Source organism: Chinchilla lanigera, unplaced genomic scaffold (assembly GCF_000276665.1).
Source record: "Chinchilla lanigera isolate Chin_1 unplaced genomic scaffold, ChiLan1.0 scaffold00031, whole genome shotgun sequence".
NCBI lineage: Eukaryota > Metazoa > Chordata > Mammalia > Rodentia > Chinchillidae > Chinchilla > Chinchilla lanigera.
In genome coordinates this window covers 19,848,628-19,920,716 of record NW_004955432.1, presented here as the reverse complement: position 1 = coordinate 19,920,716, position 72,089 = coordinate 19,848,628, and the positions used below count along the sequence as shown (strand labels likewise).

Here is a 72,089-nt window from a genome sequence, read left to right as displayed (position 1 = left end):
CACTTTTTAGGTGATAATATTTACAGTGCTTGGTGAATGTTTGTGTGAGGGCTGAGAGACTGTATTCATGGTCACCATTTCCTTCTCAGTAGCTGGATAGCTGAGCTTTGGGACATGTGCCTGACTCCCATTTCTAGTCTGAGTGGTGAAATGGGTGCTGAAGGCTTCACATTGGACACAAAATGAACTGATAATGCAGGGCAAGAGAAACACTGAGAATAAGCCCAATCTGCTGACTAGTTGGCTGGTGGTGTTATCAAGTAAGATAGAAAATCTCAGGGTATTGCTATACGGATATAGCTCAGTGGTACAGCGCCTGCCTGGCAAGCGTGAGGTCCTGAGTTTGATTCCCAGTACAAAAAATAAATTCTCAGTACCATAGCAAATCTAGAAGAGGAAAATGTTTGTGGAGAGTAAAGTGAATTAGGAATTCAATTTTGGACATACTATGGTTTAATACACCTTTGAAAATGAAAGTAAATGTTTAATTTGAGTTCAAGAGAGGATTAAGGCAAGAAAGAAAACCATGAAAGCTAACCGTATATGATTTTATGTTACAACAGCAGCAGCAGAGTGTGTCTCCAGGGAGGGAAAACGTATGCTAGTTTCCAGTGATATTTCTAAATGTATTCCCTGCCCCCAATAACGGTAGAATTAGTCATTAGGATGAGTTGCTATCTCATCCCTCTGTAGTCCTGGAGAAATGTAGCAAGAACAGAGAGAAGTGGGATAATGTAATGAAAGTGTAGTCGAAAACTACAGTGCATGTTTAAACCTTTAAATTTATTCTATTAAAAGACATAGAGCTATCCATTCCTCCCTCACAGTCCCTGCCCCCACACAAGATACTTATTTCTCCATTCTTGCCGCTGGCGTGCACCACCATACCCAGCTGTTCTTGCCACTTTCTCAAGCCGTTCCGAAAGTGTTTTGAGTGGCGCTGCTGTGCCTCCCTGGATGTCTTGGATCAACTCCAAATGTTCACTTTTTACGGTTATTTTGACTTTTAGGAAGAGCTGGAAGTTGCACGGGGCCACATATGTCAATAAGGTGGCTGAAGACACACTGTAATGTTCCTACAAGCCTGCCTTTCCCCTGGACCGCTCTCAGCAGCAATCTTCTCTATATTTCTGACCATACCTTGTAAAGACACAAAAGAAGATTCCCAGAACTGCTTCCAAAAGGGTCAGGAATGGTGGAATAAGTATGTTCAAAGCAAGGGACCGTGTTCTGAGGGAGATTAATGGCATTAATTTTGGCTAGGGATGAGACATAACTAAGCAAACTTTAAAGCATAGTTTGGCATTTTACTTTTCCCATTCACTAAAAGCTTTTCCTGTGTGCTATAGGCCCCAGGCTAGCAAGCAGTCTGGCAAGTGGCCAAGAGCAGGCAGCATGTGTGTTTCTGTGGGGACCACATAGGTTGGTACTCACCTTCGTGTTTATAACAACGATATGAGCAAAAGTGATGCTGAACCTGCTAGCAGTACTGACACGTAGTGGAAGCCGAAAGAATAGCTCGCGACATTCTTGCTCAGATTCCGTTGCCAGAGACCACATACACTGAGAAATCAGGCAGTTATAGACCATCGCGGGCAGCCTGGAAGTGCGGAGGACCCCCTACAGGAGCTGCCTACCCCCGCCGTCTTTGTCCCTCACCGAGGCTCCATATGGAATAGAGGGCTGGAGGTGGTGCAGCGGGTAAAAACCTGAGAGACTGCAAAATGTTTCCTGGAATTACTGAATGTGATCAAAACATGTTACTTTGGTTTTCTTACAAGATTCTCTTGTTGACTTGAGAAACATCTCTTTTCATTGTAGCCACACACAGCTTTCTTCTTTCTGTATGTATATTTCTAATGCCTCATTCTTTCCTGAAAAGGTCCCCAGTCCTGCTGGAGTATGGTCATACTTCTGTGTCTTCATTAAATCATTATTGTACCCTAAAGAAACTATCTCCAAATATAATCACATTGAGGGGTAGGCCTTCAACACATCAGTTTTTGTGAGAACACAGTTTAGTCAAGAACAGTCTCCATCAGTGTATTAGCTATCTGTAAGATAAGAACCTCATCATTATATCCATACTGTCATGGACCGATACTAGTAGATGTTTAATAAGTGATGAATAAACACAAAGGAAAGTAATATGTGTACAGTACAACATGACATGGCAATTAAAGGCACAGATTTTGAGACTTTGGTTTAAGTTCTTGCCATGTCTTTTACAGAAGCCCGATTTCCCTATCTGTAGGGCAACACAATAATAATGCTTCTATTTTTGATTTGTTAAAAGAGTATCTCATAAATTATTAGGGCTCGCAATCTTACTTATGATCAGTATTCACCTGTACTCCATTCCATCCACCTACTTTCATTTGCACATCAGCCAAAATCAACAGCTTTCTTGTCTGATAAATAGGATCAGAGCATCTTAGGCAGGCATCCTCTAGGGATTGTTTCTCTGCGCTTGGGGACCATATTTTGATCCTCGCAATGGTAATATTTTTAGTGTTTTCAAGCAAACTTAGGCTGAATTAATTTTAGAATTGACCCACTTACATATTTTTCTGACTTTAGACTACGGCAGCTGAACAGCTAAGTTGGACAATTTACAAACTTTATTATGGCTTATATGGAGCAAGCCATTCTCGAAATAGGACCAAGAGGCCTGAGAGATTAAGTGACAACGTGCTTGATAGATTCAAAATATCAATTAAATTCTTAACCCTTGTTTTCCCGATGGAAGTTAAACACTTTCCAGGGAAAAGACTAGAGCTTGTGCTGTATTTTGGTTGAGGAATCAAAAACAGAAAAGGAAAAATCAAACCTAGAATGTCATTGAAGAGTTAAATAAACAGAAGTGAGAGCAAGCTTTAGTTATTACGTTCTATATTCACTGGCTAATTTTAGGTCAGAAAATTTGAATTAGTTTGGAAAGCTTTCAAACTCTTCAGGTGTTTAGGTGTACAACTCATTCTTAAACTCAAAATAGTACTTTTGAAACCTCTTACTAGCTCCTTCACAAATTTTCCAAAAAATCCTTTGAAGTAAAACAGTCCTTCCCTCCAAACTCTGATCAACACTTTTCTGAATCCTCCGTACGTCTTTCATTACTTGGTGTGCTGTGATTTGCTTCACCTATACCGTCTTTTTCTCTACCTTGCTGCATTCTATGAAGTCAGACATTGTCACATCTTTGTATCTCTTTGTGTTTTGTGTTCCGAGTCTCCCACATAGTAGATACTGAATAAAAGACTAATTAAATCCATTGAATTATCACTGATGGAGATCTTACCTAACTCTTCTTGCTCTTATGCAATGTTCTATTATAACATCTTTTTTCCTACTGAGATGGACTCCGAGGTATCATTCTCGAAAGGGATCCAGGTAGCCTTTGTCATTTGTACCTGTTATGCAAATGAAAACTTTCCATTTTAGCAAGTGTATTTCCAGCCAGAGAATGAAACCTCAATATTAATCATTCATCCAGGCCTTTCCTATTAAGGATAAATGACACAGGATATTTTTAGAGCAAGCCAAAGTGATCAGTGTTGCCTACCAAACAGCTCACATACAGTTGCCTTTTAAAATCATGATTCTGCATCTTTGGGTTCATCCAACCACAGGCTGAAAATATTTTGGAAATAAGTTGCTTATGTACAAAATACAGGCAGGTCTTTTGCTTGGTCATTATTCTCAAAGCAATATGGTATAAGCTCTATTTACATGACATTTACATAGTATTAGTGATTATTTATAATTTAGAGATGATTTACAGTGTAGAGGAGGATAGAGATACACAGTTATGTGATATGTAACTACTGCACTATTTCCCATAAGGACCCTGAGCAGCCACAGATTTTGGTAGCAGTAAGGGCCCTGAGAACAGACCTCAGTTTACTGAGGTGCAGTTGCATTGATAACAAAAATACTGTCTTTATGTAGGAAGTGCAGTCAATTATGTTCAACACTTGTGACTAAATAAATGTGTAAATATAATATAAATACCACTAAGTTTTAGGAGTAGTATTTAATCAATTCTTCTAATCAGTAGACATAGGAGTAGCCTTGCTTTAGAAGGTTTTTATTCAACGTTGTATGAAATAATACCATTGAAGGGGTTAATCAATAGCTAATAGTCTTCATTTAGTTTATTTGTTTATTTATTTGCTTTTCTTCTGGTACCAGGAATCGAACTCACAACCTTGCGCTTGCCAGGCAGGCGCTTTGCCGCTGAGCTAAATCCTCAGCCCTTCATTTAGTTTAAATTATTTTAAAACTACTTGGTATTTCATACAGTTCTTAACACTAGATATAGGGTTTTGTTTCAAAGTAAAATATTCCAGTTTGTGAACTTGGACAATTTGAGCCTGCAATTTTCTTGCAATTTCCATTTTATGTACCTAAAAATCTGTATGTCTTATCTTTATCTCAGTGAAGAGGCTGTGTGGAGGTGTTCTTGATCGAGGCAAATTAACAACACTCAAACATAGGGCAGGCAGTTTCTTGCACAGAATTCAGTGCTCTCCGTTGCTTAGTAAAGAAGACCTATGTTAATGTTGTCCTAGGCAAGAGCCCGCTGCACTACACTAACATTAGTCTAGGGTGGGTCATGCAAGTGCTGTGCTAGCCCCTTGCTTCTGTGAAGAAGTCTACAGAGATTGTCAACTACTTTCCACTGTCTGTGATGTCCTCATGCATACAGACCCCAGTGATATTGTTGTATGGGTGGGACTGATGGAGAAAAACAGTGAAGACTGAGGTTGTTTGACCGAAAAGGAATAGAGAAGCCAAGTTAATACATGCACTTAATCAGGTCTGAAAACAGTGCTCTTTCTTCAAATAGCTAATAGTAGTGTAGCGTTTTACACACAAGATATATGATCATATAAAATCTTAAATGTCTAATATAAAAAGAAATAATATATTTTAAAAGAAATTGAAAGGGCTTAGAATTTGTCTTACCAGTTCAACTAAACAGCAGCCTGACTTTGTCATCTAGATTGATTTATTGGCAATAGTTTCTTCTTGTCAAAATTCTGTGAACACCTGATTGTTTATGCTTAATAAATACTATAGGTAAAGCAGTAACAATCTAGTGGATGACATCTGTCCACTTCAGCTTCCTTCCATAAAGTAAATGACAATGTGACATTTAATCATTTGTTACAATAATAATAAAGTCATAATCTATTGTCATGCAGTAAATGTTTGCTGCTGTACTTGGCTTTGCTATATCTAAAGTAGGAGGAAATGATCGTGCAAAGAGATTTGGGCTTATTTACGCTGAAAAATTAATTGACAATCCTTTCTATTCTAAAAGGTTTATGGAAGTGTTTGGGGTTTGGGGGTGCTGGAGTCTCCTTGTTGAGGCGATTTCTAGATTCTTTCTGTCCTGAAGCAAGAATTGGTCAAGACAAGTGCAAATGGTAGTAAGATTGTGCACTTACTGTATTAAAGACAGGAAAAGAACAAGCTCTGCATAAAATTTCGGGGCAGGCAAGCATAAAGAAAGAAGTGGGAACCACAGAAGAGAACAGGCTGCAGAGAGAGAACACGGTAACAAAGAGCTCAATGTCCCTTTAATTTATTTAATTTTACTTTAATTTAATGTAATTTTGTTGTATTTTTGTACCAGGAATCAAACTCACGACCTCGCACTTGCCATGCAGGTGCTGCGCCACGGAGCTATATCCCGAGTCCAAAGAGCTCAGGGTCCACTGTCCTTCTTGTATAACCCACTCCTCAGGCTGACGTCAGGTCTGGGAGTCCTATCACAACCCTGCTTGAGTTCTCGCGAGAAGCTCATGTGCAGGGCTTTGGGAACAGTTCTGCGCATGTATTTGGGAATTTTGCAGTTGATAGGTTACATCTTCCCCAGCTAGTCTGCCACAGCCTCCTGGGATATAGTAATTTACAAAGTTACACCTACTTTCCCAGCTAGCTGTAGCCACATTTTTTTCTTCCTGAGAAGGGATACTAGGGCTATTAACATTTTGCTAAATAGTGAACACTCGTCAAAAAAATCTGAAGTCATAAAAGTGCCCTTTGATGTTCATCAATAAAATTGGGTTGATATCTGCTTATAGATCACATTTCAATAGTATAGTAAAAGTGACAGCTCTACATAGTTCTTATAATACAAGAACCATAATTGCATTAAAGGTATTTTCATGAGCAGGAGGTAGGACTGAAGAAATAAGAAAGGGCAGAAAGGTGACAAGGACAATCATAACTACAAATTTTGACTTAATGTGACCGCAACTTCAAGCCAGAAAGTGAGCCAACGTTACCCATATCAGTAGACCCTAGGTTTGCGTATGCCTGTTTTCCTCTAAACTCATCACATGAAAAATTTCTTAATGATACTCTAAGTCCATAAATTATCTTAGTTGATAAAATAAGGGACAGAAACCAGCTGTTAATGTAATGGAAGAGATTGAAATAGTTCAAAGAATATTTTTAGATAAATTATTTTAGATCATGCATCAAAAAAAAGTTTCTGAGGTTCACGCTTCACTTGTAAAACGGGTAATTATCTTTCTGTGTATCTTTTCCCTCCCTATAAGCCAAGACCAAAGAGAAACTTCTTATAGATTCACAAATTCTACAGATTTCCATTGCCTGAAATGCATAAATATCCCCAACTCCAAACTGTGCTGTCTTTCTTTCTTGAGGGCCCATATGAGAACTCTTTGAGTGTTTGGTTTAAATTTTTGTGTAGTAATTCCTTTATCCCTCTTACTAGCATGTTTTGGTAATTCTTTTCTTTGAAGAGACTCAGCGAACTTGTAACTTCTGCATATGCAGGGTGGGTTTTCTTTCTCCATCTCCACTTTGGGAAACTCCTCAGGCGCTGTGTGGTGACTGTCTCTAGGACATGTCTGTTGTACAGGGTCTACATTACATGAGAGATGTTTACAGAGTACTTCTTCTGGTGGACTGAAATCTTTAATCTCTAATGAAAGGAGAATATTACATAAAAGTACTTTGCCATAAAATACAAAATAACTGTATAAATAAAAACGGAAACAAGTGACATTCAAGATTGAAATTACTGAAAAACTGATACAAAGCTTTTACAGGTTCTGGCTGCTTGTTAATTCAAAGTAAACAGCACAAATGGGAGATAAAAGGCAGCTCCTCTCTACACAGCCAAGCCTGGTGGACACCCCAAAGCCAACTGCTCCACTAAACACAAGGCTTAAAACAGAGACAAGGGAAACACATACCCCTAACGCACCAGGGAAATCTCAAAAAATTCCAAACTAAGGCACAGGTACACTGGACCTCCCTAACCCTTACCACTCACCCCATTTTCCTTTCCCAGGTGCCAGCCGGCTCACTCCAAGCTTCCTTTGGACTTGCTAAACTTTGCAGATGTTTTCCTGCCATTGGATGCTATGTCCAACTCTGTGAGCTGCACAAAACAACCTGGGAACCTATCCCTGGTTTCCTACAACCCATGGTCACATATTCTTCAAAGATGAAATCATGCAATAAAAGTTGACTTCACTGTACCCACTGTCCCACATCTTTTATCATCCTCAGAAACTTAAAAAAAAACTAAAATTGTATCAGCCTTCAATTTTGTGTTTTAATAACTGCTAAAAATCACATTTCTTATAGCTTGAAACACTTTGAGAGTTTCTATTATTCTAGTTGTAATGTTCTATTTTCTTGTTGTGCATGATTCTTTTATACTTTTTTTTTTTTTTAGGCAGATGAATTAAATATGGAAAAAGGAGAAAAATACCAAAGGACTCTAGAACATCAATGCTCCACTTTGCCTTGCCTTGGGCCCCGCCTTGCTTTTAGTCCCCAGTCTATTTTCGGTTCTGTCATTGTTCTTAGGACATATTTAGAACTCCATGTGAAGACCTCGCAGCGACTTCATGCATGGAGCATGCCTGCCACACGCTGGGCAAACAGAACGCTCTGTAATTATCTCTCCTTTATAATGGGTGAAACCAAGATGCAGAAAGGTCGAGCCATTTGTGCAAAACCACATATAAGTAAGCATTCCTTGAGATGGAGACAGAAACCTCTAATCAAGAAGAGGTTAAAATGTCAGGATTCCAAATCTGAAATAGATGGTCCGCAATGGCAGATTCTTAAGAGAATAATTAAAGGAGTTGATGCCTCATCGTCTTTAATGACATTCCTTGCTGTTCCATCAAACCACTGAATAGATAAAAGGTGAGCAATAAGTCTCAAGCTGATCTTTTGTGCAGCCAGATAATTTAGACAAAAGCTCACAGGGATGGGTGTAAATGCACCTACCTGACTCCCAAAGTCCTCAGGTTTCAGCAGGAGGTGAACCAGCCACATTTGCACACATGAAGCAGAACGAAATGACTACATATTCTGGTTGCCTTCCCTGAATTTGAGTGTTAGGCCACGGAGGATGTATGCTGTAAGGATTTTAGAAGTTTGAATCTTGGGGATATCCAAGACTGATACTCCACTTGTGAATTTTAGCCTGAGCAATGAACTTCATTCATATTCTATTTTTAATTCATCTATGCTCAGAATACTTAGTCTATAATTATATAAGATGACTAATCCTTGTTCTTTACTATGGTGATAATAATTTCCAGCGTTAAAAGTGTATAAAAATTACATCCCAAGAAGCATAAGGTGTATTTTTAGACCCTCATCTGCATATCTGGAGAAGTTCTGGATCACAAAACTTGTGAAGTCCATTTTCTAACCCCTGATTTAAATTCTGTTACCCTTCTGAGAGAAATAGGCCACTGCTAAATTTAAAATCTTGGAAATTAAATGGAACTGATAACTGTATGTATTTATCACATTGCTGATGGTTCTAGTCTAGATATCTGTCTTTAATGGCTAATTTCTCTCATATCTTCATATTTTATTTAGTGTATACTTGGAAAATGACTGCTTTTCATTTTGATCATGTATCTAACTATTTTCTATTTTTTGAAGTTTATACAAAGCATAATATAACTTTATCTCGGGGTTTCTCATATGAAAAAGTATATAAGCTTCATGTATGAAATCTTGTATGAGGCTGCATAATATATTAAACACTGGTTATTTCTTAAATTAAGTTTATTGGTACATTTTAGGTATACATATTGATCATATTCATTATAGGGGATTTATACCCGTACATGATATATTTTGATTCCTCTTTTATCCCCATTCTCCTCTCCTCCCATCAACCCATGAAGTAGGGATGGCTCAAAGAGGAGATATGTACATGAAGAAATAATGATATGACAGCAAGGCAGTGAGGAAGGAGGTAGAGAAGTCCCTGAGTGGGGGTTTCAAGGTGCAGAGAGTAAAAGAGGAACCGGGTTCTCCAAAGCTGCAGAAATCCTCCAAGTGTCACAACGACCTACCTGGCATAAACATGCGGGGTACACATGCATGATAGGTTTCAAGGGGGCCCAAGACAACTTTCTAAGAAACAAAGAGCATTGGATTCTAACAAGTAGGAAATACCAGGGACTCACATAGTGTAGATTATTACGTGAAAGCAGTTCAAACTAATCATAATTCATTATAGTCTCATTTGCATTGTGTTTTTTACCTCTTTCGTGCCGTTTTGGCACCATGACAGCTCCACAAAGGTCCATACAAGGCATAAACTCCTCGCTTCAACAGAAAGGAAAATTCTCCCTGATAGGATGGTTCATGGCATTATTGCAAACACCCACTCCTTCCCTGTAAAACCACACATGGAATGCAACACTTGGCTTTTTGAGGGCCATGAACCCCTCTCACTGGCTCACCCTTACCCTGTGGCCTGTGCTGCTCTTTGCTGGTGAATGTATGTTTTCACTTCTATGACTTTGTGTCCTGCTCAATTCTGTGTTTGAGATACCAAGAACCTAGAACTGTTCTGACTCCCAACCACAGTAGAGATTGTTATCAACTGGAGAATCATCTTCGGCTTTTTTCTTCACAGTGAAATATGGCAATAATCCCTGTGTAGTTTGCATGGACTAGGAGGGTAGATGCCACTTTCTTTAGGGAACTGGCTCGATTTTCAGCTTTGGATTTCATGGGCTACGCCAATCTTAAATGTGGGCACAATAGAAATAATTACAAGAGAAAGGTCCAGTTCCTAGGTAATATTTAGGAGGGCCCTTGTGGGAAAAGGACAGAAATACATTTTAAGTTCTCTTCATTATTCAGTAAGTTTCTACTTAAGGGGAACAGTGGAAAGACTATTGGATGTGACCTACTACACCAAGTGCTGGCTTTGCCCACACCATTGCATTAATAGTAGGAGGAGAAGCTTTCTGTATTCCCCAAATCTCTGCTTTTATGAAAAAGAAGGAGGAGAAGGAGGAGGAGGAGGAAAAGAAAAGAAGAAGAGGAAGAAGAAGGATGAGGAGGAGGAGAAGGAGGAGGAGGAGTGGAAGAGGAGGAGGAAGGTGAGGAGGAAGGGGAAGGAGGGAATCCAAAAGCTCTATAGAACCCTTTCCAGTATAAATGTCTCATAGTAGACACCATATGCTGATGAAGATGTGTACCTGGAGCTCTGAGTGATCCATATCACATTACTTATAAACTGCAACCTCCTCAAACTGTGAGGTGAAATGAACATTCCCTCCTTTAACCTTGGGTGTCTGGTATTTTTGTCTCAGCAAATAAGAAAAGTAACTACGACAGGTTTGGGTACCAGAGAACTGAGGTCATTGCTGCGACATTACCTGGCCATGTGATTAGGGAGACTTTAGAACTGGCATGTGGGAAGAGTTTGGAAAGGTTTGGAGATGTCAGCTGAAGAAGAAGCCTTGGAAAGCAGTAAGTGGAACTTTATGAGAGATTCTGGTCCAAGCTTAAAAGATGGGAATTCTGATAGATATGCTGCAAGTAATGACTAGGGTCTCCTGAAGTTACTTTTGGGAAGTACTGCTTTGGCTATTGGACTTGACACCATGCCTGCTATGCTTTGGCAGAAAATTTGTCTGCATTTGTTCATGTCCACAGACTTTGCCTGAGACTGAGCTTAAGTGTGGTGGACTAATAAATCTGTCAGAAGAAATTTCAAGGGAGGCTAATATTCAGGCAGTGCCATGACTACTGTTGGGGGCTTTTAGCCAGATCTATGTTGAAAATGAACAGCAATGGACACAACAGAATGATTTAAAAATTTTGACCTTAGCCAGAAAGGAAGCTCCAGTGAAGTTGCAGATTGCAGAGATGGAGCAGGGGAAAACTTGTCTGCTAAGAAGGAACAGAACAATAGGAAATATGACCTCAAGACACAACAGGAACCAGCAAGACTCCAGGCTTTGCAGCCTCAGAGTTGAGTGGGAGGCACAGGGTATCTCTTTTCAAATAAAAGCTTTATAGTTTTGCACACCTATGGGTTTTGCTTGTATCTTTTTCTGAGATGCCTTCAAGCTATTTTGTATATTTTCTGAGGCAAAGAACTTGACTTCTACTTAGTGCTCAATTTCTCAGCAACTGCTGTCTTGATGGACCCAACTGCACATGGCTTCTTTCCAATGAAACTGCAAATTTTCAAGTGTGTATTTTGCTCCTGTTTATCACTGTAGATTTAGCTAAAATAGCCAGAAGCACCCATGCCACAACCTGAATGTCGGGCTTCTTTAAAATTTGCTCCACCAGATAAATTAGGCCACAGCTCTTAATCACTTTCCCCCTCAAAATTTTGTACAGCTGGCAAAATGAAAACAATTTTTCCACTAGGGTATAGCATACATGGCTTCTAGTCCAACTGTCAGTGGAGTCTGTTCCAAATGAAACCTTTACTGTCCACATACCTATCAGTATTCTAGTCTTTGTTTTTTATTTTGGAGCTAGGGTCTCACTTTGTGGTTCACTCTGACCTTGAACTCACTGTGTAGTCCAGGCTGGCTTTGCACTCATGGCAATCCTCTTACCTCAGCTGTAGAGTAATGATTCTAGTATTCTGAGTTTCAATCAGAATCTCTCCTCAATCTCTCCTTACTCTGATTACAACACTCTAGCTTTTTTCTGGCCAGCATCCCCAAGTCTTTGCAGACACCTCTGGTAAACCTCTTTCAAATGCTTCTGAACCACATGTTTGGGTACAGTCAAACAGCAGTGACCCTACTCCTCTGGTACCACGATGTGTATCAGTCAATTTACCTTTGCTGGGACCCGATACTTGACATCCACAACTCAAAGGAGAAAAGGTTCAATTTGGTTCATGGTTCAGGGAATTCATTCAGTTCAGGGAATTTATTCCATTCTTGGTCAGCTGGCTCCAAGGCAGAATCGTCAGGGTTGAAGAGCGTGGTGGAGGAAAGATGCTCACCTTTATGCAGTCAGGAAGCGGAGAGAGAAGAGAGGAGCCAGAGACAAGACCCAATCATTCTGGGCTATCCCTGCTGGTACCCACTACCACCTGAGCCCCACCTGCTAACTGCATGTTCAACTACTAACCTCATCAGTACATTAAGCCACTACTGAGAATAGTGGTCCTGTGTTCTAAGCGCCTTACAAACTCATGAGAATTTTGGGACATTTTAGAGTTAAACCATAAGAGAACTTAAGGAACTTCCTTGGTGTTTTAGGATTATTCTTGTGGGGTCCAAGACAAGTGAGTATTTTCCAGGGTGAGCTTATTGGACTTGGAGAATTAAAAAACGTTGGTATTTATGCTCTTTATTGGAATAAGATATGGTATTTACAATTTAAAAAAATTGTTTCCCTTCTTTGTTTATTCCAGTGCAAATTGGACACTATAATCCTTTGTCTTTAAAAGACACTTAAACAATACTCATTTCCTTTTCAAAAACAGTCATCCAAATGACCACAAAATAAAAACATGCTTAATTTAAAAACCTCTAATGAGGTGGCACCATACAATTACCAGTATGATAAACTGAAATATGGATAACACCAAATGCTTACAAGAACATGAACTAAGTTCAACTCCTACATTGCTGTTTGGGAGCTAAAATTTGTTTTGCCATTTTAGAAAGGTGATGGTATCTACTTGTGGTAGTTAAGCTTAATATGCCAACTTGACTGGCTTGGGAGCCCCCGAGGAGGATTAGTAAACCATGTTTCTGACGGTGTGTGGGTCATGACAGTGTGTACAATACCTGGTCCCTCATCCTTTTCCCTCTGGCACTGGGTTTGTGCTGTGCTTCCCAGCCACCATGAACTAACCCTCTTTGCTGTACCTCGTCCTTCACCATGATGTTTCTGCCCTGGAGCCAGATGACTGTAGATTTTATCCCCTGAGACCACAAACCATATTAAGTCTCTCTTCCTTTAAATTGTGGGTGTTGGAAATAAAAAATTCTTAAAGCTGAATATGTACATACACTATGATCCAGAAATGTATTCCTTAACATAAACTGGCAGAAATACACATACACCAAACATCACATGAAAAATGTGCATAGCAGAGCTAGCTTTAGTGTTTCAAACATAAAAATAAAATAAATATCCACTACTCATGGAATAAGCTATAATACACATATAAATTAGGACTATTATACACCAAGAAGAATGGATCAATCTCTAAAAGAATATAATGAGAAAAAAAGTCTAGAAAGCAAAGAGTTTGACTCCTTTCATATTAATTTCTGATATCATTAAAAAATTCAAGGTATTTTGCCGATGATAGATAACAAAACACTGGGAATAAGTATGACAAATTGGTGGCTGGAGGGTGGTAATGTATTCTGATTATCTGGAGTTACATGGCTAAATTCACTTTGGTATAATTTTATGAAGCTATATGGTCATAACCTCAGAAAAATTTCAGTTTGTATGAATAAAGTACTTTAAAAGTTTTATGCCAGTTGATATGATAAAGTTTTATGAAGACTTTAGTTAACATAACAAATTTGTATGTATATAAGAAATACTGTTTCTGAAATAAAAATCAAAAACTAATGTAATTATATTGTGGCACAAAGTAAGATTTTTATTAATTTTTTAAAAACTACATTTCTTTATGAAATAAAGATTTGCCATTATTGCATAAATTGAAAGAGACCGAAGTGTTCTTAATTATATATCTCAAATGAGAGACTTTTAAAGGTAGGTGTTGCATTAAATCACTTCCAAGTAGTTTTGAATTCTAGAATTGTATAATTTTAAGTCTTACGAAGATACACAATATAAATTCCCAAATAGGTTATACTGCATAACTTGGCAAATGCTATTCAACAATTAAGCCATTTATCTGTGAGTAAATTATTTAAATTTTCAAGGTGATTCTTTTTGAAAAGACAAGTATGTCTCACTTCCTTCTATTTTTGACAAGTTTTTGTTATATTTTGTTTAACAGACTAAGCAAATGGACTAAGCAAAAGAATATTTCTATATATTTTTTAGTCTTTGAAAATTTTCTGTTCGTAAGAAAAATCCAACATAACCTAAAGATACTTGACTACTTTATTGGTAAAAGATGACTTCCCAAGGTCAAATTTAGAATGATAGTAAATATATCTATTCATTGTATCAGGAAATGCCTTATGAAAAATTAAGCAAGTTCTATTTATTTCTCAGCTAAATATTCATGTTAGATATGCATAATGTGTGTATGTATTTATATGAACATTACGTAGTTTTCATATTACATAGCTAAATGTTTTAAAAAAATAACTGGTACTGATTCAGTTTGGGTGAGCAGTACAGTAACTTAAAGTGCATAAAAGTAGATTACCATATATTTTCTTTTAATTCATAGGACCAACTCTTTCTGATTGTCAGATAATTGTCTGTAAATATGAATAATGGTAATTATTTTTAGTTCATTAAATTTTGCTCAAGTACCTCATATGAAAATATTGTGTACTCTACACAGTAAAATGCAGATATTCATAAATTTAATGAATAATTTCAGAAGATCTTGAAGCCCTCTCTTTCCATCCAGAAATCCTGCAGATTACAAACTGCAATCTCAAATTACAAGTTTCTGGCCAGGAAAATTAATAAAATGCACAGTTTAGAGAAATAGGCCTTACTGATAATGCCACTGGCTTTGTTTCATCTTTAAGCATCGTTAGGCATCTTACCCTGCATGGTAAATCCGGTTGATTTATGAAACTTTTGCAGAGACATCAAGTATTCATTTTTGCCCAAAACTGTGCCAACCACTGCATGCATAATCTTGGAGTATTTTGGAAAAACCCACACTTATTGCTGAATTTTGATCTATATTAAGTAACCCAAATGACAGAAGATCCTGAAAAAGTAAGTCACATATCTCGCTACTGTATAAACATGTTGGAAAAAATGTAATTTCCTACATGCTGATTTATGTAGGATCTCAAAATAAAATCCAGGAACTTTTAATTTTCCAAAATTAGATTTCATTTCCTTGCATGCCCTATATGGTCAAACGATATAGGTTTAAAAATCTTAAACCATTTATTAAACCATTTATTAAGCCAATGACAGTAAGGTAGAACCACTACTGGGTGGATTTGAACTTCGAGCAATCTGAACTAATGGTAACAGCCCAAAGGAAACACACGAGCCCGAAACAGAGTAGTTCAAAATGAATCTGAAACAACCGATTCAAGCTTTTCTTTCCTAATTTGGATATAAATGTAATAGAGTGTCATCTGTAGAATGCATTGGTGTTTATTCTGTTTATTCTGGAAAATATCACCCAGAACAAAGGATGGAGTATTTTGTTCAATAAAATATTTGGAAGAATGGAGATTTGGCCCAGCTACAACAGGAATAATAATGCATGTAATTTTTACCGCATTGTACAAATATAGAAATAGCGGTAAAAGAGTTGTTCATAAAGTACTAGGAAGACTAGAGCTTAGTTAAATTAATTCACTCTTTTAACAGAGAGGGAAACAGGGAGGAATAAGAATTCAGATGTATTATGTACCTGCACCAACAGCCCACAAGGATGTATTATGTAATGCAAACATATGCAAATAGAAATTAAAAACTGAAAAAACTGATTGCATTTTGAGTGCATTTTATAAATGTGTGACATTTCTAGAATGCTCCCAAATCACACTTAGAACGGTGAACCCAGAGGTGTCCGGATTCACATGCTTTGCTTCACCGTGTTTCTCCCTTTTTTCATAAATGACAATATTTAACTTCCTTTGCTTCTCCTAGTATCTTTAATAAAATTAAATTTGTTATACTGTTGAAAACTAATTCATTCTGCTTACCACTCAGCCATTCACCATGTATCCATCAACATATTGATACCTTAATCAATCCATCAATCAATCCATCTATCCATACATCTAGCCAGCCAACCACCCATCCATTCACATACTATAGGATACATGTGGACTCAAAACAGTTATATACATAACAGTTATGTACATAGCTGTGTACAAAGCAGTTATATTTTCCCCCCTCTGGAACATCCACAAATGAAAATGTAACAAAAGTACACAATAGTAGGGGCTGGGGATTTAGCTCAGCGGCAAAAGCGCCTGCCTGGCAAGCGCAAGGTCGTGAGTTCAGTTCCTGGTACCGGAGAAAAAAGTACACAATAGTTATACTAGACAATAAAATTTTAAGTGATATTTTTCTTATAAATTTTTCACCACCATAATTTTAATTATCTATATTTTTATTGCTTCAGAAGTTGTCCATGTGTGAGCTCATTTAATTCTTTAAAGTCAGAACTTTGAAGTAAGAACTATTGATGTGCATATTATATAGATGGAAAGATAAAAGTAGAAAAATATTGTTACCTAATTTCATTTATCTAATAAGTAGAGAAGCACATCTCCAGACACCCTGTTTTAGTGTCTGCAAATTATGATTTCCAGTATTGCTTAATATTTAAAATGAACAAAGATTTTGTAAATAGGGATGGGAGGAGGAGTTGACAGGAGAATAGGGTAGTGGGTAAAAAAAAAAAATCAAGATATATTATGTACAGGTACAAATACCCTATAATGAATGTGATCATTATGTATACCTAGAATGTACTAATAAATGTAATTAATTAAAAAATAATAAAAATAACAAAATTCAAATTTAACTGACAAAAATAAAATGAACTTTAGATAATTTATTTTAATATAAGCAAGAAAACATTTGATGTTTCCTTAACTGCACAAAGGAAAGATTCTAAATTATCTATGTCACACCAAGAGATAGTGCAGCTTTGGATGGACCCTGAAGTCTGTTGTAAATTTATACCTTCATCTTAGTGAATGTGTAGGGTGAAAAATTAGCAGAGTGTTTTTGGGTAGCATTTGTATAGCAGAGTCCCTGCAGTTGAATACTTACGAAAGTTCCCAGCATAAATAGTACCTACAAGAGTCAATATTTTGTAAGACATGGAATTCAGAATTTGAAATAGGAATGATTGTATCCGGCTGCTAATAAATTTCTAAAAAAACCTGAAAGTGAACCTTAACTAGAGCATGATAGGGAAGAGAACATAGGTAGAACCCCTGAACACAAGCTCACGAGGATTATTCCCAAGATTTCCCAATGCAAAACTAAGGGTATTAGAGCAAAGAAGTAAAATGATGAGAAATGGTCATTACTGCCTCTCCCTGCACTAGATGTTAGACTTCTGAGAAAAGATTCTATATTTGATATTTAATTTGTGTCTAAGGAAGTAAATGATGTAGAGTAGGAGATCAATATACACTTGCTTTCCAAATAAATAACACTTTTCACTGTAAAAGGAACATTTGTATGCAGAGTTCTCAATTTTGAGATCTTGATAAATATTCAGATATTTGCACTGCACTTAAATGATTTTCATAGTCATATGGCTTTCTAATGATAATCATGGCTCTAGAACTCAAGGTTACTTACTCATAAAACAGAACACTTAGCTATACTTTTAAAGATCAGAAAATATATACAGTGAGTATTTTACCAGTCAATTAATAATTAACTAAGGTATTATCAAATGATACTTATATTTCAGAAATTTATATTTTCCTTTTAGGTTAACACTGGAATCATTCACAATACAAGGTAGGAATCATGACAGCCACTTAACTTTGTGTTTCTTATGTGTAAAATAAAAAGTATTAGCCCTTGTGTCCGAATATTAAGCATTCTTCAAGCTCTAGATTTCTATAGCCCTATAACCCTTTATTTTGGTCAAAGATGTTCAAAAGACAATGCAAAATCTATACAAAATTGAAGTTTTTAGTATTATACTTAATTACAAATCTATGCTTAGACTTTGAGTATTATACTAGTTTTTCTTTTGTAAATTAAAAATAAGAAATGGGGATTCCACACTTGATGGTGAATCCCTTCTGCTATAACATGATCAATCATCTATGCAGAATCACTCAAGTCTTTAAGAATAAATGGTACATCTCTTTAAAAATGTATCTTTGTTGAGAGAGTTTCTAATTTCTGTTGGCTTCTCTGTGCATGCTCTGTAGAGAGATGTGCACATTTTGTAGGGTTTCTTTACCCATGATTTGTGTCTGATAAATCTGTGCTTCAAACTAGGATTGCAATAATTTCCTTTAACTGTCTTTTAAAATACTGAGTATTGATATCTGTTCTAAAGAGATTACATTACTCATTTTTATAATTTAGATCAGCCATTCCCAAGCAGAAATATAGCAGAGTCTCTTAGGGAGAGAAAAGATAATCTGAGCTAGTGTATTCATCAAAGGGTGTATAGGTTGAGAAAGGTTGAAAGACCTGTCACGAAGAAAAATTATGTGGACATCCCTGGAGATTTTTCATCAAATGGAAAATGGAAAGTTCACAAAAGTTAATTATTAAAAAAATTAAATCTAGAACAAAAGAATTTTAGTGACTATTTTCCAAAAAATGATTAATTAGTTAATTATGAATTCTAAAACAAGAACTTGGCATATGTATGGTAAAATGTGGGGAATGTCAAACTAAAGATGAAAGAGCTGAGGTCAAAGTTTCCCTTACTGAGTGATGAGATCCTGCGTTGTTCTGGATTTTAGTTTTCTTATGTGAACAGACCGTCCTAAATGATGGCTAAGTGCCTTTAACATTCTGTTACTGTCTCATTCTAGTAAAGTCTATGTGATGTTTATAAAAGCATCTCATATCTTCCATGTGAATAAGAGCACATAGTATTTGAGAGATGAGGGCTACAATTGTTTTCATGAGTAGAATGGAAGCCCCTCACTCTATCATCAAGAGGCTGAGTAGATGTTTCAACCAAACCAGGGCGGTGTACTACAGTCATGTGTAGAACACCATTATCCTGGAAAATCTTATTCTGTGAACCAGACAGCACATCCGAGCCTGGGTAGTGAGAGTGTCTCAGTGATTCTGATATGTATCACTAGTTGAGGACCAATCTTCATATTCCCTTTGATGGAACATTTCCTGAGTTCAGATTACAGACAGTGGGATATGATACAGTTGTATAACCACCGCTTAGCACAGGTGACCATGGTTACAGTACTATGTAAGAATGTAAACATGAGATAACAACCTGTATAAGAATTACACAATGGAGATGTAGGCAGCTCTCTTCCGCTCTCTGCTCTGCTCCAGGCTGCCTGCTGTTGTTGCTGATATCTTGGCCCACGTGTATTCTTTAGCCTTCAGACCTCATCCACAAAAATCTCCCTTGGTTCCCCCAGTGGTTGACAACTGGCACAATCAGGGGGGCTCTGAGGTGAGTTGTCCCAGGGCTGCTATGGAACCAGCCACCAAAGGTGAGGAAGAGCCCTGGGGAATGGCTGATAAGCCATCCTGGCCTCACCATGGCTACCTGTAGCCACTTTCTTGGAAGTTTAGAAAGCCGTGGAGGACTGCAAATCAGTCTGTTTAAGAGTCTGGGGATATCTTGCAAGTATTGGAAACAGTAGGTGGACAAATTCCTCCCCCTCACTGTGCAAAGGTGCATGGATGGCTTGGTTGGTTTTCACTCTCTTCTGCTGCATAAACCAAGAAGTGGATGGCTTTGTCCATCAAGTAGACCATGTGCAGCAGATAGAGGAGGACCTTGAGCAACTGCTGGCTGCTGCGGAGCTCAGGGTTGCAAGGTATGGGAAATACTGCCTCCTGCAGAGACGTCTTCGGAAGCATATGCCCTCATGTCTGAGAAAGAACCCAGGAAAATTCTCTAGCTTTGCATGCTGGGCATCTATTCATCAAAAAGTGGAGGTAGAGGAGCTCCTATCCCAGGCAGCAGGACTGGGAGGACCTCCTACTTCTACCCAGTACACAACATACATGATCTATACAGACCTGGAGCTGCGAGAGCTGACAAAACAATTAAAGCAGAAGGTGGGTGAAACCATGCCTCCCTGGCTGCCATGGCTGTGGGACGGTGGGGTGATTACATCAGTAAAGCCCACAGGAGATGACCCAAATAGCCAGCATAGACAGCGCCACCTCTACGAGACAGATTCTGCAGGATGTGCAGAGAGTGACCCCAGAAGCAGGTAATCACACTGTAACAAATTGGTTGATGGCAGCGGCTCACCTGGTTTGGGAGAATCCCGCTGACCTGCTGGAGCAAGTCACTATCTAGACTTGATCACTGCGCTACATGAAATAGGCGTGCGGCAGACGATGTCTGCACCGCAGCACCGCAGCACCGTAGCCCGGATGAGGAACTGCTGATGGCAGCAGGAAGGACACGGTCCTGGTGAGTGGGACAGCTGGCACGTTCAGGTTACTTGCAGCCCTTCTTCCCCCTTTACAGATCGTGCAATCCATGATGCTGTGGGTGCCTCTGCCAGGCTGGGTGACGTGGAGGTGAAGCACCAAGGTAAGGTGAGATCTGTAAAAACTGTACCAGCAAAGGAGAAAAAGGTGTGCCCCAGGAGAGTGAGGCCATCTCCCCCTGGACAGGCCTTGGGGCCCCTGAAGGTTGGTCAGTGCCAGGTCTGGATGGACCTGCTGGTTGTTGGCACAGACAGACACAGATAAGTTAGACCGGCAGCCTTTGGATGTGCTGCTGACTCTGGAGGCAGTTACGCCCTGAGCAGCAACACTGGCCAATGAGGCGGGGCCAGAGGCCAAAGCAGCCTGGCGAAGCAGGAAGAAGTGACACTGGCACTGGCTGCTTTTTAATCCTGATTAGGAGGCCGGCTGAGGTACCTGGGTCTTGGGGGTCTTGGGAGACTGGAGGCCACATGTGGAATTGACTATTTGGTGTCCACTAAGAATGCACAGTCTGTAGTTGCATTGGTGGGTACTGGAGCTGAGTGAACAGTAATATATAGCAACCCAGACCGTCTTACAGGAGCTGCCGTATGCATAGAAGGGTATGGAGGTCACTACGTCACAGCCAGGAAGACCCAGGTGACTTTGGGCATCAGGCGCTTGCCCCCAGGCCTGTATGATGTGTATGTTTTCCTGGTTGCTGAAAACATACTAGGTGTGGACACACTGACTGGTGCTCAGCTTGACACCATGCAGGGAGAATTCCAGTGGTGAATTCATGTAGTAAAAACCATAGGCCAAGGCCATCCACACCACGCACTGCTGACTCCACCACAGGCCATGTGGGTTGTGTGTGTGAAGCAGCACCAGCTGCCTGGTGGTCATGAGGAGATGGGACAGACTATCTTGAAATTGGAAAAGCAGAGATGATACACCCTGCACAGAGCCCTTCAGTACGGCCCATGCAGAATCTAGACAAGTTATGGTGAATGACTGTAAAGTCTCACCCAGATGCTGGCAGTCAGGACTAATTTGCCTTCACCCAGGAGGGCAGGCAATGGACTTCCAGATGTTGCCACAAGGCTATCTGCACAGCTCAACTTTGTGTCGTGCCTGGTGGCTCAGGACTTGGCCACTTGGACCAAACCACACTCTGTGTCACTGTTTCATTGCTTTAATATCATGTTAACCTCTGGTTGCCTTGCAGATTTGAAAGCCTCCACGCACATCTGAGGGAAGCTTTGCTGACACAGGGGTGGGCTGTAAATGAAGACAAGGTTCAGGGACATGGCTTGTCTGTCAGATTCTTGGGTGTTATATGATCAGATAAGACTGGACCCACGACAGTATGCCAGTTATAGGTGTACATGGGCTTACTTGGTTTTTGGCAGACGTTCTGCACCTAACTACCCTGCTGTGCCTTTATACCAGATGACCACAAGGGGCATGGCATGGGGCTGCTCAGATGCAGCAGAAGCTGCTTTTCAAAACTGGAAGAGGGTTGTTGCACAGGCTAGGGTCAAGTCATTGACCCCAACCTGCCATTTATCCTAACTTCAGCATGGGTGAGGATGGGTTTGGCTGGGCCCTATGGCAAAAATGGGAAGCAGAAGCACCCTGCTGGGTTTTGGTCGCAGTTGTGGAAGGGAGCCGAGAGCTGGCATTCCCTGATTGAGAAACAGCTGCGCTGTACACTGCTCTGCGTGCCTGTGAGGAATAGCGGGATGGATGGAGGGCTGGGTGTGCACGTGGACATCCTGTTGAGAAGAGGGGTGGCACTCTCGGAGGCCCCCACTCTCATGAGTTGGAGAACGTACCTCCAACAGCGGCCTTGTTCTTGGCGAGCCTGCTGGCAGCTGAACAGGCAGCAGTTTTGGGGACTCGTCGTGTATGTAGCCAGGGAACCCGTCCGGGAGGATAACTAAAGGACATGACTCTGGTCCCTATGGAGAAGGGAAAGAGGGACCCTGGCTGACACGGAACATACCGAAGGGGTTAGGCCTGACCCAGACTTGTAATGGACTGTAGTTGCTGTTGATCCCAGTGTGGAAGTGCTCCGGTTTGAAACCAGAGCAGACAGGTCAAGCCAATGGGCAGGGTTGTGGACAGTGTGACTGCTGGTGATTCGTGAAAAAAATCTTACGTATGCACATGGACAGTTGGGCCATCTTGAGGGGCCTGATGCTCTGGTGGCTCAGGAGTGACAGGTAGGGCACTGTCCCTTGTGGGGTGTAGACTTATGGTGAGACTTATGGGAGTGTGGCCCAAAGGTTGACCATGTAGGCTCTCATGGTTCAGGACATAAGCCCCTCCCCTCTCTGGGAAATGACTTCGCAGATGTCTTGACCAGGCATTGCAAGGGATAACTGGTAGGAGTAGTGTTCAACCAGAAATATTGACTACCACACATGAGATGTGGTAAGGCATAACATCTGACCATGGGCAGAGACCGTAAACTTAGCCCTCCAAGTTGAAGCCCATGCTCAATATTGTATGGCCCAGGCCTTGAACGTTACGTGCCAGGCTTTGATGTTGCTTGCGGATGAAACAGTTCAAATGAGAAAGTGGTAACTACTAGGCAAGGAGGTGCTTGTGCCCTGTTACATATAGAATGTTACATTTGTGTACTCCTGACCTTTGAGAGGGTGGGATGTTAGGAACTGCTTAGACTGTTTCAAAGCTCAGGGGTGTTTAACGACACCTGAGGACATGACCCCACTTGTCTCATGCAGGCGCACAGTGGGATAATTATGTCACCATGACTTAGCATAGGTGAACACGCATGTACTGTGAGGACACTCTATAAGAATGTAAACATGAGGTAACAACCTGTATGAGAATTATACACTGAAGACACAGGCGGCTCTCTTGCACTCTGCTCTGCTCCACACTGCCTGCTGTTGCTGATGTCTTGCACACGTGTGTTCTCTAACCTTGGGACCTCATCCAAGAAAATCTCCCTTGGGCCCCCCAAGAGGGCTGGCAACCCTTAATCACCCTCAGAATACTCCTGACTTTGAATATATTTATCCCATCACTCCTGCCATTTTCTGAAGCAGCTCTGAAAGGGCTCTTTCCTGTCAGCCAGCTACCTGGAGTGGCCCCCTCGATGTCCAGCATCTATTCAGATATGTACCTGTCATGGCGATTAAGACTTTGGGGAAGAGCAGGAAGCTGAGGGGTGCCAGATCCAGTCAGTGAGCTGGATGAAGACGCACAGTGTTTTTGCCAGGCATGCACTGTAGTTTTGATCATACCTTGATCAAACCTTGTAAAGAGAGAACTCCCAGAACTGCCTCAAAAATGGCAAAAATGATGTTATAAGATGTTAGAGGGAAGGAGGACTATTTTGAGGGAGATTAATAGCAATGTGTCTTTTAGAGTAATACATTTTTTAAAATTAAGTATGTAGCATATATTTCAATCATACTGTTTATAAAGGAACACATATAAGATCTACATGTTTATATAATATGTATAGTATTGAATACAACATATAAATGCATAGTTAGCCCTTGGTATCTTCTATTTGCTCTTTGAAATTTAGTTGCTGCTCTGTTCAGCATTTTCTATTCTGCTCTGTCCCCTAGGAGCCTAATCTGAATGAACTGTAATAACCCTGATGCCCTCTGACTAGTGGATAATGCTGGTTGAACATCATAGGGAAGAGGAGTGAATTCAGTATACTTATTCATCTAGGTTACGCCTGGCAAGATTCATCTTAAACTGGCTGTGTCCTCCAACCAGGTTTCTGACCCATAAACTCTTTATGTCCCTTTCTGCTTTTGAGGTCTGACATTTTTTTCCCTTCCTCTCCCTTGAGGAATTGTAGTAACTCCTATGCCACCAGCCTCAGCGTGTCACACTAGCCCTTGTGGCTTTTCTGTGTTTACACTTTATAAATAGACCCTTGTAAATAAACCCTCTTGGAGTTATCTTATTTGAGCATGCTGTCTATGTCCTACTTACTGGCATCTTGACTGATATGATGTTTGTGTTAAAAGTACCTTTGAGAATCTTTGGTTAATAAAGAAAGGGGGGGTGTATTAAAAAAAATGATTGCTACTATTACTATAGGTTTTTGTGCTAGTCAGGTACCAAGCATCTTATTTACCTTGATTTGTAAGAAGAAAAACAATCTCATTCTGCAAACAACAATATGCCTAAGCAGCTGAGAAAGAGTGTGTTAAAAGTTATACTGAAATTGAGCCATTATAGTAGTGGGTATGAGAAAATAGGATGTTGATCTGATCTGTGATATGGAAATGAAGCAAGGAATTGTGAATTTTAACTAAATACAGCCATGAAGTCAGAAAGGTGAGGCTGGTAGTGTTTCTTTCTATGCTCCAGAGACACTTGATCTGTGATCTTACATTTCATCAGGAGGCAGCTCATTAATAGAAAAATAAAGGAAAGCTGGGAGGCATTCATAGAAGAATAACAAAATGATAAAAAAAAAACTTACTGGAAGATTGACATGTGAGAACAGATTGAAAAGATGAAATCACTATGTTTCAGCTAAGTGCTGACTTGAAGGGAGCGTGTCAACTGTCTACAATGATGTGAAGGTTATAAATTCCAAAAGAAAGGCAGTGATTACTACAAATCACAGGAGAAGTTCTGTGTGTAAAGAGACACATTAAAAAGGGCAAAGTTTAGACCAAATAACAGGATCATTTTCTAATGTACAGAGATTTTGTGTTTCATAAGGCTAAAGCATTACATACTATAATCTTTGAAAAAGACAAAGATGAAACAAATTGCACATAGTTTCCTAATGCTATATATGTATTTTTCTCTTCTCTCTGTCATCTACCAACCCACATTTATCTATTTGTTATACATCAGGAATCAGGCTTTCACAATCATATATAGGAATAAAAATAATGATTGCTACTATTACTATAGGTTTTGTGCTAGTCAAGTACCAAGTAGCTTAATTATTAACGCCACATTGTAGTTAATGGGACTGAGGTTTACACGATTTAAGCAGTATTCTCAAGGTCATCCAAAGAGTAAATATTAGAGCCAGGATCCAGACCCAAGGATCTTCATCCCCATTACTAGCCAAATTACACTAAGACCTTATTACATGTAAATGTTCATTATTCTATTATTTATGTGTCCATGTGGATTATTTTATAGATTCTATGAATATTTGTGGCTAATTTCCTTGATTACATATGGACATATTTTAGCTGCCTTGAAATATGTCTGTTCCTAGTCATCAAATTTCCAAGGGCATAGTCATTTGCCATTCTTGGGCAATTCTTGTTCTAATCACCCATTCCGGCTTTGTGATTGAGGCAAAGTTCAAATAATTTTGTTTCCTTGTCCTCTCAAATAATATTTCTTTGTAATTTTGAAAAATAAATTCTCCATACACTATTTTATGTGATTCAAATTATCCAATGCATCATATTTGTAAAGTTCTTATTTAAAAGAAATTTAAAAGAAATGAATGCTGTTCTTTTCAGAAAAACAATTAGCCACTCTTAACACTTGATTTTTTCAATATAATATAATCAATTTATAGATATTTTAAAAGAAAATCATGCTCGTGTCTAACATTTCCAACACTGCAGAGGACTATGCAGTGAAATTCACTGGGACCCTTGCCCCCCCTGCCTTCTTCAAGGTAAGCACTAGGAACATTTTCTTTTGTATCTTACCAGGAATTTTCTACGTACATATTTGTGCAGATTTTCCTTTTTTATTTGGTCATTTATTGTAGCTATATTACCCATAGCGGTACATAGATGCTACTTTATCCTTTCTGACAAATGTGAAACATTCTAACATAAGAGTACAATTTTACTTACCCAGTTCCCCATTGGTGGACAATTAGATAGCTTCTAAAGATTTTAAAGAGACATTTTGTTATGAACATGTATCTACATTTACCTTTGTATACATTCAATACCAATAGGACAGATTTTTAGTTGGGGAATTTCTGGGCACACACACACACACATATATTTAAAATTTTTATAGCGTTTACCAAATGGCCATCCCTAAAGAACATTCTCCATTAGCACATAAAAATGTGTGAGATTCCCAACAGGCTGATAGCACTTTAAAATTCATGTTGAACTCCAAGAGGCAAAGGTGTCCATTTTTACTTTGTGTGCATGAGAGGGCAATTTGCCAAAGATGAATATTTTTATATTTTATTCCTGGATCGGACTCGCCTTTGCAAACTTACAGTTTTAAGTTAGTAATGCACGAATTGCTGTATTTTCCCATGGCTTAATGAAAAGAAACTTAGTAATATTTAAAATCACAGATTTGGTTAATTCTGTGTTCCAGATCCTGTCTCATGCTGGTTCTTCCTCCTGGAAGATCTACCTCACTCCAACCTCGCATCTGTAAATTTAGCCTCCTCCTCATAGTCTACGTAAAATACTACCTTCCTCATCTAAATCGTGCTTCATTCCCCTAAGTCTTTAGCACTGCCGTTTAATCCTCTTACATCAAACATTTTTACATTCTAAGGCTTCATAATGGTAGTTATCATCATTAGCCGGCTTCCTACCTCTGCATATCCATAGATGTTTTTAGATTCCCTTTTCTGTCCTTGCCTGCCCCAAAGATTGATTGAGGTTGAGCTATATATTCAGCACTGTTTTACTACATTCATTTCCTTCTGAAAATGTTCTAAGACTCTATTTTTAATATCAACTGATTACCATAATGGTTTTATCCTTCACTTTTAGAATTTCTAACAGTGACAAATGATTTTGAAATATCGCTTTGGAATTCAGCTCATAAACAAATGCAACTTTAAAAACCGAGCGTTAAATCTGAAACACACTGGCGAGCGTACCGTGGACACTATCATATTAAAGGCCGTTGGAGGCAGGCTAGCATAGTTTGCACGCCTTCGGGCCTATTTATAGACCTGACTGCTTTCTGCAATGTCAACTGTAACACAACACTTATTTTAAGCCTGCGTTTCTCAAATGTCAGCCCCTACTAGTTGTACAGTTCTCTCTTATTTGATATCAGAGAGCCCAATGGAGCCTGCTGAAGTACCCAGTCAGATTAGCAAAGATAATTTTTTAGAAGTTCCTAACTTACCCGATTCTGCGGGTGAAGATGAAGAAGTTAAAACCACCTTCAGACCTGGCTTCTCCCCTCAACCAAGTAGAAGAAGTTCTGAGTCTTCGGAAGACATGTACCTGGACAATTCAACTTCAGGTACCAGAAGGGTTTCGTTTGCCGACACCTTTGGATTCAATCTTGTGTCCATTAAAGAATTTGATTCTTGGGAATTACCGAGTGTTTCCACAGAGTTTGAGTTAAGGAAGGATATTTTTCACACAGAAGAATATATTTTATCTCCACTCTTTGACTTGCCCTCCTCAAAAGAAGATCTTATGCAACAGCTTCAAGTACAGAAAGCAATACTGGAGTCAACTGAATATCCTCCTGGGTCGACCAGTATGAAGGGTATTATTCGAGTTTTGAATGTTTCTTTTGAGAAGTTAGTCTATGTGAGAATGTCGTTAGATGACTGGCAGACATATTATGACATTTTAGCCGAATATGTTCCTAATTCATGTGATGGTGAAACTGATCAGTTCTCCTTTAAGATTTCACTGGTTCCTCCTTACCAAAAAGATGGCAGTAAAGTTGAGTTTTGTATACGTTATGAAACTTCTATTGGTACATTTTGGTCAAATAATAATGGCGCAAATTATATATTGCTTTGTCAAAAGAAAGAACAAGAGCCAGAGCCTGAAAAGCCACGGGAAGAAGTTTCTAGTAGACAAAAAAAGGGCTGCTTAAAGGTAAAATCAAGGTGAGAGTATATTATACATTCTTTTTATTCATTATCTTTAAAATGTATGTCATTATTTACTTCCCATGCTGTAAGAAAATAACCTTTCTATGAAAAGTATATGCTCGCTATGTAAAAACAATGATGTCAGATTTTAACAAGGTCAGTGTTATTTAAAAAGAGCACGGTGCAATTATTTCTCCAATGCTAGGAAAATTATGGTTGTAAAATCAGAGATGAATGGGGAAGAGCAATGTCTGTATTACTTGCTTCATGAGTTATAAATTCATTTTAAAGGTGTAACAACTTTTTGACATTTAATGTATATCTCTTTTTGGTACCTTTTAAATTATATGAAATGAAACATTTTTGACTAATATAAAACTGTATTTCAATATATACTTAATGCTGCTCAGAAATTTGCAAACTTCCTCTGAATGTCAAAGGAAACATTTTACTGACCGTTTGAGTCATACAAAGACGTTTGGATTGAGTTGTGTTGAGTTAAATAATAAGAGGTATGGCTTTAATGGGAAATGAACAGAAAGACGGAAGCATGTGAGGGATGTATAAACTACATGTAAAATTTTATTATCGCAACAATGCAACGGTATGGAACACATATTAGTATAATTTAGGTAAAAGTGAATTCAGTGCAATAAAAAGTGACCCAAATAGAAATAAAGATACTCAGCTACACAGATTAGAGATTTGGGATGTAACCCCTCATTAGTAACCCTGCTTTCTTATTAATTTAAAAAAACAGAAAGGGAAAGAAGAGGAACCCCACTGACTTTCACCTCTCTCTGTCCTGGAGAGCTGGCTAATTTCCATGACACCAGGTTACTAGCTGAAATAGTCAAGCGGAGTTAGACCCCTGCTCCTCACGGGGCCCCAGAGGAAAAGTCTCCACCGCTGCTCTATCTACAGGCAAATGCTTGATTATCCTCTCAGTGATTCTTCCTAACTGTCCCTAAACCCAAAGATTTTAGTAACAGCCACAGAAATAAAATAGCAAAGAGGGAACTGTATTAGAAGAAAGGTATCCAGATTCCAATTCTTTAAGCCAAATTTAACTAAAAAATAAAATGCAACATTGGGAAATTTTTAACCTCTTCATGTTTTCATATACAAAGCAACAAACTATAATTATGATAACAATATGCAATATAATAACCATCGTTAATTTCCTATCATCCTGTTTTGAAATTTTTTTTTTTTTTGGTTTTTCTCCGGTACCGGGAACCGAACTCACGACCTTGCACTTGCGAGGCAGGCGCTTTGCCGCTGAGCTAAATCCCCAGCCCCTGAAATTTTGTATTGTTTTATTGTTTTGGTCTCTTTTGTCCCTTAAAATAAAAAAAGAAAATGTACAAAGAAAAAATTCTAATTACTAAATGTATTGTTCTAATGCATTAATTAACTAAACGTTGTGTAGGTTCAGCCAATTCAAACACAGAAAATATTTCCGTTTTTATTTCCCCATAAAGTTAATTGAAAGAGTAGGTAATCAACTTTGTGAATTATGACCACTTTCTTAGCCCAAAACCAGCACTCTTTGATTTTTTACTCATGATACTGAGAGAGATAATATAATCATAATGTTATTTGTGCTAAAATAATAATTTCAATTTTTATGAAACGACTTAGTAGTATGTTAACCATATCATCAAAAGAATTTAATGCTATTTAGCAAACTGATTTCTATACATATGCATATGAAAATTTGAAACTTTTAAAAGTGAGATTATAATCAGTGAATACTTTTTAAGAGTGTTGCAATTTGCTTTATGTGTTAGAGGAAAACATTTCAGGAACTCACAGCCTTAAAGAGTCCATAAAAGAAGCAGAGTTTAACTTAACGGATTTTTCTATGAATGAAGAGGTAACTTTACAATTAAAAGCAACACATTTTGGACTATGGTTAGGAAGTGGATTATTTTGTTAAGCCAAATTTAATTTGATTCCAAGGGCAAAGAATAAGCAAGTGATAGGCCCAATCTTCTACTTAAATCATATTTTTGGAATGTCTCCTGGTTGAATATATATATATATATATATATATATATATATATATATATATATATATCCCCACTTACATTTGTATTCAGAACAGTAATCACTGGATTCATAGCAGACACCATTCAAGTTTTAATACTGCTTTGGGGAAAAAATCTCAAGAAGAACTAAACCACAAAATGGTCTAAAGGCCTGTAAAGTTTCCTAATGAGTTATAAAAATGGAAAAAATCTCCCTCCTTCAAAACCACAAATACATTTTCTGCACTTCTATAACTTAAAAATGACCAACATAATTCAAACCACACTTTGAAAAAAGCATTTGCCTCTAGAGGAGGTTTTTTTTGTGCAGAGTTCCAGTCCAAGACGAATTTTTACATCTGATTTATATACCACTCAAAATGGAGTGTATAAAGGAAATCCTGACAGATCCTTAGAACACCATGTGCCATAATAGAATATTTATACAGCTTTTCCATGATATAATTTATATGCAGTGGGGTTTCAAATATTCCTAAAACTCACACAAGAGAGCATTATCAAATTTCTAAATGAATATTGCAGTTGGATTTTGTTGGGAAGAATTTGGTTTGAGAAAAATAGCACACACCTTGTTCGTACTGTTTCACAAAATGTATGGTTGGATAAAATAAAAATGAGTTAATGCTTACTTGATAAAAAATTATGGCTTTGAAAATATCCTCCCCTTCCAAATAGTTGCAAGATTTAAAACAGTCTTTTCCAAGCATTTCCACAGTCTCTTCCAAGCTTCCCATGTAACTTAATTTGGAAGTCATTTCATTCCAAAGATAAAAACAAAAGAGAAATACATGTGAATTTTTTTGATATATGCAAGGAGATTAATAATAGGGTCCAATATAACTGAGAGTTAAAATGAAAATTAGGCTGTCCAAGTGCACGGAGTAACATCTAACTTCAATTATTCTTAATACCAAAGTTAATTTGCTATCAGGGTTCCTGAGATTGTATCTTCTGCAAGTGTCAATAATCCCTTCTAATAAGTATGAAGTGAACTGTGGGAACACATTCAGGGAGGAGGCATTTCTATTATGTCAGTCACCCATCCAGACACTTTTCTCTGTGGAGATTTTTCTCAGGTCAGAGTTTGCAAATCTGCGTATAGGTGTGGATTGTCTATTTTCTTTTGGTGCCTGTTAATTTCTCCACTTTGGGTAGAAAGAAATATCTAGCAGAAGAGGAAAGCCGAGTTTGAAACACACAGACATGTGACTGAGAATGATCCAAAGGTATTTAATTGCACTCAAAAGTATGCATCATGAGATACCTGCTAAGTGTCACCACATGCGCAGCACTGAGATATGAGCTAGCAAACAACCTAAGCAGATTTCAGGTCCACATCCCATGGGCTTTACTTAAAAATGAGTGACAAAAATGACACTGACATCAGTAGAATTATACAGAAAGTAAGCTAAAAACAATTCACTAACAGTGTACCCATAAAACAATAGGTTTCATAGTTGAAAATATCCAGTTTGGGTCCCAGCTTTACCATATCATAGCTATGTCAACCTGAGCAAGTTAAGCTTGGTTTTCTCATCTATTAATGTAGAATAATATTTGCTTTGTCTGATAGGGATTGTTTGAGATTTCCATGAGTATATAGTCTTGGGCAGGTAAATGTTAGCTGAAAAGGATACAATGTTAATTCTACATTTAGGGTGTCTAAAAAACTTTAGTAAGATTCTAGCTCCCCCTAAATCCCTGTCCTTTTACTCTCAAGGGCCTGGAGCTTCCAGCTTGGAAAGTCTTTCCCCTGCCTTTGCTAGGGTTTCACTCAACAAGCAGAGCTGAGCTGCAGATTTTCTTGAGCTACGTGTGACATATCTGAGACATCTTTAAAGCTTGAAGAGAACTTAGCGCCTGTTAAAATTCTCATATTTAATAAACAAAATATGAAGAATGAAAGTACAAGGGAAACAAAGGCATTAATATTAGCTTTGCATATACATGCATATTAATCCCAGTGAAGTAGATCCACAGCTAACAGCTATTAAGCATGTATTTCACTGGGGTAGCTATGCGGCTATGGATATATTACTTTCTTCTCAAAGCCTCAGTTTATTGGCCTGTCAAATAGAGGTCACGGTGCTTGATATCATGTTGATTAAACTAATCTAAAATGAGATTATATCATTAAAGCTTCTAGTAGAGAGGTGAGCAAGTACAAAGCAATCATTTTAAGCCAACTATCGCAATTACTGTTACCATGATCAAATCTTCTTCAGCTAATTTTCTGATACTTGGACGGGTGTTATTTCTCCAGATATGATACATTTCCTTGCTTGAGTTCCAAAACAAATTCAACAAATATTTACTAATTTACCGTTTGCCGGCAACAGCACTGAGCCGAGAAATATGGCTGAAGATGTGCCGAGCGGACAAGGGGAGGGCTGACAAGAAAGGCTCACGGGAAAGAAGGGGGATCGGAAGAAACCTTAGTCCAGTCCAGATTCGCTCGTTGCACATGAAGCCAAAGATTAGAAAAACCAAAATACATACCATTTACATTTCAGATTTCCTAGAACATGTAATCTGTAACTGACACTGGATACTGGCTGGAGGAGTGGTCTTCTCAGCACCTGCTAAATGTTTGTTCTTAATAGTAAATTACACCTCTTGACTTCACCTCATTTCTTACTTTATTAAGTGAAACAAATTTACTATTATAGCTAAAGCAGCAACATGAGATACATGTTGGAATTTATTTATAACTGGGCCAAGTAAATGCAAAGAAAGCCCTAAATAATTTTAGTGCCGAGGAAAAATGGATCAGTCCACAATTTCTTATGCTTGAGGAATAGAACCAGGCACATCCAGCAATAGGAAAGTAAGAAATCCTTTTTAGAGTGAAATTTTGAGAATGAAGATAGTTTGCCTTTTAGGTTGAAAAATCATTAAAATGGGGCCAAGAAAAGCATTAGAGTTGGGCCATAAGGTATGACCATGTCACCTCCTGCAGTCAGAGCCATAGGATTGTAAGACTTCCATTAATTTACACTAAAAGCATAATCTGGAGCTCTGGAAATAGTGGAGAAAGGTTTAATTAGCTACATGAGGCTTTGGGGACCTAATGTATTCCATAACCATCTCATGTGGAGCTCACACTAATTGTGGAATCTGGGCCCGTTGAAGGGGAGGGACCTCTGGCAATTCCACATGGAAACGTAAGGCACAGCTGCACAGGCCCATGAAGAAGGTGTTGGAAGCTGCCAGGTGGCTGACAGCAAGAAGCCAGCTACCTTGCGCTTTCCTTGGAGATTCATCAAAGTTTTGTGACTTGTTGGCTTTGTGGAAATCCATACCCTGGTCAGCCAAGAGTAGTGTTAGATTAGTAGGAAATTTTTCTGAAAGAAGAGGAACATAGGGCAGTCATCATTCAAGGATTCTGCCGACCTCCAGCTCGAAGGAGCCCCTAAGGGCACCTCACCTGAAGCTTACCTGTAACCTGCAGAGTAGAGGAGGGCCCAGAAGGTTGAAGCCAAGAATTCTCCAGGCCAAAAACAACAAAAACAAAACAAAACAAAACAAAAAAAAAAAAAGATGGAACAATTTAGAAGTGGGATGATGTGATTTTCCATTTTCTTCTAATTCTGTTAGCTGTGACTCTTGTCCTTCTTCCAAGGTTGTAACCCCAACCCCTAACAGAAATCATACAAGAGAGCTAAAGTGAGGTGGCCTGAGGGTCAGATTTTGGATGGAATCTTGTCCGCTGTGTTTTTAGACTGAAAAGATATTCTGGACTGTGGCACTTCACTTTGGAACATGTCTGCGTATTGAGGATGGCAGATTCCTCAAACAGTGACGCATCCTGAGAACAGCAAGGTCTTTAACATAAGGCAGACATGGGATTTAACAACTGTTTGAACTTGGATAAATATTATTCTGTATGTGTTTTACTTAGAGGTAAAATAGAGATGATAATTTCTATTTGGTAGAGTTGCAATGAGGACACATAGTACCTAACTCGTATCTATAGATCTATTCCAATTGCCGAACTTTTAGAGGCACTCCAAATAGTATTATTGTGGCAGCAATGATAAATTCCATATTTTATCATCTTGCATACGTGTATTTCTATACTCAGTATTATGGAGAAATGCTTTCTACCCTTATCATTCCGGCTGCCAGGACCAAGGCTAATATAAATAGCTTCAAAATTAGTCATACTCTATAAGCTCTTGAGCACTAACCAAGGAAACTCGGGCTTGTATTTCAGTGATGAAATGATTTTCATATCCCAGCTACTTGTTGGCTACAGAAAACTTTAGGACATTCCCTGTTGGTAAGCTGGAAAATAGGGTCATTTTAAAAATGAACTACAACATATTTTTGTCTTATGATAGTTCTATCCAAAATGTTTCTTTTTTGGTCAGATAACTGAGGTGGCTGCATATAATTCACCGCATAATTCCTTTATACTTATGAATACAAAAGGAAGTTGAATTTTATATAATTCTTTCCTCTAAGAAAATATATTATGCACCATTTCGTTTTGATCTTTCCTCTGTGTAAAAGTACTCTCTGTTCACCACCACTGTGTGAAAAGGCAAAGCTTCTTGAGACATATCTTTCACATCTTTTCAGGATTTTATTCTGCAGGCTCTGATAGCTTGACTAGTGTAGCTAGCATGGCACTATCTACTAGGTAAGTACTTTTCAGGGCTTAATTATAAGATTCTGTTTACAGATTTTATTTTAAAATAGGAATGAATTACTACATTGGACTGTTATATTGTTTGGTGATAAAACCAATTGTATATTAAATGCAATTATGTTAGAAAATTTTAATATCCTTTCTCCCTCTGTTACTCTGGAATGATCTTCTGTGTTTCCTATCAGTGTTGTTTAAATTGCAACTACATATGAAATTCTAGTACTGTAAGACAGTAGCTGTCCTAAGTGGAGTAGTGGATCTGAATTTAACTTATCCATTTTGTACTTCACCATAGTAAGAACGATCAAATGAATTATCCCCCCAACTGATATTTGTAAATCATATTAAACAGTGAAGGACGCTTTTCCTAAACACAAAAATATTTTTTCTCACCCACTGATAGCACCAGAATACCACTGAAGTATTCTGACGACATACAAAAAAATATCCAAATTATAATCCTAATTTATTGACTCTAAATCTACATGAAAAATAGAAAAATCTGCAAGCTAAGTTTTATTCTTAAAAAGTATTTTGAATTTCTTCATTAACTTCCAAATCCCATGGAATCCCTTTTTAAATTTCAGCTTTCTATGCTATATGTGAAATGTATCTTTTTAATGCATACATTTGGATGTAAAGGTTTATAATTTTATATTGATACAACTGAAGTTTTTAAAGAATTTACCATAGAAAACTAATTACATTCAAGTGTAGTGCTAGAAAGATTATATTCCTTGCATATTTCTGTAAGTACGTACATAGGATTATCTAGTGTGAATAAAGCTATAACCATTGCTTCTTATCTTAATAAAGCAATGATGTCTTTTAAAATTTTTTTGCTACACTTGTGATCAAACCCAGGGCCTTGTACATGGTAGGCAAGTGATACATGTCTCTAGCCCATGCAATTTCTGAATAGTTTTCATTAAATCATATTGCACAGGGGACAGCCTCATTTTATCTTTTGTTTCAGGCAGAATTGTTCTGCAAACCAGGTGAAATCGCTAGGTAGTATCTTCTCAATCCTTTTCCATGAAGATTATGTTTTTCAGTAGTGTGTTCTGTAAAGAAATCCCATGACTTTAGTGTAACCATCCACATTATTCCATCTTCACTCTAGTCAATATATTGACTCTGATTTGACATTGAATTAAATGCTGGAACCCTTGTCTTTATGCTTTAGAATTAATCAGGTTTCTGTCACCAAATTCCATGTCAAATAATCTCAGTAACTTTAGATGTTCCTCCTGAGCATTGAGCTATTAAACTTGTAAACTAGTTTGTAATGCTGCAGTGCAAAAGTCAGGGAAGTACCCATGACCAGCTCGATTCTAGTCAGGGGTGAATGATGTTAGCCTTACATGGGCTTTACACTGGCAGCTCTGATGGAAGAGGGGCGGCCAATGGGTTAACAGCAGGCTGGTTGAGGAGCTCGTCACATCCTGCACGTGTAGCCAATGGGGAAGGTGTTATTACTAAGTTACAGCCTCTGGAAGCCAGAGAAGGGGGAGAGAATTTATTTTACAAAATTAGAAAGTTGGAAGGACTTCAGAAGATCACTCAGTTTACTTTTTCCAACCCTACCTTAAAAATGCTCTATTTGGCCAATTATCTTATATTTTCCATATTAATAACATGTCACTCAGAGCTAAGCTTGGTAAACCAAGTTAATTCTGTGGCCAATGACAGTTCTATGAACATTCAGAGCATTTATTTAAAAATTAACTTTCCTCAAATGAAAGCATTGCTGTGTGCCGTTATTACACTGGGTATACTTTATTTATAGGCACAGACATTAACATTTAGCAAAAGACTTGGCCCTTCGTCTGATATTTTTGTGTCTAGAAGGAAACGCACCTTTGCCACCCTGTGTACTCTGTTTAATCAGTATGGTCCTACAGTTTCCAGTGGTGGCATCTCTAGGCAGTTCCCATCCAGGAAGTACATGTTTCTGAGCTCTTCACATGAGATTTTTTATATGTGAGTTTTGTATTTTAATGTGTAGTTTTATTCTTTTGTGAAAATCCAAAAATAACTTTATTGTTAAGCACTCCAGTCAATACTAGGACTATTTTCAATGAAAGGTTTTACTAATATACTTACATTAGTCTTCTAATTTTGTATCTGAAGATCTATAACATTTTCCTTAAGCTGGCTACAAGCAGGTAGGGAGTCTTACCTCACACACAATGAACTGTAGTCTACTGACAATTTCAGTTTTATGTTATTTCAGTGCATTAATATATAAGCCAGTGCTGGGGATACAGCTCAGTGGCACAAGTGCCTGCCTGGTAAACGCAAGATCCTGAGTTCGATTCCTAGTACCACCCCTCCAAAGCAAGCTTGTTCTTTATCAATTCAGAAATTTTTATTTTATGAGTTTAAGAGTAAGTTTTCTTTTCTGTAAGATCAAATATAGCATAGTGAGCAAGGCCAGTGTGATTTCAAATAGAAAAGATTTGATGAAATGGAATTTATTTACTCAAATCCAGGACATATAGAATAGGAAAATCTGGGTCTGTGACTTAAGGTCTGCAGTTTCATACTGTTCTGAACCATGGAGCTCTAAACCAGTTATTTAAGAAGTTATGCAGTCTTTACTTCACGAAGAACTCTTTTTGGGTAACTCCTATGCTCAAGCATGGGTTTGGTTGGGGAAAATATTTGTATACAAGAGAAGTTGGCTATTGATATAGTGTATGCCAAATCGAATGAGACCCAAAGGGACTCAAAGGCAATACAGAGTAGCAGACAGGAGAGAAACGAGCACACTGCAGACTGCCTCACTGAAGTAAAGCACTACCTAAAAGCTGAACCTTTCTTGGAAACAGTAAACTGATGTAGGCAGAGAGTGGGCAAAGTTACATTTATGCAGAATAAAAATACGGAGGTTTCAGTAGAAAGCCTAAATTAATAGGTTTTGATAGTCAGTCAGACTGTCTGAAATGAAGTTATGTAGCTTAAAATAGAAAAGAAAAAAGGTTATTAAAGAATTTCCTGGTCTTACTGGGCTAAAAGTACTTTAGCCTGTAAGCTCAAGAACAACGTCTTATCAGCTATATTATTTTAGAAAGAGTATGCAAGATAGGCCGGAGATCATGGGTAACGCAGAGAGATACCTATTACGGGAAATTGTAACTGTAGATGTTCAATAGGATGTTTTCCATGCATGATGTTCTATGATGTGGGCTGCGTGGAAAACCTGCTTGTAGATATTCAACACCATCAATATTTATAACACATTATGGATGAAATGATCTTTTCTATGTTCATAACTATTTTCTTTAAATTTTCTTTTTAAGTGAGTAGTAAATGGGAAAAAAAGAACACTAGCAGCACACCAGCATCACAAACATAAACAAAAAAGGGACCCTACTCCACTGCTGGTGGGAGTGTAGATTGGTGAAACCACTGTGGAAAGCGGTTTGGAGATTTCTCACAAAACTAGGATTGGAAGTCCCACTTAACGCAGCTACTCCTCTTCTGGGTATTTTCCCAGAAGAATTAAAGACATCATACCACAGCGATATATATGTGCACCCATGTTTAAAGCAGCACAATTTGTTATAGCTAAATCGTGGAAACATAACTACTTTTTTACTTGCTGTTTCTCTACCTATGTTGATACATTTAAAAAAACCTTTTCTCATCATTGATATTAATTATTAAATTCTGTTATTGGTAAATTTTAATGTAAACAAGAACGAACTTTTCATGCCAATAGATACCTATTGTACATAGTTATAGATATATCTATACCTATTTCATGGGTGATTCATTTTATTATAATATTCATACTGAAGGGAAATTTCTGTTTAATTAGTTTTGATCCAAATATTTTGTTAGATTCTGAAGTTAATATTTGAATCTAATAAGAACTATCAGTCCTGGTAGTTCAATCTTTATTTTCTTGCAAGTCTTTATTCTCATGGAGGGACCCATCAATTATTATCATGGATCTTGGTTAAAGAAAAATATTATTTAAATACCAGTAGCAAAGCTCTTACTATGATCTTCAGCTTGCAAATTGATAGGAAGTGATATACACACACACACATGCATGATGGATGTGTATCCATCTACAGGAAGTGAATTAAAGGAATTTTATTCAGTCAACAAATATTTACTAAATATGTATTGTGTTCTGGGTATTACCCTGAGCTCTGTGGATACATCAGTGGAAAAATGACAACCACTACTCTATGTCCTCATGTAGTTAAATTCCAATGGAAATAAAAGTAATAATAGATAACAAACACAAGGATAAGCATATCGCGTTAGAAGACTATAAATGCCATCGAGAAAGTGAAATGCAGAGGACCCTAAGTCAATGATTATTCTACCTTTATTTCCTTAATGGAAGAATGTCCTTTGTCAAAAGGTAATAACTGATCAGAGACTTCAAGAAATGAAACTGTGAAGATGTATGTGTGAGGAGACTTTACGGAAAAGGAGGCCGCCAGCGCAAAGACTCAGAAGAGAAACTGCATAGAAGTGTTTTAGGAGTAGCAAGGGAGACATAGTGGACTGAGCAGAGTGTGAAAGCAGGCAGACGAGAAGATGCAGACAGAGAAATTGTGCAGAGCCCATCACGGGGAACATCATGGGCCACCGTTAAGTCCTTAACTGTTTCTCTGAAGATGAATGAAAGGGTCAGTGAAGAATTTTATGCCTAAATGTGACAGATGATAACTTTTATTTTCAAAGGATAATGGTATCTGCTGTTTGGGAATCAATTATGGAAAGTAGAGGCGGACCCGCTCAGAGGCTATTTCAGTATTTCAGGAAGTGATGGCAGGACTTTGATTGCAGTGGAGCAGCGCGGTAGTGAAAATGTAGTCTTTCCCAGTAGGCGGAGAGTTGAGAAAACCTAGTGGAAGATGCTGCCGAGCTCCGGAAAGAATGAGTTGTCCATAAAAAGACACGAGACAGAGTAAAATAGAGGGGGAGATGGGGAGCTCCCGAGCCCAGTTTTGCGTCTGTTCAGTTTAAGCTGCCTGTCAGGTAGTCAAGTGGAGAGGTGGACGGGGTGCGTACATATACAAATCTGGATTTTGGAAAAAGTTCTGGGAGACAGGTGTAAATTTAGGAGTTGTCAGCTTGTGAGTGATATAAAAAAAACCGTAAGAACAGAGAATATAAGAATGGAGTATAAAATACATAAAGTGCAGAAGACAAAGAAGGCGTGTTCTCTGCATGATTCCAATGTTAATAGGTCAGGGAAAAGATAAGGAAGCAGGAAAGGTGATCACACTCAGGAGCTAAGTTATATAGTACTCTTCCTGCTCTCTGAAAGTTATAACTATGATTGCATCGACAAAACTACTTCATTGTTATAACCTGAAAAAAACTCTTCTAGTAATGTTCTTTGTTCAAAAAGTACCTTCCTGCTCATAATTTCATTATTCTTTCCCACAGTCTTGTGATGTAGGTCAGGCTGGCATTATTAACTCCATTGTGTCAACTGTAAGAAGAGAATTGAGAAGATTTGCACATTTTTTAGGTCGTGCTGGGACTATGTGGGTTTTGAATGAACTTCACTAGCATGGTTTTGACACTACTGCCCATGATCTTTCCACAAGGACCCACCACACTGTCCTACACACTCAGAGCTGACGCTGGTCTAGTTTACCTAGGTGGGAAGATAGTTCTGTCAGAGAGGTCTATGGTTTAGTTTAGTTTTATAAATCTATTTTTTATTAAGAACATAATTTTCTTTGCAACATTCTTACTTTAACCCATCTAGTTTCTACTCCTAGGGATAAATAAATTTTGGATATAAACTTCCAGCTATTTTCCTGATTTAAAGAAATATATTCTCTTAGTGCTCTTTGGGTCTTCTGTAGATTTCTGGACTTATTTCTCATGTGGGTATTTCCAACCTAACAGTTCTCTGAGAGGAAGGGAGAGTATAGGAAAGGCAGAAATAAAGACATGCACTTGCTGGTTTGTCACCCACAGCAAGTGCTTCTGGAATCGTCTCTCCTTTCCTCTGGATGATTTCTGGATGTTATGCTATCATTTTGGTTTACAGTTTCCACTGAGCAACCCGTTTGTTATTCTGTATGGGCAAAGGGGAAGTTGCTATAGCTATTCTCTTCAAAGAAGAAATTCTATATTAGAGGTACCTTCCAAAACCACTAAATCCTTTTAGCTATCATTGTTTTATTTTCAGCATGTCTTGATTATTTTAAACATAGAGTATAGGCACAATGCATATTGGATAAGTTTATGTAAATTGGTACTTGTAAGAAGAAAATATTTCCCATAAAATCAGCACTGTGTACAAGTACATCAAACTAACTACTGAACAGTGATGATTCTGTAAGATAGTAAGTGTAATTCTGCAAGTGCCTTTATTTATGTAGAATATGTGGAAAAAAGATCACAATATATGTGGTTATGACATTTTATATGAAAGAGTAAGTGGAACCCAAAACGTACAATAGGAAAGGGAAAGAAATTACTCAAAAGAGGAAACAACTGGGATGAGGGAAAGGAGAAAAGGAAAGAAAGAAGGAAGGGAAAATATACGTATGTATACAGAAGGATGGCTGGGATAACTGTACTGCTGATGTCTAATGGTTTATTGAAAAGAACAGCAGTTAATGTTTTATTTTTTTGACCAATCTCACATGCTTATGTCTGGTGATCTGAGCAACTAACTTGAATACGACAATATGCACCATAACAACCATTGTTGAATTTCTACCATCTTGTTTGGTGAAACTCTGTATCTTTCATAATTTTTTTGTTTTTATTTTTATCATCTTTAATGGTTTCATTAATTTTGTATTCTTACATCTGGTAATCTGACCAACTTTGATGAAGATAATAATATGTAATATAACAACCACTGTTAATCCCTATATTTTGTTTTGAAACCCTGTATCATTGTTATTGGTTTTGCTTTTTTTTTGGTCTATGTTGCTGGCATTTTGCTACTGTTCTTTTTAAAAATTCTCTTTAAAATAAAAAAATACTTTTATATATAGTAAAATCCAAACAAATTATCAGCACTGTACTTATTGAATTTGCTCCTGAACCAGTATGTTACATATTCTGCATTTTTCAAAAACTGTCACCTCATCTCTTTTTTACCTCAAAATCCTAATTGTGTCTCTTGTGGAATCTAACTTACTAGTGTCCTTGGCAGTGCATTTTATGGCACTTGCATTTACAGTAATAGTTTGGACAACCTGCCCCTTAGTACCATGACTGGAAACCATTTTGTTAATCCAGGTCCAAATCTTCGTAAACATGGTCCATTTTATTATAAGCAATAATTGTTAACATAGATACAATGAATGTCTTTAGCCTAAAGCAACATCTAGGTTTCCACACAGTTTTATTAAAAAGCAAATTTAAATTCATAGACGTGTAGCTATATAATCCTCATGATGAAGAAAAACTAACAATTCTACAAAGCTACAGTTGCAGAAGGGCAATCTACTGTATATACAAGCTCATGTACTTATATATCTCTCTCTTCTCCCTACAACTACCCTCAAGAAAACCTTAGTAGCAGAATATTTTTGCCTCCTTTATTCAACCATTCTGTCACATCATAAAAGAAATATAGTATAGTAGTACAAACCAGTGATTCTCAAGTTTGGCAGCATGGAGAAAAAGGAAATATAGTCAGTCACACTGGGCCCCATTGCAAAGACTCTAATGTCACTGGTCTCTGGAAGTTCCAGTCACATATTTTTAAAAGATATGCACATAATTCTGAAGTGTACAAGAGTGGAGAATGGCCAGAGTAAACAAAAAACACACACACAAAATTGTTTTGAGTTATAATTTTAAAAAAGTATTGAACAACTGTTCATTCGTTGCAGTATTCAGCAGAAGGAAAGAAAAATTAGTTGGGGCGTGGGTAAAACTCAGCAGCACAAGTGCCTGCCTGGCAAGTGCAAGTCCTGAGTTCAATTTCTGGTACCAAAGGAAAAAAAATCAAGAAAAGAAAAATTAGTAAATCTAAATGGAGTAATATATTTGAAAATGTGACACTAAAGATTTGGAGTCATTAAGAGCAACATTAAAGACTATCGGCATTTGAGGGTGAAAGGATTTGCTGCATAAAGATGAAGTAAAGATATTTTGCCTCTTTGGCTACTTGGATAAAAACACTCATTTTTTGAGGAAAAGAGAAGATTACACCTGACAGTAAACTTAATTTCCACTTTAAATGAAGTCCCTTCTGAAGAGCAATTTTCTTTCCTTAGAACACTGAGGTAAGGATGCATTTTAAGCAGTGATACAGTATTGCAATATGGAAGAAGGTCTGGGGGATGCTGATCTTGACTCAGATTTGTGCACGGGTGACTGAAATCTTCATCAGAGAATGAAGAGGTTGTGGCTAGTGAGAAGAGGGTGGTAGAGTCAAGAAAAGGAAAAATTTCAAAGGGCCATCTGCATAAATGTCAGTTAGGCTGGCTGTGTCTCTCAGTGGGTGATTATCGGAATTAGGATTCTGTCCTCCCACGGAGACTGGGAGACTGGATGGCTATATTTTAAAGAAATGACTTGCAGGTCATTGAGAAAGACACTCCTGACTCACAGGGGATGCACATAGATCTCAGAATGCCAGTGAAAGGACTGACAACCTTAGTGAGACACAGTGGTCAGGGGCTGATCTTCAGATTTTGGCTAGGACAGACTGTGAATTCTTCTGGGAGCTTTGTTCTCTTTTAAGCAATTCTGGATGGGGTGAGGGTAGGCAGGGTCATCTTAAGGATGTGTCCTGGATCTGTTAGAAACTACTTTAGTATTTGCTTAAGTCTTCTAATCTGGGCACAGGAGGTGGACACAATCTCTCAAACCACCATACCTCATAGTGTTCTGTCTGCTGGGAATACTCCTCTCCTCTCTCAGCTTCCTCTGAGTAATCACACTAAGCATTGGGATTTCTGATAAAATGCTTCCTTTCCTAGGAAGCTTTCCATAGCTACCTCCATTTTCTGAGTATGGATTGTGTTAGGACCCCATGTTACTCTAACTGCAAAACATACAGTTGTGATTTTAAAGAACTTTTTTGTTTATTCTTCATTCGATTGTAAACTTCATGAAAGCGCAATTTGCTCAACTTAAGCCGATGCTAGTGGCTTAACTTCTAGCCTAATAAGCAGCTCATATTAGGTATCTGTTGAATGAACACATGTTGACTTTGTCCAACCCTATTTTCGGTTAGCAGCATGTTCAGTTGGAAAACAGTCATTTTAAACCCATTTGAAGTAATGTTCTTCACAATGTTCTGTGTTCCCTTGCTAAAGTGTAGCCAAACTGCATGTCTTTGCATCTAAGCAGAACTTGGCCCTTGCCCATTTCATCTTACCTGTCTTAATATGTGGCCCAAATTCTTTGTGTCACCTGCTCCTTGCCTTCCGTACTGTATATGGTTCTAAATCGTCTTTGCCTAAGTGCCATATTTGTGGTGTACTAGTTCCCAACCGTAGTCTGCCTTTGTTTTTCTCATTTCACTGTATTGGGATTTCCTGGTAATGAACTTCTCTCTATTTAATTAGGGACCCAAAAGTCTTCAACTAGGTAAAGCTGTCATCTCACTCAGGAACCACTTCTGACCTCCGTCACTGGCTCTGGTGGGAGGCGGAAGGGCCAGTGTGATAGCTTCTGTGCTGTAAGGTTCAAACTCAGCTGAAATTCTTTCCTTGATTCAACTACATTGTGTCTGTTTACCTTTGCCCACATCTAGAAGCCAGGCAGAACAAATAAACCTTGGGTATTTCTGGTATTTAACACTAACTTCAGCACTAGAAATTACCATTAGGTCTTTATGATAGATCTACCAATCTTATCTAAAAGTAATACTGCCTCCTATTTAAAGAATTTTAATCAAAACCAGGTACAATCTTCCCAAGACAGTGAAGAGTAAAAGTTAATTTAAAAATTATATTAATAATAGTTTTATTTGGGGCTGTGAATTCTTTATAATAAATAAATATCAACCTCTGTAGAGACTTCCTGCGAGTTTAGGTTATATGGAGTATGAATTGAGAACTATGTTTCTCAAATTTTGCACAGAAATAGCAATAATAGATTGTATTGTGCTTTTCATCAGGTTAGATTAACAAAGTTGCAAGAGAGTGAACATAGGCAGTAGATAAAGTTGCAGATGGACACTTGTACTATAGCATATTTTCTGTAGCATGGTATATGGGGTAAGCTAAAAAAAAATTCATGAACACTTTTCCTGTAAAGGTCCTTTAGCTCATTTTCTTGGAGGAATGTTTGTCTGGTCACCCTTGTCATCGTGTATTAGCTCAAAGACTGAACAGCATTCAGTCGGTAGCATTTTTCATTGTTTAAATAGGAACTCTTTGTTCTTAGTGTTTTAGCATCAGTGCCAAATCCCACCACCTCACCAAGAGTTGATTGTTGTTGGTTGCTCACCATTGCTGAGCACCGAGTTTGCTAATTCCATTTCCCCACCTCACGGTTTGCACTGTTCGAATACTTCCTTTTACTTCTGCCCTGGTTTACACTTTTTCCCATTGCATTATCTCTCCTGTGAGTTCTTGTTCTCTTACTCTTTTTGTATTCCATTGTTCTTTCCTCACCTAACCTCAGTTAAGCTATTCACACTTCAGAATTTCATTTTTTAAAAAAACCAATTTCTTCATTTTGTTCCAAGAACCAATTTGAAAATGGAGAAAGGTAAAGGATAGTGTTTTGTATTAAGTGTTGACTGATTTGCTCAGTATGCTCCAAGTGGTCTGTGTGTAGAAACCTGACTTGAATCAGAGACACATGGGCTGGGGGACGAGGTCTGTGTGAAGTAGTAGATTGTACAGGAACGCAGACTCTGTGTGAAGAAATCTCTGACAGGATACGGAAGAAAGAGAATAGTTTGCAAAAGATGTGGCTGAAAGGTTGGCGATGAAAATGTGTAACACAAAATATGGACATTTGTGAGATATGCCTCAGTGCTTTGCATTAATAATCTGCATATTAAGAAGTCAGGAGTCTTCACATTAGTGAATCCCTAACTAGTCTCTGACACAATAGACTGATACCTCCCTGGAGGAGTCATTACGGCCAATCATGTCAATGATCCGCATATTAATGACTCTCTTACATGCTCATCAACAGGTAGTTTAATAGGCTTCCATTGAGTTCTCTTTCATTTGCTTTTCAAATATATTCTCTCCTCCCTTCCCTTTGTGATACTATTGTGAAGAATTGACAAAAAGGTACATTAAGATGATTTTAATGTGTGACGTAAGTTCACAAAAGCATTAAATTTAGCAATAATGCTTTAAGACTTCCTGAGTCTGTCTAAAAAAAAAAAAAATCTTTTCAAATGCAGTTAAAAACAAACCCAGCTTGATAATAGGCCTCTTATTTGGATTTAATACAAGCCATCTAGCCCGATTTGCCCTATGTCAGTTTCGCTTGGCATATTAATTTGTGGTATGATTAACATAAGTAGAAGAACTAGTTCAAAAATATTATTGTGAAATGGAATTTCTTCAAAATGGAAGTAAATTCCAGTGAACTTCATATCATAGAAGTTACTAAACATTGAATAAAACTAAAAAGCAGAACTTAATGATATAAACACTTTAAAATATACAGGAAATATTAGCGTATTAGTTTTCCTATTATGGAGATGCAATACGTGATATCCACAATCTAAGGGAACAGAAGTTTAATTAGACTTACGGTTTCACGAGATTCAGTCCATGGTTAGCAGGCTTAACCTCCGCATTAGGCATGCATTCGATTGCATGGCCATATGGGAATGTTCTAGGATCTAAAAGAAAATTTTATGACTTTTATATTTAACATTTAAATAAAGGTATCTACAGCAAGGCACTGAATATCTTAATATTTCTAACTTGCTTTAGCATGCTATAACTGCTATTATTCTTAATTATTATATTGAAGATATTGGGTGATTTTTTTTTTTTACAAACACAGACTCTACAGTCAACCATAGAAATACTGAAAGATTGCTCTTCCAATTCATTAAATAATACACCATGTCACCTGATTTACCCTGCAGGTAAGGGGAAGCACATCGATACATGTATGAAATTCTTTGTCAAGGCCAGGAATAGGACAGAAGCTAGGGGTCAGAAGTTGCAATTTGAGAAGTTTGGTACTGCGTTCCCCATGGAAAGTAACAACCAATCCCAGCGTAGTATCACCAACATGAGGAAGCATAGAGGGCACAGATAGTTAAGTGAGTGGCTCCAGTTTAATGTTCTGGCTTCACATTTGCCAAGTTCATTTTTGCAGGGGCTGTCTCTACAGAGAAATGCAACTTATGAATGATTTGATGTCAAAGTATGGAAGTCTTGGTCCAAGGATATAGCTCAGTGGCACAAGAGCCTGCCTGGCAAGCACAAGGTGCTCAGTTCGATTCCCCGTTCTGCTCCCTGCCAAAAGTCTGGAAGTCTCATATCCTTCTGGGAATCTTTCTAAACATACACTAGAAATATTGGCTTACCCATCAAATTATCTTGTCTTCAAAGATTTTCAAAATGATATGTAATTCAAAGGCCGTGGAGCTTGGATGTCAGCGCTCAGAGTTGAATAAGCCAAACAACCCAGACATTTAGTGTAGTTTCTGCAGAGAAAGCAGGTTTATTTAGGTTTTCTTTAACTGCAGTTAACTGATTCAGTGATTGTGACTCCCATCATGACTTCTAAACAACTACAAACAAACCATGATGATGATGATGAAGATAATGCTTTAAATTTACTAAACTTAAGAGCAAATGCACATGGTAATACTAAAAATTTCTGAATGATAGAGGCAGTGTAAAGTCTTGGCAGTCACCTTTTTGGGGAACTGTAGGTGGTAGGCGATCAGGCATCCGAGTTCTTAGGATTCTCAAATGGAAAATCATGAGTTTCTCATCATTCCATAGTTGACAATTACTTTCTTTAAGAGTGAGGATAAAATAAGGATTTATGGTCATAACTTTAAGGATTTTTTTTCCTGCTGTCTCTCTGATACATTTTCCTTAAGTGTTCCAGGGTCCTTTAATTACAGACATTTGCATTTCTCTCCCTAAACTGTAACTGAGGGTTGCGGTAGAAGACTTCCTTAAGCTAAGTCTGTCCTAAGTTGTTTTCCACTTAAAAGTCATGAGTCGTGCCTGTCATCATATCTCATTCCAAGCAAGGCACTGTGCCGCTGAGCTATATCCCTGACATATCTCATTCTAAAGAAAATTATAATTTATTTTTGGTTCCCACTTGGACTTCCAAGGTTCTACCTAGTTTTACACTCGTTTGCAGTAATTTAGCATTGCTGTATTAAGTGCACATCTCTACAAAACTGTGCCTGAGCCTTGGTTCAGTAGCAGAATCACATGTGAGAAGACTTTTTCCCTGATTCCTCTGGGATGAACTAGCAAAGCTCGTACCGGCCAGTTTGACCTGACAAAGCAGATTTGGACATCTAATTCTTGGTAAAGATGAAACAACAAAAGCAGAAAAAGAAAAAGAAGCATCTTTGGGAAAGAGACTCACCAAACAGTTCTTCTACAAGATTATGTCTTTCACTTGCTTCTTTAATGAAATTTCTTGTATTAACAAGGCAAAGTACCATAATTTATAAATTCAAACACTAAGACAATGAACAATGTTTTAATTTGGAAAATAAAATTGAGATTTTTTTAAAATGCAGTAATTCAGCTTTTTGGTAAATGGAAAATAACTAGAAAACCATGTGGTTACCAATATAGTGATGTAATCTTAGCTATTTAGGTGCTTGAACGGTTCACTTCAATTTAATCATGAGACTTATGGTTTCTCATGATATATAAGCGTAATTGCAATACATTTGTTTATCACCATGAGTTGTAAATATGGGTAGGGCTCCAATATCTGAAAAGTTTTGCTTGGACATAAAATAATGTGGAAATAAATCATTTCATGGTGTGTAGTACAGATAATAAGACTGCCTCACTAATTGTTCAGGTTAGATTCCTTCATTAAATTTGAATTGCTTTGATTTAATTGAGAGAGTCTCTTTAATTATAATGCAATTTTAAATTTCTATTACTTCTGCCAGTACTTGTGACTTTTGAAAAAAAAACAAGAACTTTTCAAATTAAGCTTTCCCAAGTTACATTCACTATGTACTATTTGTTAGTCACATAAATGTAGAGCTCTAAAACTGGAGAGCTTGTCATTTAATATCAAAACTGACTTTAGCAAACTGCTTCTATTTTGAGCAGGAAAAAGATCAGTGGGAAATGACTATTGGCCATGTCAGTCATGGGTCTCATCTTGGTCTTGGGAAGGAAGCCCCTCCTCCATCAGTGAGGCGACAGGGCTGAGAGGAAGGGCAGCAGGACTGAACTGTGCTTCTTATCACAGATCTAATCCAAAGCTTTCCCTTGAAGGTTAAGAATGCCATGCCCACAAAAACAATGTCCTTTAATTTGTCAGTTATTACAATACAGAGTCAGCACAGTAAGAGAATAGAAAGCCATTTCTTAAACTCTCATTTTTCCCCTGGAGATTATATCTCGCTGTTTTCAGCGACTGTCAGCAATGCCGAGCTGCATTCATCTCCTTTTCCTCACTAGCATCATCCTCAAAGGACTGAATTGAACGCATCTTTCACCCTCAATTTGTTTGGCATCACGCCTTTAAATTTTTTTCTGAGACACTTCTGTTCGTAATTAAACATTCAGCTCAATTATCTGTCTTTTGGTCAAATATTTCTTTTCTGTTTTTATGTTTGTTTCTGATTAAGAGAAGACTACAAGTATTATGATACCAAATGGAAAGATAGGAAGCTGTAATTGTTGGCAACTGAACGTTACCTCTCATTATGTACTAGTCTGTGTTCTTCTTCCTCCAATAATAAGTGGATATGAAACGTCAGAGGGCAAGAAAGTGCATTTTCAGGGAAAAAATATAACATGAGGTAAAGAAAGAGTACACAATATGTAATTTTTCACCCTAAGCAAACCTTTTCCTATATTTGTGTGCATCTGCTTAGCATCAATGAGGATACAATGTTCTTAAGACACTTGGCAAAAATTCAAAGAAGATTTACAAGATCACTTTTTCCCTTTCTTGAGGAAAAAGAGGGTAAAGGAAATGAAATGAGACCACAAGTTTAAAGAACGATGAACAGTCCGAATTTGTGAAGTAGTTTAACATTTACTGTTTAGCTATATATCACACAGTGAGGTGTGGTATAATTCCAAGTTGGCCCCCGTTAGACCGCTCTGAAGCATGAAGCGGAGTATTAAAGACATATAAATACATCATACATGATTCATCTGGAAAACAATCCCTTCTTATGCCCATGATTTGTTTCCTTTTGGAACACAGTTGTGTTTTATAGCTTATAACCTAATCTTGCCATTAGTCTTAATGGTTGGGTAATTATGAGACTTAGATTTTGTGGAGTAGGTCTCCAAGTGATTGCACTCATATTTTAAGAAACACGTAGTGTTTTGACATCATGGTTTTACAGGAATTTAGGAAAAATCATATTATTAATTTTAATAAAGCCTGCTACACTTGGTCAGTGTTAAAATTAACCATAACTCCAAATATAAAGTACAATATACCCAGAAATTACAATAATATTAACATGGTGCCCAAATCCTGACACGGAATAAATCAGGCGAGTAATAAAAGAAGGTGAAAATCAGTATTTCAGTACCCACTGTATTTGGAGAAAATATTTTTAAATAATGAGTTGCTTTTACTGAAGATCTACTTATTTTTCTTTGGAGTCTGATCTTCTGATAAGAAAGGTGTATTTGAAAAGTCTATGTACCTATGCTACCATGGATTGCAAGTTTTACTGTTAAACGAGCTTAAAGATGTGAGAGAATCTGGGAAATATTTAGTTTAAAAATTTAGTTTAAGTATTTAGTTTAAAATTTTTTAAGTAATAGGAGAAGGTGGAATTTGACTTATAACTATCAGTGAGATATTTGGTAACAACAATAATAATAAACAACTTATTAAACACTTCCATATGTTCAAAACTATGCTAAATAATTATTCTGTGTAAGGCGTAAGCAATATTTGGGAGAAATTTTAAGCACAGAGAGGCTAATATCTGGTTTGTGGTTATACACTCAGCAGTTTGCTTAGTAAGTATTCAATAAGAAGAAAGACAGATGTGCGTGCAGATCCTTCTGCTCTTTTTCACTGCATTTAGCATCTACAGAAAGCATACTGGCATGCAGAGCGAGACACACAGATCTATAGCTTTGCTGCTACTTAGCATGTATGACTTTCCCCTTTTTGTTAGTACTTTTTCCTGTTAAATGACAGATGGAACTATCCAAATATGAGGTCTGTTACAGACTAAGGTCTTCTGTGAACCAGAGGAATGTGGCTAAAATATGAAATAAATTTTCTGTACATTACATTTGACTTAGGGGTAAAGAGTCTGTGCCACTAAAATGTCTGATTGAACAAATTATCATGTGTTTGCATATTAATTAACTAAATTTTAACTCCTTCCCCACCAATGCCTTATTTTATTCTGCAAGGCATGTAAAAACCAATGTATTCTGCAATGTATTTCTTTTACTTTGGGTACATGTGAAATAGGTACACAGCTATTTGCTTTTGCTTATAGAGCTACTCTTTTCACAGCATAATTGAATGAGTCTTGCTAAAAAGTATGATCAGGCACCACCTGAATTGTGTTACTGTCACCTTAAGGATCTGCTTATAGCCCCCATCTTTAATTCTCTCTTCTATTTAAGTTTTTATTTTATTAGTGCATATTTCCAATACAGAATAATGCAGATCGTCTTGGGGAACCTGTACACGCATGGAACCTATCTTGATGATTTCCAACCCCTTTGCTCCTCTTTCTCTTAATTTCCCCGGTCCCTGGTCCCCTCCCCTGTCTCCAGGCGCCTGCTTTCTCACTTCCGGTCATTTGTCCTTTACGTGGTACCTTGGTTCACAGGTGTAATTCTTTCTACCATCTGGTTGCAGGCAACTGGTGTCTCACTGTATTTTGTTCATTCATTTCTCTATATTTTAAGTTTCTCATATAAAAGAAACCATGTGATATTTAACTTTCTATACTTGCCTTCCTTCACGTAACCTGCAGCAATTTTCCACCTGCTGTTGGATCAAACACGCATCTAACTCTGAGGTTCCAAGTAAAACTGCAGATTCCAGTTCTCCACTGCAAGACACTAATTCAGTAGCTCCACTTGGAGGCTCTCAAACAGAATTTGTTACAGGTACCAGGTTATTTCCACAAGAAGGTCTATAAACCCAATTTTTCTTTTTTGGTCTTTTTCCAGGGCCGGCAATTGAACTCACAACCTTGCGCTTGCCAGACAAGCGCTGTGCCGCTGAGCTAAATCCCCAGCCCCTACAAATCCAATCTTAAGAGGCACTGCTTGGGTTGAAGCTTATGCTTCAGGAGTGAGTGATCACCATCTGGTGCTCTGATTTTTTTGTCTTTTGATGTTTTCTAAACTGTATCTCGAATTGACATGTTTAATTCTTTTTTATGATAAGCTACTCGAGTATGATATCTTCAACTTGGAACTGGTGTTCTCATCCTCTTTAGGGAGGGCTACCTGTTCAGGCTTCAAGTTGACAACCATGTTCTTCTGGAAGCTCTTGTCACCTCCTCTGACCCTCCCCAAACACACTTCATAGGCCTACTTATTAAACTCTGGACTTACTGCTTTATTTCTTAATTTGTTCAGCTTTGCCACTAGCATGTGAGCCCTTTAAGGGTGTGGACATTGCCTTGTTTATTGTGTTGATTTAGTAGTGCAATGTTTGGAAATTTAGGGTGCTAAATAAAATATCTGTTTAATGTTATTGAATGAATAAGTGTGAGTAACTATAAAAATTAAACTATAAACTTAAACATTGGCTGAAAACTGTTACTGTTTCCTATCATAAGTGCATGTTTATTTAACATTGACCAGTTCAATTATTTAGATAATATGATAGAAAATACAAAAAAAAAGACAATGTTATCAAATTTATCCAATACAAGAATCATTTAGTTGAAATAACACCTGAACAAGTGACACTCAGGGTAAACTGTTAAATTGTTAAAGCTTATTCTAGGTTAGCATCTAAAAATTTCACTATTATGTCCCATTTCTTTAAATAGGAACAAATTTATCCCAAATTGTGCAAGTGTGATAGTGTGAGAAATAAAGGAAAAATTAAACACCCAAATATTTTCCTTTCAAAAGGCACTAGTCTTCATGCCTTGTTTGGTCAAATCTCCCAGGCCTGACACATTCCCTTCAGTGAAATTCATCTCCTTTCTTTCGTGCATGCCCCCTTAAGTTCCCAAAATCAAGGGCCCTATTTTTTCTGTGTGTAAGTCTGGTGAACATTGACTGAACATTGGGCCAACATGACCCAAATTTATTCATGACCTCCTCTCCTTTAAGTTGTGGTTACTGGGTATTTTCTCCCAGCCACTAGGAAAGGGACCAAGACAATAGCCAAATCTAATATAGCAAATTTACAAGGACTACTTAGGATAGTATAGAGTCATGTGAACAGATTGTTAATGGCCCCGACATTTTATGCTTCCTAGCGAAGTGCTAGAATACAAACCAGCTTAGCTGTACTTTCCTAGGCCAGAGTGTGAGGGTGCGTGCCAGAGATTAAGGAGAAAAGCTGAGGGTTGTATCTACGGAAACACCTAAGAAGTGGGTGGTCTAGTCCTTAAAACATCAGAAACCATCATGCGGATTGACTCAGCACCTTGTTGAATTGACCTCAAGACTCACTTTGATCCCTGGGCTTCACTATCCCTGACTTAATTCTCGGAAGTGAAATCACTGCAGACTTGTAATTCCCAGGAATGCACATAAAGTTAGGCAGAGAAAGGTGTTAAAAAGTCTATCTACCAGAAATCAAGAAGTCATATAGATACTACGTTAAAAGTTTTAGCTCACATCTGCTTCTCTTGATCTTTCCTTTTATTATCATTTTTTTAAAAAAATTACTTTGTACTGTGTGAGGACAGACTAGCTATGCAGAAAAGTGAGTTTTTTTTGCGTTGGTTTACTTGCACATGCATACAACAGACTTCAAATATTTTCACCTTCCGCTATTACATGCCTTCCCCTTCCTTTGGACCCTTTTCTCTCTTCTAATAGTGTCCCTTCATTTCCTGGTGATCATTTGTTTTCTAACATTTTTAGAATCCACATATGAAAGAAAACATGAGATATACTTTGTTTAATATGATGATCTTCCATTTCATAAATTTTCCTGCAAATGACATGATTTTGTGTTTCATTTTCTTACAATAGTTCTTAACCCTCCATTTTGTACCTGAAGAGTTGCGTCATGACTAGTTCTCCTGCTTGACTGTGGCCCGCCCAGGTCTCCTTTATATTACATTCAGCAGTAGGTACCAAAAAAGAAATCTTACACTCTCCTCCTTTGCCTTCTCCTCCTTGTTTTTCTCCTTCCCTCCCTCCCTCCCTCTCTCTCTCTCTCTCTCTCTCTCTCTCTCTCTCTCTTTCTCTGTCCTCTTCCTCCCCATTTTCACTCTACTTGTTAAAAAGTACCCAAAGAGTTCACCTCCATTTTGTCTCACTTAGTAAGCCCTTTGCAGTTTGGCTCAAAAACCCTCAGTTCAGTCTGTGATGTTGTCCTCAAACATATCCAAACCCTCTGCACATCTTACATCTTGTTCGTGGACATGTCATTTCCTTCTGTGCTTTCATCATTAATGATTCGTTCTTTAAAATCTTCCTAGAATGACATCATCACTCTATTCTAATTGGAATATCTCCTATTTCCAAACCTAATTTAGAATGTCATTTCTTTTGTGAAAAATTTAGATTCTCTTGACAGTGGCCTCCTTGTTTCTGTCCTGTCTTGATGGCTGTAGAAAAATCACTATCTTATCTCTTTGTGTATGATAATATGTATCACTCAATATAATAATTATAATGGCCCCATTGATGTGTTTATTACATTTTAACTTCCTAGAGATAGGATTCTAAGGATTTTTCACCTTTGATTTCCAGAGTTTATTATAGTGCGTGGTACACAGCAGTATTGGAGGTATCTGTTAGGGGAATGAATGACCCTCTTATGATTAAATAATATGTATCACTACATTAAATAATTTATGGTACAGTGAACTATTGCCCCATAAAATGATTTTTAATTTCTATATGTATAATAATTAAAATTGTGTTTAATTCCTTGACTGCAGAATTAAAAGCATTGTCCTACACTGTGCAAGAATGATAATTAAAGCCTTAGAAGGTGTAAAAAGTATGCTTGAAAACATTAGATACATTTTTAAAATTAAACTTTAATGAGTAAAGAATTCTATGCTAATGTTGGTATGTAGTAGTAAGAAAATGGAGGAAAGAAATGATATGAATTTATTTAAAAGCATTTATTGTCTGACATCCTGTATTTGCTATACACCAAAGTTATAGACATGTGGGGAGTTTTGTTACTAAGCTCTCACTGCAGTTTCTGGAGAAAGCTTGTCTGTCCTTTCACCAATTTAACTCTATTTTAGTCCCTAAATCTTTAGACAAATTCTGGAAAACTGCCAAGGCAGGTTCCTTCTCCCTCTCTGTTATCTCTCAGAAATAGTTCAGTGATCATTACCCATCTTCTTCTCATTAAGATCATATTTTTAAATGCTATGAAAAAGTGTCCTTTAGTTTTGATTAGAGTTGAATTGAATGGATACATCAATTTGGAGGAGAACTAGTACCTTCATAATATTTTCTTCCTATCTATGAACATGGTATATTTATCAATTTTTCTCTTCCTTCGTAGTTTGTGATACACTTTTATTCTTTTCCTTTTAAGGATTTTCCATATTTTCTAATTTTTACATGAATATTTGATATAGTATTGTTTCACTTGTTTCTACTGTTCTTCTTTGTACATACCAAGATTGTAAAGCTTTTCTTATTTTCATATATACATGTTTTTTATAAGACACTATGAAAATAAAGCACAGTTGGATCCCTAATCATTTGTCCCCAAAATGAGTTAAAAAATTAGGTTTTTTTTTTTCCTTCTAACTTAATAATTTCTTAAACTTGAAAGTGCTTTAAAATTTGAACCAGAAGAATGAAAACATTTCTACTAGAATGAAAAACTGAAAATCTTGAGTGGCCACTATTGTTGTTCTATGAATGAAATTTTTAGCATTGTTATGGGAAGAAAGAAGAACAACTAAAAGCTGTATTATAATTTATATATTTTTATATGCATAGATATTATGTACTGGGAAAAGGAAAAGTGGACCCAGCCAGGCTTGCAGTTGGATTCCCTTACAATAAATCTTTGCATAATCACAGGCCTCATTAAACAATGTAAATTTGTAGATAAAGTCTGTATCATTTATACAAAGGATATTTTTCCAATGAAATTGCATTGAGACTGACACATAACTTTTTGTTTTGGGCTCAACTGGAGGTACAAAATGATTTTAGTAAAATTAAAACTAAACATCATAAATACACACAAGAATGATTTGCTTCCTGACATAAGCAAAATGGAAGAATTATCCGTTTTCTTGTAATTTGTTAAATTAAAATCTACCTTGCGGGGCTGGGGATTTAGCTCAGCTGCAAAAGCGCCTGCCTGGCAAGCGCAAGGTCGTGAGTTCGGTTCCCGGTACCGGAGAAAAACCAAAAAAAATAAAATAAAATAAAATAAAATCTACCTTGCTGGGATTTGTATCAGGATTGCCTGTGCAGTGAAAGCTGGGCTCCATTTCACAAATTTATCAGACATTGCCAAATTTTTATATTTCTTTAGTTGCAAAAAAAGTCATTAGATGAAAATTCAGCTGAGACAATTCAGGAAAATGTAGCTACTGAGCCAAATACCTCTGATAAACTGATGCAGACTGTAATTACACAAAGTGTTCATCTTCAATAATAGTGTCTGTCCTACCACACGTCAGGAAAAAAGGCTGAATTCTGATGATCCCACCAATCCAGCTACAAGCAGATTATGTTTGAATGGAATAAGTACTTATTTTTTTCTAATCAGAATGCAAAGTACACTAGAAAAGTGGATGTAACTTGAATCATTTTTTTAAAAAAAGAAGATATATGCTTGCGTTGAATGATCTGAAATCTTGCTTATAAAATTGGCTACTGGCAATCTGCATATAAAATATTTTGAGTATAAATTTAGCTGCTTTTCAATTTTAAATTAGCTTGTACAATGCTCCCCCTTTTGGAGAGAGAGTTAATGTTCATGTTTTCCACTAAAATATATTTGAGTAAAATAAAAAATAAAATAGTAATTGAAATATTTAAAATGACATAACTGGAATACCATTTCATAAAACTGTATTGTATAAACCAAGTGAAAATGGTCTCACTTGAAAAAAAAATAAATTGATGAATGATGGAACAATCTAAATTCATGTATATTTATTTTGATTGTATAAATTTTATATGAGCAACATAATCTCCTTTAGAAATATGGCCCATATGAATTATTTAATAATTTTGTAGAGCCAATATTTACTATTGTATCATCCTAAGCATTGATTTTATTTAAAAATACAGAAAATTTTACAGGTTATGTGATATTTATTTGGCTTTCTATTGACTTTAATTTCCTCTTATGTAAAATTACTTGGGAGATGTAACCTCAGAACAAAAGTATAACAGCCTGTTTTCATTTTAACAGTAAAGAAGAATCGTCAGTGACATCAGAAGAGTATAACTTTGAGGAATCAAAATTTGCAGGTAATATTTTATTTAATTTTTTAAAATACTGTTTTATAAAGTCTTCAAGTATAACAATCTTACAAGGTACAATTATATTCACTTTTCAGACACCGATATCCCAACAATTGTTTGTTCTTATGAGGATAAGGAAGACTTGGAAGCTGGTAATCAAAATGTAAAGGATGGAAACAGGAAGCATGATGAACATAATGAGGAGGGACTAGAGTTGATGGTGAGTGTTCTGGTTGCTATGGCATTAGAGAGATGCATCCATCTGTGCTTTCAAGGTGCTGCGATTCCTACCTTCAGATTGCTTTAGCTAATATCATCTGCAAGTGTGAAGGCACAGTTATCCTGCCCTTAATTCTCTAGTTCGATCAACACGTCATTTGGATGTCAGGATGTTGCTTCTGGTCTTTGCGGTAGTAAATTAATGACATTCATTTCTTATCTTTTTACTGGTGGCTCTGAGTAACAGTTTGTAGGAGCTGTAGGAGAGGCAGCACTATCCTGATGTGCATTTCTAATCTTTGTGACAAGTGTACACTTAGCACAAACTCATCTGTAAAATGAGAGTCCCGGGCAGATCATTATTAGGTCCTATCCAACTCTACAAGTCTATAACTCTTGCATTTTACTGCACTGTTGTACTCCCATCCTTGTGCAAATCTCAAAGTCCTGTATCATTGTTAAATATTAAATTAGCAAGTGAGAAGAAAATAGCCTTGCACCATAATTTTTAAGTAGGTAACAAATTCAGTGCTGTACACTTTAGTATTAAGTTTGTTATGATAAATCTCCTGTTTCGTGAACATTCACTCTATTTGGAATTTTTTTGGGGGGGATGATTTAGATAGCACTTTTACCACAAAGAAAGAAATAGAAGTAAATGAGTCACATAATTCAATTTACCCTTTATTGTATTTGGTTGGAGCTCATATCATTGGGATACCTGGATTCATAATCATCTAAGATTAAAACGACATTTGCCTCTTCAAGTGTCAAGGCTGAAACATGAGAAATAGAGCTCATCTCTTTCCCCACATTTTCTGCCTTTTCTATAGTGATATGGCAACCGCATCACTAACGTATGCAATTTACTTTGCTCCAACTTTAAGAAACTACAAAGTTGTCACCCGTTGTGAGAATTCTCACCAGCTGAAAGTTAACATTGCCATTTTTTTTTTCAAACCACAGAATATAATGAAAGGACCTCGAAAAAAATCACATACTTCACCAATATCCCTCATTACAATGAGCAGGCTGAAATATAAAAGTTTGTTTAGAACTTACTGAGATTGTATGTCCAATAAATGAACACTGAGCTGTAATTTAGATGCTAATTTGCTCCATGCTGACGTTAATGCATAAAACAATGAAGCTCTATAATAGATGGAAATACAACCAAATCTGGGAAGCCACAGGCATTGGCTTAGAAGACAGCTGTGCAGTTGACAAGTAACATGAGCCTTATGTGAGAAGAAGGGGAAAACGTAAGATTTGCATATAATTATTGAGATCATGCAAATGTCAGTTATGAGGAGAGAAAAAAAAAACACAGGCATCTCACTGCTAAATCCTGACAGTTGGCATCACTCAGGAGCTCAAATACATTTGAGTACCAGTTGGCAGAGGGTCATTAAAACAGAATTTGCAGAGACATTAACTCCCTCACTTTTCTTTGAGTGACGTTTTGCTATTAATAGTTTGCAGAGGCTTTGCAGAAAACATATTAATAAGAGAAACTGTAATGGGGGCACCTACAGCAAGTGTAAATGCAGCACGGAGCACCCAGGAAGCTGCTCTCTAATTGATTAGCATGGAGCTATCAATGTGTATATCCTAAGTGAGGAGAAAGTGCAATGACAAGCAAGAATAGTTGAATAATACAATGGGATATTTGGAGGCTGGGAAAGAGAGTGATTAATTTGGGCCCCTTCTCTCACTAATATCATTCCCAAGTCAGAACCTACAAGGATCTCCCCAAAACACCTGGCTTCCAGAGTTTGTATGAAATCCCCACATGCAGTGAGTCAAGAATATATATCTACCACATAATTACAGAGTTAATAAAAGCTATCTCATTCATTCTGTATATTTAAAAGGATCACATGGTCATTATTTTTCTGTTGTTTTTGTCCCATAAGATAAATCAACACTTAATAAGAACCAGAAGTGCTGCTTCCAGGGATGGAAAGGATACATTTGCATCAGATCCAGTCAATTTCCCAAATAAGGCTGAGGGGTTAGAGAAGAAGAAAATCCATGGTGAACTCTGCACTGATTCATTCGAAAGGCCTTCATCAGTAGAAAGCTCCTTAAAAGGAGATTCTTACCACAGTGAGAAACATTCCTCAAGAAATGAACATGGTCATCAACTTTCAGAGGATGCGACTTCAGATATGCAAGAAATCCAACCAGCGCTGGAAGGTACCAATGCTGATGAGTCAGTGCAAGTGCGCTTGGGTAGCGAGGAAGTCCTGGATGACAGTGCTAATCCTGCCCACAGGAGTGGCAGACTGAGAATATCTTGCTCCTCCCTGGATCAACGAGTGGCTGGCGGTCTTAATGAAAATCATGAAGGAGGAGCTAAGAAAAGTGACATAAAGGATCAAGAATGTTTAAGTAGAGATTTCCATTCAGGTCTATATGAGTATGTTGAACGACCATCAGAAAATGGATCTTCAAAGCAAGATTACGGCAAGGTGAAAGGTGACAAAGAACAGAGAGTGCACGTAGGTGTTAATAAAAAACAAAGCAAAAATTTTCAGTCATCCTTGCATGACCAAGAAAGAAAATTGGGCTACTCTGAAGTAAGCATGGAAGGGATTGAAGCTAGGAAGAAAGACTTAGTAGATCTGTTAAGAAAAGATACCTCAATCCCTGCCCAGGCAATAGCAGTAGATACATCTCCTTCATCAAGGACAGATTTAAATTGGGAAGAAACTACACTAACAGTTCTGGAGAGTGATCACTCCACTGGTGAAGGCATGAATTCAGAAGAGATAATTACTAAAGTCCGTTCATCAAAACACAGAAACGTTCTGAGAGATGATTATCTTTTCCAAGTTGAAGAAAAAAAATCAGATTGGATTAATCCTGAAGATCGGGGTAAAAACTCACAGCATAAACAAGATCAGAATAGTCGAGAAAGCCAGGAAAAGGTAACAGGGAATAAGGCAAATATAGCCGAGCAGATCAGAGGACAAGCAGATTGTGAAGACATGTGTGGGGAAGGAGATAACACGAGTTTGAGTGCTACTCCTACAGAAGAGCTGTTTACCTGCCAAAAAACGGAGTGTGATGCACTGTATTCTCTCACTGATCATGGTGTTACCGAGGAAGCACAAGCAGGTGCGGCTTATATAATTAAGACAACATCAGAAAGTACTCCAGAAAGCATGTCTGCTAGCGAAAAAGCAATAATTGCTAAGCTACCTCAAGAGACAGCACGATGTGACAGGCCCATCGAGGTAAAAGAAACTGCGTTTGATCCACATGAAGGGAGAGATGATGATTCACATTATAGCTTTTGTCAACGAGATACTGCAGGTGTGATCTATGACAATGAATTTGAGAAGGAATCACACTCAGATATTTGTAATGTACGTGCAGAGGAAATAGAGAAGGAGCGATCCATGCATATGTACAGTCCTGGCGAGACACATGACAGGGAGAAATTCGGTGCTGGAAATACAACATCTGCAGAAGAATCTTCCCAGGTCATTACAAGCAATCAAAAGGAAACCTCAAACTTGGATTCACACTTGGAAGTGTTATCAACAGGCGAAAGAACATTTGCAGAAAACAGCAATCTTGGGCATGTGCAAAAATTATCAAAGAAAGCAGACCTAGAAGCTGCTGTCCATTCTGCTTTTAACTCAGGTGCTAACAGAGCTTCGCAGAACGGCCCTCACATTTCCGGTCACCATTTAAAAACTTCAGCGCCTGCTCACGAACAGGCTGTAGAGAATACAGTCACCACCATAAATCTCCAATCGACTTCAGCTGAATCGGAAAATAATTGTGCCACAAGTGAAGTTCAGGGTCACCTTGGGTCTAAGCCCAAAGAAGCTTCCCCAAGTTCAGGAAGGTCATCAGGTTGTGGAGAAGAAAGACGTGCGGGGCGGGTTTCCCAACCAGGAGAACGCAGTGTGGAGAAATCTGCAGGGCCAATGATTTTAATCAGCGAACCTCCTGAGAATACGGAAGAAGCAAGGCAGGAAAACGAAGGATTACTGAGCTCTGGACGTTCACAGTATCCTTCAGGTGAGCAAGCATCTGAGAGCTCTACTTCGGCTAGTTTCCCCGTCCAGGAGAGTGAAGCTCAGAGCAATGAGTCTCTGTTTTCAAAATATGCCAACTCTAAAATACCTTATTTTCTTCTATTTCTGATATTTCTTGTAACCATCTATCAGTACGACCTAATGATAGGCTTGGCATTCTACATTTTTTCATTGTACTGGTTGTACTGGGAAGAGGGGAGGCAAAGAGAATCTGTCCAAAAGAAGTAACCTTGGCGCTCTTACTAATCTTTCTTAAAAGATAAGCTATTTAGCCCCAACAATTTGGATTGGTGAAAGAGACTATTCATTGTTCAAAGAGCCAGCGCAGTTTTTCTCTTGAAGGATCATTTACAAAGGAATGCGTATGAAGTTTGCTCCTTCATATAAGTAATTATTCTATATAGGACCATTATGTTTGGATCATTAAATACCTATATGAATATGAGATCTGAAGCACGTCAAGTTGAAATTAGGTACAGCTGTTGCTCCTTAGCAGGCTATGAAGTTGCAATGCTTCACGTCTCTTCACTACTTAAAGAGCTATTTCTTGCATTCATTTCTTTCACAGGAAAGCTTCATTTTTTTTCCCGTGAGCACTTTTCCCCCTGTGGTTTTTAAAAATAGATAAAGCATGGACGATGGCAAAAGGTTTTTTTTTTTTCATTCTTTGGAATTGCCCATGAAATTTCCATTTACCACTGTAACATATTAACAGTATTTCATACTTCAACTTCTATTTCATACTTTTTAAAAACCAATAGAAATATATAAACTTAAATTGAAGAAACACATTACGTTCACTTGAATCATACCTTATACACATGTATCTTTTACCTACCAAACCAGAACATTAAACATAAACCAAATTTGACAAACACTAAGGCAAATGGGAAATTAATTTCTAACTAGACAAAATTGTGTGAGTGGTCTGTCTTTGAGCAATATTTTTGTCTTGTAAAGGGAGACTGCAACACAGCTGAAAAATTTCAATATCAACTATTACTGAGGGTTGAAAATTTAAATTAAAAGTTCCACAAGCATTGTTTCACAGTGACTTTGTATCTATAAAGTATAAGGCATTAACTGATAATAATAAAAAAGATATCCAAATGAACCATTTGCTCTATGTGGTAGTATTTTTATCCCCAAATGAAGCTTTAATCTTTTCCTCATGGTAAGACAGTAGAGAGTCCTGCAAAATGAACTTAGTGAGCAAACTCCTAGTCTTTGGTGATAATCACTATATGATTATCCAGTTATGAAATGATCACTCAAAATTTTAGTAGCTAAATCAATGTGTGGAAATCTATTGAAAAATAATTAAAGAATTGAAGAATAATAATTATGGCTAAAGGCGTGAAATAATAGAAATAATCATTAGGAAGGAATAGTGCACAAATTTATACACAATTTATTTCAACTATATATAGAAGGCTGTAGCAGGCAGAATGGTGTGCTCTGTGCTTGGTGTAGTATTTCCTTTGATAGTTTGCAAGCTGCTTCTGGGAATAGGGATGATCCTTTCTGCTGAAGCATTATAAGAATATCACACAGAAGGAGCCTGTTTGAATGATTCTTTTTTCATAGCAATTTATTTAATAAAACATCTAACATTGATCTTCAGAGTTAAAGAATAGAGTCCATTTCCTGTGAAGTAAATTCAGAAGGTAGTTTGTACACACATCGCCCCACAAAGAGGTGTACAGTTATGAAAAGATAAAATAAGAATGACACATTTAAACTGACTTTCATTTGCTAGTCAACGATTTCCTTGTCATTAGCTATACAACTGTTCCCTAATCCACTCACTGCAAGGTACTCTCAAGTATCGTTGAAAGTGAGTGCTTAGCTTTACCTCTTTAGCTGACCAAATATAAATATCTTGAAGTGGAACTTAGAACGAATATTTGATTTTTTGGAAAAGCACGTTTCCATTAAGTAGTAGTAGAATACTGTGAAGCAGTACTTAGAAATTATCTCTAAAATTGCTGTTCTGATAATTTTATTGACAATTCTATATAACAGTGGAATCAAGTTTAGTATTTCTTATTTCTTCTACTTTTTTAAGAGTTTTAGTCAATATTTCTATCACACTAATGCAATGAATACCGCACTACTTTGTGAACACAGGTGACCAAACAAATTATTCCCATAAAAGAACAATATAACTTTTAAAAATATTTTAATATGACTTTTGGTAAAAGACCTTCCAATCCTTTGCATATATTTATAACAAGAAGAATAAGAAATTTCAAAAGATTTAAAATATTATATTGTGTGGGGTTTTTTTGCATGCAGTGAAGAAAGAATTGATGATAAAACTTATTTTAAAAAATACTAATATGGAAATTTAGATGAAGTCATATAAACTTGAGAAATTATTGCTGGATGAAGACATAGCATTTTGTAACCTGTTTTGGTCACTTCATTGAGTTGGGCAAGAGAAGAAAATCTCAGGAAGAACAGCATAAAGGATTGGCTCATGCGTATTTGGCCCTGAGTTATTTTGTTAGAGGTCATCATTTGTTAGTTTAGGCATAGCTACCTAAACTATATGTCACCGTATTCAGTTTAGGACCAAAAAAGCAAGTTGTAGGGGAGCTGACAGAAGTGCATGACAAATCTCATCCATAAATTGAGTGAAAACCCAAAATAAGAACATCGTTTTGATCATCTTGAGGTTTTATTAGAAAGAAAACCCTAAAAATTAGTTGGTAGTAAAAAGACTTACCTTTTAAAAATTCACATCTGTGTAAACTATTGGTGTGACAAGTGATTACTCAACCAGCAGGAAAAGAACATTAAGATGGCCCTGACCCTTCGATAGTGATGAAAATTGTGTGAATGGAACCACATTATCAGGATGAGAGTCAATATTTGGATGGGGGATTATTTCATGGAATATTAATATTTATATCCTTAATGCCATATTTTGAAAGAAACAGAATTACTTGTCATTTTAAACTGGTCTTGTAGTTAAATGGAAAATTTAAACATATCCAGTCCATTTTGGGGAAAGAACTATTTTGTTTTTTTTTTTCCTCAAAAGCATTCATAGTGTTCTCTTAATAATATATTTTCCAGTACTGAATATTATCTCACATCCAAAAGTCTTTTGTCTTGTTTCTTAGGCTTCTTATTTGCACATACTTAAGCTAAAAAGGCAAACAAAGCCCCCCCTGCAAAAAAAAAAAAAAAAACACCCTCCCAGAACTAGTAAAGACGTAGGTAGGCCCATCTACTGAATTCTTGTATAGCATTTGACTTCTCAGTTTTCACTGAATGAATATGGAAATTGAAATATGCAATAGGGATCTTCTATTGTCATTTGAATCCTGTCTTGGCCCATTTCTGTGGAGCTGAGAAAGAAGACTGATTTAAATTCTGCAACAAGGTTTAAAGTCACCATAACAGGCCATGTCCTCCAGATAGTGCCATGGCCAGGTACCTATAGGGGAAGAACGACTAAAACATTATTTTTAGTTATTTCACTAAATTCCTATACCTTTTTTACATTTCAGGAAAAAATAATAAAAATCCAGACATCATAATTTACTTTGTCTTTTAAAAATAGAGTTAGCCATTGGTCTGATATGTCTGTCAGCTTCTCAAAATCTTTTCAAAAAATTTTCACTGGGTTTTCAATGTACACATATTTTATAAGAAAAGTCTTTATTGTAGTGTGGTAAAGCTTTATTAAACAAAAAATTCTTTGAACAGTACAGGTTTTCATTTTACATCATTTCTATACTTGTTAAATACATACATAGTACATTCACTTTTTAATATGAAACAGTACTTTGTGTGAAAATTGAATTAAAAATCCTTAAACCTTGTTTTCTGATGTACCCACTTCATTATATTCATGATAATACAGAGAGAGAGACATGGATCCCTCAAGAGTGGATTGGGAAGAAAGCATTTGTATTTGGTTGTGAGGTCTCTAAGATCTGATATTGTAGCGGATTAAATGCCTCATTAAACTTCTCTTCTTGGTTGAAATTGGTGCCTCTTTTGTTCTTTCCAGATACAAACCATCCAGGCTTATTTCTCACTTATTTCTCAAGTGCTATGTAGTTAAGCTATGTAGAAAACAACTTTCTTCCAGCATATGACTTTACTTCTGCAGTGTGACTTTGTGTATATCCCTCGGCCTAGAGGACACCCTCAGTTATCTTTACCTCTCTTTTCATACCCAATTCCATATATTTTTTCATGCACAGCTCAAGTCTCCAACCTTTTGTAGTATCCTACTCTTTCTGTGTGTGGAGTCTCTCTATTTTCATTCTCTTATAACTAACCTCTGCCTTGCATGCCCAGAACATTAGCCAACCTACCTGGACTGAACTGTCTGCTTGTTTATCACAGGGAGAAAGGTTTTCTCTTCCTGCATCTCACTTCTAAAGTCTGGTTTGTAGGAATTCTAAGTCAGTATTTGTGAATGGAACTGAGTTATAATGATGTCTCCCGCCTTCCCAGCCTGTGAAATGCAGACAGCATACTCCCAGGTCTGATTTAAACCTGAATCAACTTAACCAAATCAAAGATACGACGTTTTAGTAGACTTCTGAAGGTAAGTTTTAAAAGACAAAAAGAATGTGGACAAGGGAGACACTGCGGTGCAGTGCATTTGAAACGCGGGAAGAGAAGCAATCTTTTCTTTCCATTTTCCTTAACAAATACACTGATTTTCTGTATTTGCAAATTCTTCCTCACACATGAACTATTATCTCCATTCTGTATCTCAGAAAATAATATACATATTATGTGTGAAACGAACAATAATATATTATTTACAGCTCTGTTGAAAATTATCATCACAGGATATGCTTTCATATGAACGAACTCAGTAGTTTAAAAACCAACAAACATCACAAGGTATAAAGTGCAAGAAACACGATCTTCCCAGCTGCTGCCGTGCCCTTTGCAAAAGGCTGAACACTCCATTTCACACCTGTTGTGCATGTCAACCTTTAGGGAAGCAAACTAGAAAAAATAAACAGCGGATTTTCCATAGAAAAGTATTTGTCTGATCTACATACACATACACAAGCACACATGCATGGTATGACATCCAATAAATGATAGATACATAGTAACATTTAAATGCTATATCTAGAATTGTATGTAAAATTCAAAGGTTTCTCCTATTCTTGATGAGATTCATCTCACCAGGCTTAAGTACAAAATTAAAATGATAACGCAAAAATATGCCTATATTTTAAGCCCCTAAATAGGCTGAGTCCTAAGAAAATAGGACATGTAATAAATATAAGTAAAAGCCATATAATAGTGTACAAGCCAAGCACATGTCTACTGCATTGTAGAATTCATTAACATCCTGTATTAGTTAACTTGGCTCTGTGTTATCACAAATTGAACATTTCCTGAAGACACGTTCTGTAAAATATAATATCAAAAATCAGAGATGGTACTTAAATTTCATCATAAGAGGATAGAAATATTCTCTGGTAACAACCAACATAATTCATAATTTACTTTTAGTTATTTTATGCAGCAGGCTTTTATGTAAGAGTTTGTAAAATATTTTAAGTAATAGACATAAAAATCTAACATAAAATAGCTTTATGCACATGTACATGTACCTACTCTGTAAGATGAATGTAAACCCTCTGTACTGTATACAAGTACTAGTAAAGTAAAATTTTAAAAAAATTCAAAATAGCCAAAAATGAAATATAAAAGAAAATATAACACATTTAAGTTATTCTATAAACTTTTGTAAATACTGCATATTTTTCTTTGCAATAAATTAATTCCCAATTAATAAATTAATCTTGGGGGATTCAGTTGTCTTTCTTTCACAATGCATATGAATTTTTCATTTTAAGTAAAACTATAATGATACTTACCTAAAAGGAACAAAGGTTAAAGAACATGTCATTTATTTCTGACATAAATGCAAGTGGAAATATCCTAAATATATTTGCAATCTTTGAAATTTGGAAAAGAAAACAAGATAGAAGATAAGAGATTATACATTTTCTTCATGTTTGTTTAATACTCTTTAATATGTTGAGTCAAACCTATATTTCAGTTTAAGCCAGTGAGTATATTTTCAGTGAATTACTTGGGCTACTTATCCTATTCCTGTTCTTAAATTATTAAAGCACAATACTTACAACACAAATAAGCAAGGCATTGATTTGTAGTCTTGAGTAAAGCATGTGTATGTGTGTGTGTGTGTCCATTGATCTGTGCATGTGAGGTTCAATCTTTAATAATAATGATATCAACAGCAAGGCTGTATTATATGGAACATTTATAATGTATTGGGTCCTGTTGCAAGCTCTTCATGTGAATTAACATTTGTTTGTCAGAATGCCATGAGAGAAGTACATTGCTGGCAGTTTCATTTTAGAGAATGAGACAGAATTCAGGGACATTGATTTTTCCAAGATCATGGAACTGGTGGGTGCACTGCTGTGTAAAGTCTGTACTTGAACCCCTAGGAAGTTTTCTCCAGGGTTCATCCTCTTAACCACTGCACTGGGTCCCTCCTTCAGTTTGGATCCACTGTTACTGAATGAACCATATAAACAGTTCTATGCCAACATGCTACACAGTGTTATGTTCATGTAAGTACATCACACGTAACACGCCATGTCTCTTGCACAATCCTGTCTTTATTAATGCTGCCAAAAATGTAAAGTGCTTAACATAGCCTATTCATTTCTATTCATTTTTATGTAACTAATTTCCACTCAAAATACAATCACTAGATTCCTTCTAGGTGCCAAACAATGTGGAAAATGTTATCTGACCTAACTTGAATATAGTAAAAGAGACAGAGTCATAGAACAAGAACTGCAATATCTTGCGACCAGTTCAAAAATAGAGGTAAGAGTAGAAACAGAAGTGGTATGAATGAAGAACTGTTTGCTTTGTGAACACTTTGTCTCTTACTTTTAAGAGATGGTCTATCGGTTTATCATTTTAATTTTAGGGATCAAAGAAATCACAATGAAACCATTCAAATTCCTCATTACAACTTTTACACACATAAGCGCTAGGATTAGGATATATCTTAATGTAGTAGTTGTAATGCTAATTTTTGCTGTGCATCCTAGTCTAATGACCGGCACCTTTTAACTTGGAAAAGTAACATGGTTTAGATGAGAAATTATCAGTTCAGCCTAAACATTCAAGACAACAATGTAGGCATTAGATGTAAATAATTGTGCCACATAAACTAGAAGAACAGGTTCCACACCAAATTCTATCAATAAGCAAAGGACAGAATTCCTGTTTCTGAGCTCTTAAAGTATAATTCTGCAGTATATCTCTTTTATTGGGTAATATATCAGATCCCTGATCAGACCAAGTAAAGCTGTATCTTTGGAGATTCAGCACTGTAGAGAACAATGGGAAATTTATTAGAAAGTGCAGTAGTCATTTACATAGTGTCACCAGGTGATTTATTATTATGGCATTGAGGAACCAGATATTTCAGTCTACTCAAGAGGCCTCCAGACATGAAAATTCCATGATCTGGAATAATCAAAACCAAGTAAGCTTTTGCAAAGGTTGTGGAAGTCACAGTGCATTACTGAAAATGATACTGGTGTGTGCTGCTAGAAACTATAATATGTATCTATTTATTATCAGTAGGAGAAATACAAAGCTATAGAGAAGCATCCGGCTTGTGTTACGGTGATATAACAATTTGTAGTAAGACAACATGATGGCAAAATAAATGAAGATGCTGACAAATAGCACAAGATATCTAAGAAGAGACAAAGATATTTTAAGGTAGCAATGGTACTACTCCATCTTCTTTGGTTTTTGTAACCTTAACTTAACTTTTTAACTTTACTTTTAACCTTAACTTAACTTAACCTTAACCTTAACTTTTGGCTTTCCTTCCTATAGGAATTACTTGGTGATGTTGTAAATGATAATGGGTCTTTTCCTTCACTTCTTCTTGATATTTGTATTTGAAGCTTATCCTACAAACTACTTGTTATGGCTTGTGTCTAGATGTCCCCCAAATCCTCATGTGGTCATACACGAGGCTTTTCAGAGGTGGCTGGATCTAGGGTGTGTGATGCTGGGATCAAATGTGTGATGCTTGGATTGTGGGTGTGTGATTACTAAATTAGTCCACTGATTCGTTTAGCATAGTTCTGGGTGTGGATAATGGGCAGGCCCACCCTGGCTGGGCAGGGCACCACCAAAAGGGTGGGAAACCTGGACAGGATAAAAGGGAGAGGCAGGCTGCTACTGCTGCTGCTTCACTACTTTGCTGGTTTGCTGCCTTTTGCCCACCATAAACTGTTTTCCTTGTGGTGCCCCTCGGCTGTGCCACCCTGTCTTGGAGCCATCCATCTGTCAACTGAAACCCCTACAAAGTGTGAGCTACAATAAACCTTTCCTCCCTTAACTTGAGTAATGGGTATTTTGTCTTAGCAATAAGAAAGGTAGCTAAGATGCTACTCTAATTAATAAAGAGCACAGAATATGTTTATACTGATATCCTAGCAAGGAGCTAGCATAGTTGTCTTGAAAGATTTACCCAGCTTCTAGTGACTTCAACTAATGTTAACCACACAAGAAAGATGCAAAGAAATAGTTTGTGAATGGTAATTTTTTTCTTGTGTCTTCTCTTTGTATAATCCAAAAATGTCACTGGCACCAATTTTACATGTCTGTGAAGGTGCTCATTTTATGCTTGAAGGTAAAGGAGCCTATGTTATTTTATAAAATTGAGCTTCACCACTGTGGGTTGTTAAGGCCAAAGATTATTTTGTAGGAGTCAACCTATATCACTCAAAGTTCATTGCTTGAAAGTAAACAGAATCCTGTAAAGTAAGGAAATAAGACAATTCCAGGGCTAAAAGCAGACACTGGTAAAACCAGTGAAGGAACCAGGCAATGTAGCTTATCAGAAACCGAACCTCTGCTGGCTGTTCTGTTCTTCCATCTTTACTCTCCTGCATTGTCCATGTCAACTTCATTCTTCATCAGTGAGGTTTCTCTTTCCCCTTACTCTTCAGTGACTGTAGCCCCTAAGAAAGAATTCTCCAAAAGTGGTCTGACGTCCTGATTATAGATGTCAAAGGGGTAACGGATTAGGTTTTTGTGGGTCTCAAGTCTAAACTCCTAAGACAAATATATTGTTTTGTTTTGTTTTGTTTTGTTTTCCAGTACCAGAAATTGAATTCATGACCTTGCGCTTGCCAGGCAGGTGCTGTGCCCCTGAGCTAAATCCCCAGCCCCAACAAATGTATTATTTTCTTCTGGATTAGCTGTTCATTCAGAAGGTAGCCCCTAGTTTCCAGGGAACTGGGGCACACAACTGCAACTTTCTCCTAGGGAATATGAGTTCTCACTAAAAAGAGATTTTCCCAGTTTCTCAAAGGGCCAGTGGGGACAGTAGGTTTGTAAATGCTAATATAACATATAATATCCTTATTCTCATATAGTTGTTTCTGTCTTTTCCTTTTGTAATTCATACATTACTAATTTCTATTTATTTATATCAGATTTTTTTGGTACCATGAATCGAACTCAGGACCTTGCACTTGCCAGGCAGGTGCTGTGCAGCTGAGCTGTATCCCGGGCCCTTATATCAGATCTTGAAGTGAGAAAACGCACATTCTTCTATCTTGTTCTTTAAAATTTTATAAGTCATAATTTCACTAGGTTGGTCTTCTGAGTTTCACAGAAAACAATTCATGAGGAATTTGGTAAATATGTACATTAATTTGAGATTAACATTCTTTGGGGGGGGGCCCAGTCTTACTATGCAGTTCATGCTGATCTTTGTTTTGTTTTGTTTTGTTTTCATTTTGTTTTTTTTTTTGCGGTACCGGGAATCCAACTCACAACCTTGCACTTGCCATGCAGGCGCTGTGCCACTGAGCTAAATCCCCAGCCCCCAGGCTGATCTTGAATGCACTGTTTAGCTCAGGTTGGCCTCACACTGATGACAATCCTAATTTCTCAGCCTCCTAGGTGCTGGATACTGGGTGCTCACAGGTGTGTAGCACCACACCAGGC

General features: G+C 37.2%; 1 protein-coding gene across 2 annotated transcripts; it reads left to right on the top strand.

Annotated features, from left to right (window-relative positions):
• Nucleotides 1-27,568: 27,568 nt before the first annotated feature.
• Nucleotides 27,569-66,068, top strand: Ppp1r3a (protein phosphatase 1, regulatory subunit 3A). 2 transcript variants are annotated; one of them, XM_005388111.1, is made up of 5 exons: nucleotides 27,594-27,780; nucleotides 28,302-28,384; nucleotides 57,740-57,798; nucleotides 57,888-58,012; nucleotides 59,928-66,068. In XM_005388111.1, the coding sequence occupies exons 1-5, from the start codon at nucleotides 27,679-27,681 to the stop codon at nucleotides 62,292-62,294; spliced, it is 2,736 nt and encodes a 911-aa protein (XP_005388168.1). In that variant the 5' UTR covers nucleotides 27,594-27,678; the 3' UTR covers nucleotides 62,295-66,068. The 2 variants fall into 2 exon arrangements, with proteins under 2 accessions (XP_005388167.1, XP_005388168.1); XM_005388110.1 differs by having other exon boundaries at nucleotides 27,569-28,384.
• Nucleotides 66,069-72,089: the final 6,021 nt, after the last annotated feature.

Bases quoted from the DNA above. Each gene is read 5' to 3' on its own strand.
- Ppp1r3a (XM_005388110.1), top strand. From the start codon at position 27,597: ATGGAGCCTGCTGAAGTACCCAGTCAGATTAGCAAAGATAATTTTTTA. The intron at 28,385-57,739 runs GTGAGAGTATAT...TCATTTTAACAG, and splicing joins TGCTTAAAGGTAAAATCAAG to TAAAGAAGAATCGTCAGTGA. The intron at 58,013-59,927 runs GTGAGTGTTCTG...TTGTCCCATAAG, and splicing joins AGGAGGGACTAGAGTTGATG to ATAAATCAACACTTAATAAG.